Source organism: Oncorhynchus nerka, linkage group LG3, assembly GCF_034236695.1.
Source record: "Oncorhynchus nerka isolate Pitt River linkage group LG3, Oner_Uvic_2.0, whole genome shotgun sequence".
NCBI classification, from domain to species: Eukaryota; Metazoa; Chordata; class Actinopteri; order Salmoniformes; family Salmonidae; genus Oncorhynchus; species Oncorhynchus nerka.
The window spans coordinates 68,072,451-68,143,120 of NC_088398.1; the positions used below are offsets into that span (position 1 = coordinate 68,072,451).

General features: G+C 46.7%; 2 protein-coding genes across 2 annotated transcripts; one reads left to right on the top strand and one right to left on the bottom strand.

The window, feature by feature from the left end:
• Nucleotides 1-8,787: 8,787 nt before the first annotated feature.
• On the bottom strand, nucleotides 8,788-18,794 carry otc (ornithine transcarbamylase). Its single transcript, XM_029639730.1, has 10 exons — nucleotides 18,480-18,794; nucleotides 18,112-18,250; nucleotides 17,923-18,004; nucleotides 17,266-17,353; nucleotides 17,008-17,161; nucleotides 11,694-11,816; nucleotides 10,753-10,806; nucleotides 10,487-10,636; nucleotides 10,196-10,333; nucleotides 8,788-9,159 (listed from the first exon to the last, which is right to left on the bottom strand). The coding sequence occupies exons 1-10, from the start codon at nucleotides 18,560-18,562 to the stop codon at nucleotides 9,100-9,102; spliced, it is 1,071 nt and encodes a 356-aa protein (XP_029495590.1). The 5' UTR covers nucleotides 18,563-18,794; the 3' UTR covers nucleotides 8,788-9,099.
• A 4,600-nt stretch (nucleotides 18,795-23,394) lies between these two features.
• On the top strand, nucleotides 23,395-39,585 carry LOC115116618 (X-linked retinitis pigmentosa GTPase regulator-like). Its single transcript, XM_065014972.1, has 13 exons — nucleotides 23,395-23,498; nucleotides 23,803-23,928; nucleotides 24,189-24,281; nucleotides 24,367-24,429; nucleotides 24,528-24,686; nucleotides 24,804-24,953; nucleotides 25,050-25,208; nucleotides 27,234-27,389; nucleotides 27,508-27,632; nucleotides 27,706-27,924; nucleotides 29,104-29,604; nucleotides 29,699-29,787; nucleotides 39,520-39,585. Exons 1-12 carry the CDS (start codon nucleotides 23,468-23,470, stop codon nucleotides 29,717-29,719), a joined length of 1,803 nt encoding a protein of 600 aa, XP_064871044.1. The 5' UTR covers nucleotides 23,395-23,467; the 3' UTR covers nucleotides 29,720-29,787; nucleotides 39,520-39,585.
• Nucleotides 39,586-70,670: the final 31,085 nt, after the last annotated feature.

Genomic DNA, 70,670 nt, shown 5'->3' on the forward strand with positions numbered 1-70,670 from the left:
TGGGCTGTGTGATCTGATTATGTTAGAGCAATTTAAGGACACAATTCCTGATCGTATTGCCACGTATATTAATGAACAGAAAGTAAAGAATGTTGCTGAAGCTGCAGTTTTGGCGGACGAGTATGTGTTGACTCACAAAAGTGTCTTTGCAGAACCCCGTATTCGGAAAGAGTGGGGGCGTTCGGATAGATTTGGGCTTCGCTCACCGAGATACTTTGGTTCTCGGCAGAGTTCTATTCAACTAGGGTTGAACCTGACTCCCATGGTAAAGCTGACTTTGGGCAGGAGTGTCACTACTGTCAAGGTTCAGGGCATTGGAAAAACGAATGTCCACTTCTCAGGTCAAAGGGTGCTTACGCTAAATCTAAGCCTACTGCATTAGCTGCACCTGTTCCACATCAGTTCATTCATGACTCATTTCCTCAGGCCCAGGAGAATGTGAAAGTCCATATTGAACCAGATTATTTACCTTTCATTACAGAAGGTTTTGTGTCTATGTTAGGAAGTAAAGACCTAGTGCCAGTGAAGATCCTGAGAGACACAGGTGCCTCTGAATCATTTGTGTTGGAGTCTGTGTTACCCTTTTCTGCTGAGACTGATTCGGGGAATAGTGTTCTAATTAGGGGAATAGGTTTGAACACTCTGTCAGTTCCATTGCATAAACTGATGTTGGATTGTGGGCTGGTGAAGGGTGAAGTTGTTGTGGGTGTGCGTCCTTCGTTGCCTATTGAGGGTATCGATGTTATCCTTGGGAATAACTTGGCTGGTGAGCGTGTATGGCCTGTCGTGTTTCCATCTCTAGTGGTTTCCACTAAGCCGTCATTTGTTGGGATTCCTGATGAGAGTGTACAGAGTTTCCCAGAGGTGTTCTCTGCGTGTGCAGTGACACGTTCTATGAGCCGTGGCGAACTGGTCACTGCGCCGACTAATGATAATAATACAAAGTATGTCACTGTTTTCCCTGTTATCCCGTTATCTGTAACCCGCTCAGATCTAATCAATGCGCAACGGGATGACCCCACGTTGGAAGAGTTGCGTGATCAAATTGTGCCTATAGAACAGTTGGGAGATGTCGCCATGGCTATTTTCTCCAAGAGGATGTCCTGATGAGAAAGTGGGTGTCTCATGATAGTGTTTTTCTGGGGGAGGCAATTAGTCAGGTTGTTGTACCAGTTAAGCTTCGTGAGTTGGTGTTGGAAACTTCTCACAGTGACGTTGCTGGACATATGGGGGTGAGGAAAACCTACAATCGCATATTAAGACATTTCTTTTGGCCTAGATTAAAGAGGGATGTTTCTGATTTTATCAAAACTTGTCACACCTGTCAATTAACTGGTAAGCCTAATCAAGCTATTAAACCAGTACCATTGTTTCCTATTCCTGTACTCAGCCAACCTTTTGAGTATCTGATTATTGACTGTGTGGGTCCTCTGCCTCGTTCTAAAAAGGGTAGCAGTTACCTGTTCACTGTGATGTGTCAGACCACTAGGTTTCCTGCTGCCTATCCTCTCCGATCTATCACGACTAAATCGGTGTTAAAAGCTTTGACTCAGTTTCTCTCATTGTTTGGAATCCCTAAGGTCATTCAGAGTGATCAATGATCTAATTTTACCTCTAATCTGTTTGGTCAGGTTCTTCAACAGCTCCATATTAAACACAATTTGTCTAGCGCCTATCACGCGCAAAGTCAAGGAGCACTGAACGTTTCCATCAAACACTTAAGTCTTTGTTGAGAGCTTATTGTACTGAGATGGATAAGGATTGGGAGGAGGGGTTGCCTTGGTTACTGTTAGCTGCTAGGGAAGTTTCACAGGAGAGCACAGGTTTCAGTCCAAATGACCTTGTGTTTGGACATAGGGTGCGTGGACTTTTATCTGTTCTCCAGGATGACTGGAAGTCTCCCGAGCCTCCTCAGTCCCTGTTATCGTATGTGTGTGATTTCCCGGCGACGGCTGTATGCCGCTGGTGAAATGGCTAAAGAGAAGTTGTCATCTTCACAGGAGAGGATGAAGGGGCATATTTGATTGCCGAACTGAGCCTCGTCACTTTAGTCCAGGTGACCAGGTTCTTGCTCTGCTGCCAATTGTTGGTTCTCCTTTTCAAGCCAAGTTTCAAGGTCCATATACAGTGGTGCGCCAGTACACTGAGCAAAATTATCTAGTTGCCACTCCAGAACGGAGGAAAGCACACCAGCTGTGCCATGTAAATCTGTTAAAACCCTATTATGCACGTTCCTCTGAGACTGAACAGTGGGATTCTACAGAGGACGGTAAACCTGTTCTTTTGGCTGATACCGTTGTTTCCTTGGGTTCTTGTCGTGCTAGATCTGTGCATGAGGAGGAAGATGTTCCTGGTCCTGACGATTGTATATTGCAGGGTAGATTGAAAAATTCAGAAACACTGGATATTTTAGACAGTCTTCTCACTCACCTACCTGTTGATGGGCGGAAAGAGATGGTTGGTCTGATTCAGAGATTTCCAGGTTTGTTTTCTGATACACCTACACGTACAAACTTAATAGAACATGATATTGACATTGGAGGTGCTGACCCCATTCGTCAGCGCTTCTATAGAGTTTCTTCAGAGAAACTACGTTGTCTGGATGCTGAGGTCAAGTACATGCTGGAGAGTAAGATAGCAGAGCCTTCTTTCTCCAGTTGGGCTTCTCCCTGTATCTTGGTCAGTAAACCGGATGGAACAAACCGTGTTTGTACGGACTACCGTAAGGTAAACCGTGTCACAAAGCCAGATTAATTTCCTCTTCCTCGGACGGAGGACTGTGTTGATCTAGTCGGTGCAGCTAAGTTTGTGAGCAAATTTGACCTGTTAAAAGGCTATTGGCAGGTGCCACTGACGAGTAGGGCACGTGAAATCTCTGCCTTTATTACACCCTTTGGTCTGTACTCGTATTCAGTTATGAGTTTCGGTCTGCGCAATGCACCTGCCACTTTTCAGCGACTTATGAACAGGGTTGTCGCCGGTCTGACCGGGTGCACTGTTTATTTGGACGATGTAGTGATCTATGCAGATACTTGGGAAGAACATCTGTCCCGTATTCAAGCCTTGTTCGAACGTCTGGCTGCGGGTCGCCTCACAATCAATCTGGCAAAATGTGAGTTTGCTCAGGCGACCGTTACATACCTTGGAAAAATGGTTGGGCAGGTGAAGTGCGTCCTGTTCGGGCTAAAGTGGTGGCTATTGATGCTTTTCCACCACCAACTACTAAAAAGGAACTGATGCGTTTCTTGGGCATGATTGGTTATTACCGTAGTTTTTGTAATAACTTCTCTACTGTGGTCGCTCCCTTGACAGATATGCTGAAAGCTAAGGCTGTTTATGTTTGGTCTACTCGTTGTCAACACGCTTTTGAAGATGCAAAGAGGTTGCTTACCTCAACTCCAGTGCTGGCTGCTCCTCGCATGGATTTGTCATTTACCTTGCAGGTGGATGCTAGTCATGTGGGGGCAGGTGCAGTTTTGCTGCAAGCAGATGTGTCTGGGATTGAGAGGCCTGTTAGTTTCTTTTCCAAAAAGTTTAACGATTATCAGTTGAACTATTCGGTTATTGAAAAGGAAGCGCTAGCACTAATTTGGGCGCTACAACACTTCGAAGTGTATGTCGGGTCGGGGGTAGTACCTATTGTGGTCTACACCGACCATAACCCCTCACTTTTTTTGAGGTCCATGATGTGTCCAAACCAGAGGATAATGCGATGGTGTTTATTTTTACAATCATTCCATCTCGATGTGAGGCACATCCGGGGACTGAAACGTGATTGCTGATGCGCTCTCTCGTGCGCCCTGTTCCTAATGTTTACGTGACTGACCATTGTTTCGTATTGTCATGTTCTCTCTGTCCTGTCTGCTCCCTCCTGGTCTTGTTTTCTTCTTTCCTCTTAAATGTTGCTTCCTGTACGAAGGTCGCTGAGGTCTGGGGAGGAGGTTGGCTGGGGCAAATTGTAAGTGTGAACACGTAAACCCTCATCAATTTGTGGCGCAGAAGCTGTGTCAATTTGGAACTTAGAGGCTGGTATTTTGTTTCCGGGGTCCTTGTTGGTCCCCGGTTTTATGAGGGGGGATGTGACGACCCTCCCACTCTGTCTGCCGTATTCTCTCTGTTATTTCCTTATTAGGATGCTGGTGGGCGGAGTTGGGAGGGTCGTCAGCTACATGGGAAACACCTGGGCCCGGTGTCTCCCAGGATAAATACATTTCTTCCCCATTCATGGAGGAGACTCTCCATGCAGACACCCTTTGTAGATTGTGTTGTGGTTCTTGGTGGCCGTTTGTTTGTTTGTTTGCTTTGGCACCTTTCATCACCCTGCATTATCACATTCATGCATGCAAAACACTCACTTACACTAACTAAGAATCTAACTAAGAATATGTGGACAACTACAAATACCTAGGTGTCTGGTTAGACTGTAAACTCTCCTTCCAGTCTCACATTAAACATCTCCAACCCAAAATTAAATCTATAAATCGGCTTCCTATTTCGCAACAGCATCCTTCACTCATGCTGCCAAACATACCCTTGTAAAACTGACCATCCTACCGATCCTCGACTTTGGCGATGTCATTTACAAAATAGCCTCCAACACTCTACTCAACAAATTGGATGCAGTCTATCACTTTGTCACCAAAGTCCCATATACTATCCACCACTGCGACCTGTATGCTCTCGTTGGCTGGCCCTCGCTTCATACTCGTCACTAAACTCACTGGCTCCAGGTCATCTACAAGTCTCTGCTAGATAAAACCCTGCCTTATGTCAGCTCACTGGTCACCATAGCAGCACCCACCCGTAGCACGCGCTCCAGCAGGTCACCCCCCCCCCCAAAAAAAGAGGCTGCCAATGGAAGAATTGGCTTTGGGGGTGACCACTCGTCTCCAAATCCACTGGCTCCAGGTCATCTACAAGTCTCTGCTAGGTAAAACCCTGCCTTATCTCAGCTCACCATAGCAGCACCACCCGTAGCACGCTCCAGCACGGGCTGGGGGTGACCAATGACTGGAACGAACTGCAAAAATCTCTGAAGCTGGAGATTTTTACCTCCCTCACTAGCTTTAAGCACCAGCTGTCAGAGCAGCTCACCGATCACTGCACCTGTACATAGCCCATCCAATCTACCTCCTCCCCATACTGTATTTATTTATTTATTTTGCTCCTTTGCACCCCAGTATCTCAACTTGCACATTCATTTTCTGCACACCCTACCATTCCAGTGTTTAATTGCTATATTGTAATTACTTCGCCACCATGGCCTATTTATTGCCTTACCTCTCTTATCCTACCTCATTTGCAGATGCTGTATATAGATTGTTCTACTGTATTATTGATTGTATGTTTGTTTATTCCATGTGTAACTCTGTGTTGTATGTGTCGAACTGCTTTGCTTTATCTTGGCCAGGTCGCAGTTGCAAATGAGAACTTGTTCTCAACTAGCCTACCTGGTTAAATAAAGGTGAAATAAAAAAAATACCCTGAGTCCCTTCCCTGTTTCACACCTGGTAGTTTGGTGGATGGGACTACCAGCTCTCTGTAACCTAGAGGGCAACCAATGCGCCTGTTTCCTCTACACCAGGTTTATTGTGGGATGACAATGCCTGTATTTCAGATTTCTTTGAAGTCCAGGTTCCTGATTTTTAGGCCAAAGGCAGATGACCTCAGGCCTGGGATATTCCAGGATGAGATAGTGAAGGCTTTGTGTTCCATAAAGTGTCCAATGTTGTTAGTCGTGTGGTTTGGCCTCAGGCCAGTAAGTGTGAGCAGAGCCTGCTGAGCATCTGGTACATGCCATTGGCTTGGGTTAGTGTAAGAGTGGGGTTTGGGCCTGTTTGCCCGCTCACGGCCTGGGCGTATGTGTGACTTACATGTTGAGGCCCTCTTTGCGGGGGTGGGGTGCATGGGTTGGGCAGGAGGGGCATAGGTCGGATCTGAGGGGACCTAAATGGGTTGTGGGGAAGGTTGACTTGGGGGGGGTGTTGTTTGGTTGGGGTGGGGTTGTGGTCTGGATGTAGGTCTTCTCAGCATGGGTCCTCTGTGTAGGTCCAGGGGGGGGTCCCGCAGGTCTGGGAGAGTGTCTTGCTGGTTTGGGCGGGCGTCTATTAATCTGTTGCTCCTGTGTGAAGTGTTGGGGCTGCGTTTGAGAGCGATGTCCTTTAGAGTCCGGGCGAAGGTGGGCACTGCTGCCTTGTATAGGTGGACCTGGTCATAGATGCTGTTCAAGTCCAGGGTGGAGTGGTGGGCCAGGAAAACATTTGGTTTTGAGGCAATGTCATGGGAAATACTTGCATTTACCTGCTGTATGGTAGCAGGGTGGAGATAACCACTTGTACATTGGGAAAAGTAGAAGGAGCTTTTGCAATCACTCCCTTCAGTGCTGTGGCAACCCTTTCCTGCTGTGTTCTCAGGTTGTTTGTGCCTGTGTGTAATATTATGTGGCTAGGTGAACCTAGTTGGTCCTCAGACAGAAAGTCTAGGGCATGCTGGGTGTTTGGACACCAGAGTTTAGACACACTGTGTTCGAGATTTTTTTAAATTTTCTTGTATATATTTCCCATTTGAGTCCATAAGGAGTACAATCTGTGTCTTGCGTATGTCCTCAGTGGGTGTGGAGGGGTTGTCAGGAGGGCTATCCGGGTGGCTGACAGGGGGGGTGCTCAGAGGAGGTGAGATCCCCTGGGCTTGGGGTTCTTCATTTGTCTGCTGTGATGTCGACGCTATGGTCAGGGTCTGGTGTGGACTATTCTGCTGTGGTTTTGAGACTTTCGTCGGGAGCTGAGGTGGGCTGTTCTGCTGGCTTCTCTGCAGGGGTGGCCACCTCTCTAGTGGGTTGATCTGTCACACGCCATCCCTCTCACCCTCTCCTCCAGCAGTCTGATCCTCTCCTCTAGTGCTGTTCTTCTCCTGCTCTTGCTTTTTATATTGAAGTTTTCTCACCACAGTCCAGAGATACGTCTCTCTCCACCTCCTGCTCTCCGGGTCTGGTTAAGGTGGTGTTGTTGTGCTAGACTGTTGTCTGGGTCTATGCTGACTGGAGTGTATTCACCTGCTGTTCCATCTCCACCTGCCTTACCTCCAGCTGGGTAAATGTATCCTTAAATTCAATGAGGGGGTAGTACTCTGTGCTGGGAGGTTGACTTTCCGCTTGGGGTTGCTCGTCTGTGGGGTTATATAATGAAGAGGTCTGGTCTGACCCGCTCGGGGTTGCTCGTCTGTGGGGTTATATAATGAAGAGGTCTGGTCTGACCCGCTCGGGGTTGCTCGTCTGTGGGGTTATATAATGAAGAGGTCTGGTCTGACCCGCTCGGGGTGGGGGTATCTTTCTCAAAGGAGAGCTTCTCCTGCTGGACTAATTCTTTGATTAGGTGAAAGTCCAGCTGAAACTATTTGTTGTTGCCCTGTACCATTACTGTTCCAGACCTATAGAGATTTATATTAGCTGACTCAGAGTCCTCGTTGTCTAGTATCCTGAGTTTTCAACCCTCGTTAACACCCCCCCTTTTAACAGAGGGGTAGTGTGCTAATATAGCACTGTGCCATGCCAGGGGGTGGTTTGTGTGGAAGATGAGGTTGCTGATGTTCCCATTTCTATAATAGTCAGCAAAAAGTGTCTCTTGATTTTCCATAAGGAGCTTCATTTTATTTTGTGATCTTTTCTTGCCTTATCATTCTTTATATACACAGGGTACTGTATTTTAATTACCTCTGAACAGCAAGAGGCAGCTTCTAAGGCCTCTCCATTTGGTTTGAGTAGACTGTGTGACTCTCCTGCCATTGTTGGGCTGAAGGACTGACACCTCTCACTTGACATGTCAGTGCTAATTGAAGTTGTATCAAGCTTGGCAGCCTTAATTTAGTATTCAGTCCTTATAAAGTAATTGAATGTATTTTTCTTCTTGGCTTTTGGAAATAAAATATAGTTTCAGACTAAACATTACTCACTCAGTTCCAGGTTGGATGGTGTTTTCAGGTTTCTGTTGTTTTCCAGAGCATTTGCTGTATAGTGTTGGAATAATCATCTTTGGTAGTTGTAAGCCTTCCAGGTGATTCAGTAATTCCGCCCCAAACCAGGTTGTAGGTTTTGATTTGGAGTGAAGGTTATGTGGTAACGTGTCTAGACTTGACAGTTCATGCAGCTTTTGTACTCTGATAATGGAGTTGTGATCATGAAATTCCGACCACGCCTTGTGTCTACATTTAAATGTGTCCACATTGTGTCTGACTATATTCAAATTCTACAAACGATGGAATAGGCAAAATACAACAGTAGTTGATGACAGAAGCTAACTTCTGTTGCTAAGTAACCAGCGAACCTCTAGCTAGCCAGCAAGCTAGCATAGCACACAATTCTAAAGGGACTGCAAACAAGTTAGGATAAAATTGTTTTAGTTACCACAAAAAAACAGGTTTTCTAAATATTAGCACTTCCTAAAGTGGTCAGACAGATCTAAACGCAAAGCAACTTTTGTGCGTCTAGACCCATCTTTTCAAATCGAGCTTCGTAATCTGATAACAGAAGTCTTGTCTACACGACTACTGTTGCAAATGGTGTGCTAAATGTCCTACATTCTACAAACTTTATTTGTGCATGACATTGTAATTCTGTATGTGGAAGGATAAATGTGATCTTCCCAGCCAAATCTGAGCAGGGTAACGTTAGGTGAACATGCTAGCTATCTATGTGGTGCACCACATGGAATGCAGCATTTCTCCCAAAGACTTGGTCAAATTTGCAGTTGTTGGTAAACTAAGAAAGTAGTGTTAGGACAGAAAACACGCCTGTTCATTTTGAGGTACTTTTATTTATTTGTTTGTAACCCCAAAATCAATTCCTAATATCTTAAACTAGAATTGTGTATACAAATCACATGTCCAATACAAAGAAACAAGCTTTTATTCTCTCAGATTCAGTCCTGGTTCAAATACATTTGTAAAATACTTTCATGCATTAAGTGCACATTTTAAGTTTGCACTTTTAAAACTGGCTCCAATGTATCTGGCAGACTACAAAGTCAATCAAGTACTTGACCGAGCGCTGTTTTGTAGTATTACAAAACTGTAAACTTAGGATACCTTTGGCAAGTAGGGATAGAGTTAGAATCTGGGCATGGGAATCTGGGGGGAGTAGTCAGTCAGCAGAGAGACCATCAGACCCTGCAGAGATGGAGAGCAATAAAGAATTAAAGAAAGAGAGCATGAGGCACAAATAAATGAAGAGAAAAGAATCTCTCCTTGAGAATAAAGAGGTCAAATTTGAATGGGGTGAGGGCCATAAAACTGAACTCATGAGGCCACAGTGGCTGGTGGGTCTGTGTACCCACATCCATATTACATATTTTTTAAATTATTTAACCTTTATTTAAATAGGCAAGTAAGTTAACAAATTCTTATTTACAATGACGGCCTACCAGGGAACAGTAGTGCCCTTGAACGACAGACTTTTACCTTGTCAGCTCGGGGATTCGATTCAGCAACCTTTCGGTTACTGGCCCAACGCTCAAACCACTAGAATGCCTGCTGCCTCTATGTCCACAAATGCAGTCAGAGCAGACCCTAGCCTTTTTGGGGTCTAAGTATTTTTTTGTTGGGGTGACCCCCCCCCCCCCCCCCGCCATCTTGTGAGCAAAACATTGTGACTGCCCCGCTCTTGACAGCAGAGATTTAAAAAACTGTTAAGGTAATTTCCTACACATGGGACGTAGAGAAAATATTGCAGTCTTAAAGCAAGTTGTAATTCAACACATTTTGCCATGGGGTGGATAGAAAAATGTGCAGTTTTAAAGCCAATTTCCTGCAATTCTACACATTTTGTCTTAGGGTGGAGAAAAATGTTTGCAGTTTTTTAATAGGATATATGAGTGAGACTGACTAACAAAATCAATGTGGGCCCTCGGTCAGTAATTCAACCATGATTACTACAAGTTTAGATAGCTGGCTAGACTAACTTACCAATCACAAAATGTTTAGCTGACATGGACTTATTGAGTGACTGTCAGTGACTGACATAACAAGAGAAAAACTGCTGATGCACAACCACATTTCAAAATTGCACCTTGTGTTTTCTACTATTCTAACTCAACAGTAAGTTGAGACCCCAACTGAGTTCCTAAAAAGGCAATTTTAACTTCATTCAAATACTACTAGAAGTCCACATTAACTATATATTGTTACTGTACACAGCTTAGTTTACCATGATGGTCCACTTCCTGTTCTCAGCCTCAGGGAAGACAAGTGAGCGAGGGGAGTAGAACACCTGGTCGTCCACCTCTTCTTGTTTCCGTGGGAGACAGTGAAGGAAGGTCCAGTCTGGCTTTGCCACACTTCCTGTCTGGGGTGGACATAACCAGGAGACATGATGATTGAGTCATCAGGCACATAGATGAAGGGGTTAGAGGTAGGGGGGCTGCCTGGGGTAGGGTTAGTATTCAGCAAGAGAATACTCATCAATTGATTCACTGTTTGAGTCTACTGTTGTATGTACCTGCATGGTGATCTGGTAGCCAAGGAAGTCCTTGATCCTCTGTTTCTTCTCCTCCTCCTGGCCCATGCTGACCCAGGTGTCTGTCACCAGGACGTTACTGCCTCGAGCTGCCTCCACTGGGTCAGAGGTCAGGAAAAACTGGGTCCCATGCTGACACACAGCAGACAAAATTAAGGATTGACACCATTAGTATCGATCAGAATAATAATAACCAGGTAATACAATCCTAATAAAGAGTCTGACGCCATAAGTCTAGAAATTCTCACCTGTTTGGAGAGTCTCTGTGCCTCCTGAATGATGCTGCTGTCTGGGTCATAACCCTGAGAGGGAGGCAGGGCAGAGTGATGGGGTTAGTTAGAGCTCAACTACCAGTACTATACAGAGTGATGAGGTTAGTTAGAGCTCAACTACCAGTACTATACAGAGTGATGAGGTTAGTTAGAGCTCAACTACCAGTACTATACAGAGTGATGAGGTTAGTTAGAGCTCAACTACCAGTACTATACAGAGTGATGAGGTTAGTGAGGTATACAGAGTGATGAGGTTAGAGCTCAACTACCAGTACTATACAGAGTGATGAGGTTAGTTAGAGCTCAACTACCAGTACTATACAGAGTGATGAGGTTAGTTAGAGCTCAACTACCAGTACTATACAGAGTGATGGGGTTAGTTAGAGCTCAACTACCAGTACTATACAGAGTGATGAGGTTAGTTAGAGCTCAACTACCAGTACTATACAGAGTGATGGGGTTAGTTAGAGCTCAACTACCAGTACTATACAGAGTGATGGGGTTAGTTAGAGCTCAACTACCAGCACTATACAGAGTGATGGGGTTAGTTAGAGCTCAACTACCAGTACTATACAGAGTGATGAGGTTAGTTAGAGCTCAACTACCAGTACTATACAGAGTGATGGGGTTAGAGCTCAACTACCAGTACTATACAGAGTGATGGGGTTAGTTAGAGCTCAACTACCAGTACTATACAGAGTGATGGGGTTAGTTAGAGCTCAACTACCAGTACTATACAGAGTGATGGGGTTAGTTAGAGCTCAACTACCAGTACTATACAGGTCATAACCCTGAGAGTGAAGTTACAGAGAGCCCCAGTACATGTCACTGGCCACAAAACACAGTGGCTTGGCCACTAAAAAGAAACCGCTATATAAAGGAGGAAAAGGGAGCGATGGGTAGGGGAGAATGTGGACCTTGGGCGTGGCGACTCTAAGATGGACACCCAGTTTGGCTGCGGTCATCATGAAGGAGTGCAGCACGTTGTTTCCATCTCCGATCCAGCTTATAGTCAGCCCACTCAACGAACCATAATGCTCCTGTAAAACACAGAGCGGCAACATTTTCAATCTGGGACAGTCGGAAAAGGCTATACAGACACTCCTAACTTGCAAAACGGTATTTACAGAATTGGTTGGGGTTAAAGGGCCAATGCAGTTGTTTTTATCTCAATATCAAATCATTTCTGGGTAATAATTAGGTACCTTACTGTGATTTTTTTAAATCAATTAAAATGGTAAAAAATAAACTACAATAGCTTAGTAAATGGCAATTTCTCAAGCAAGAATTTTGTTAGGACTGTCTGGAAGTGGTCTTAGTGGGGAGGGGAAAACTGAAAATGTGCTGTTATTGACAGAGGTTCTTATTTGTCTATGAACTAATTTACAGCATGGTGATGTCACCATGGAAGGCCAAAACTCCATCCCAACAAAACAGGCAGACATTTCAGATGGTCTTTTCAAACAGCTCTTACACTAAAAGGACATTATCATAATTTTCACAAAATTATTCCAAAATCAGAGTGGAAATATATACTAAATAAATATAAAACGCAACATGCAACAATTTTACTGAGTTACAATTCATATAAGGAAATCAGTCAATTGAAATACATTCATTTGGTCCTAATCCCAGCTGCCAAACTAACCCTGATTCAGATGACAATCCAACCCATGCTAGATTACGGAGACGTAATTTATAGATTGGCAGGTAAGGGTGCTCTTGAGCGGCTAGATGTTCTTTACCATTCGGCCATCAGATTTGCCACCAATGCTCATAATAGGACACATCACTGCACTCTATACTCTTATGTAAACTGGTCATCTCTGTATACCCGCTGCAAGACCCACTGGTTGATGCTTATTTACCCTCTTAGGCCTCACACCCCCCTATCTGAGATATCTACTGCAGCCCTCATCCTCCACATACAACACCCGTTCACCCCCCCCCCCCATCTGAGATATCTACTGCAGCCCTCATCCTCCACATACAACACCCGTTCACTCCCCCCATCTGAGATATCTACTGCAAACCTCATCCTCCACATACAACACCCGTTCACCCCCCTATCTGAGATATCTACTGCAGCCATCATCCTCCACATACAACACCCGTTCACCCCCCATCTGAGATATCTACTGCAGCCCTCATCCTCCACATACAACACCCGTTCACCCCCCTATCTGAGATATCTACTGCAGCCATCATCCTCCACATACAACACCCGACCCCCCCATCTGAGATATCTACTGCAGCCCTCATCCTCCACATACAACACCCGTTCACCCCCCCATCTGAGATATCTACTGCAGCCCTCATCCTCCACATACAACACCCGTTCACCCCCCATCTGAGATATCTACTGCAGCCCTCATCCTCCACATACAACACCCGTTCACCCCCCCATCTGAGATATCTACTGCAGCCCTCATCCTCCACATACAACACCCGTTCACCCCCCATCTGAGATATCTACTGCAGCCCTCATCCTCCACATACAACACCCGTTCACCCCCCATCTGAGATATCTACTGCAGCCCTCATCCTCCACATACAACACCCGTTCACCCCCCATCTGAGATATCTACTGCAGCCCTCATCCTCCACATACAACACCCGTTCACTCCCCCATCTGAGATATCTACTGCAAACCTCATCCTCCACATACAACACCCGTTCACTCCCCCCATCTGAGATATCTACTGCAAACCTCATCCTCCACATACAACACCCGTTCACTCCCCCATCTGAGATATCTACTGCAGCCCTCATCCTCCACATACAACACCCGTTCACTTCCCCTATCTGAGATATCTACTGCAGCCCTCATCCTCCACATACAACACCCGTTCACTTCCCCCTATCTGAGATATCTACTGCAGCCCTCATCCTCCACATACAACACCCGTTCACTTCCCCCTATCTGAGATATCTACTGCAGCCCTCATCCTCCACATACAACACCCGTTCACTTCCCCCTATCTGAGATATCTACTGCAGCCCTCATCCTCCACATACAACACCCGTTCACTTCCCCCTATCTGAGATATCTACTGCAGCCCTCATCCTCCACATACAACACCCGTTCTGCCAGTCACATTCTGTTAAAGGTCCCCAAAGCACACACATCCCTGGGTCGCTCCTCTTTTCAGTTTGCTGCAGCTAGCGACTGGAACGAGCTGCAAAAAACACTCAAACTGGACAGTTTTATCTCCATCTCTTCATTCGAAGACTCAATCATGGACACTATAACTGACAGTTTTGGCTGCTGTGTGTGATTGTTGTCTCTACCTTGTTGACAATTGTGCTGTTGACTCCGCCCAATAATGGTTCGTGCTGCTACCGTGTTGTGTTGCTACCATGTTGTTGTCATGTTGTGTTGCTACCATGCTGTGTTGTCATGTTGCTGCCTTGCTATGTTGTTGTCTTAGGTCTCTCTTCACGTAGTGGTGTCTCTCTTGTTGTGATGTGTGTTTTGTTCTATATTTATATTGTATTTATTATTCATTTAAAATCCCAGGTCCCCGCAGGAGGCCTTTTGGTAGGCCGTCATTGTAAATAAGAATTTGTTAACTGACTTGCATAGTTAAGGTTAGGGTCAGTTTTAGATGTTGGTGCTTTTACAGGTCAGGAGTGTCCTTATAGCTTCGCCCGTCTATATCTGATACCTTGTTCAGGGATGTAAACTGCCGAGGGCCCAAAAAGGTGACACCTTTTCTGTGCACTGAAACATGCAAAAAAATCCCTGCTAGGGGGAAATGCAGGTTAACTAATTAAACAACAAAGAATAAGATCTACATGATCAGTCTCTGTGTGGAAAATAAAAAGTGCTTCATGTGAACCCAACTCGCAGCTAAACATTTTAAAGAAAGCAATCCAATGTTATTTGTTGCCTACTTTACTGCAAATTACACAAGTCTTGAGAAAAAAACAGTACACTAATATTGCAGTTAGCTATAACTGCCTTTATAATAGAACGCTTGTGACCACACACATCTAAATATTGCACTTGGGGAAAAAACATCTTAAAGTAGAATGAAACAAACAGCCATTCTGTTTGCTCTATTATTGTGGCCACTATAATAGACATCGATCAAGTGCACAAGGCTACGTGTGCAAAAATAATGTTCACAGAATAAAACATTAAATAATCCCCCATCAGGGGCCTCCCGGGTGGAGGGCCCATGGGGTGGCGCACAATTGGCCCAGCGTTGTCCGGGTAAGGGAGGGTTTGGCCGGCAAGGATATCCTTGTCTCATCGCGCACTAGCCCCATCGCGCACTAGCGACTCCCGTGCGGGCCGGGCACAGTGCACGCTGACTAGGTCGCCAGGTGTAAGTGTTTCCTCTGACACATTGGCTTCTGGGTTGGATGGGCATTGTGTCAAGAAGCAGTGGGGCTTGTTTGAGTTGTGTTTCGGAGGACGCACGGCTCTCGACCTTTGCCTCTCCCAAGTCCGTACGGGAGTTGCAACGATGAGACAATTGGATACCACGAAATTGGGGCGAAAAAAAATAGGTAAAAAATATAAATAATAATAATCCCCCATCACTCACACACGTTACTGTCAAGTTCAACACAACAAAAACAATCTATTTGGGCTACACTGCACATTATTACATTGTACACTTTCTGCCTGTGGACATCTGTTCTACAATGTGCCAGCAGAGCATGATACCCTTTTGTTGGCATAATTGATCTCTTTCAGGCAGAGAGGACACCTGGCATACCCCTTTTTATGCACTGTATAGAAAAAGTGAGAAAGAGGGAACGTGTGGTGTTCCTTTCACCTCTATAGAGGCATCCAGCTTAAGACAGGCTCAGCTCCAGCTACACTTGATCCCTGAATCCACTTGTTTAACAAGCAACACCTCATTTTCACCTAATTTTCTCATTCTGAAAATTAACCACATACTGTAGAGAAAACATTAGTTCACAGATTGTAGTTAGTTCGTTAGCTAGTTAACATGTCACACAGATTGCCATGGTCCAGTAAGCAACTAACTTGTTATAACTTGAGGAACGGCAAGGAGTCGTATACCTGTTAATACTATAGCGAATTGGTTAGGTTACTAACGTTAGCTCATCTGATGTTGTAACGTTAGCTGTCTGACTTTATGAGCCAGCTAATTTTCACACCATAAACTCAATTATTTGATTAGTTAAGTTGGCTAATGTTGCTCAACATTTCTCTGGCTAGCTAACGGAGAATTTGATCCAACTAGCAAGATACTTAACAATGATAACAATACTTGTTCCACCACACTTTCTCCCTCACCTCAAACTTTTCAAATGCCAGTTGTTTTTCGGTTACAGCTCATGAAGTACACTTCACCTTCTCATCCCATCTCTGTGGTCAGGCGTCTCACCTACTTTACCTCGTCGTTATCGTTCAGGGGACGCGCTGCTGTACTGGCAAACTGCCTTTCCTCTCTCTGCTCTTTCCAGAGGCGCACTGATGCTGTAACTAGTGAATTGGTTGTCTCTTCCCTCTTCAGCCGCGTCCTGCATTCTGCTGTTATGTGAACAATTGGCTGAGCCTTGGATCCAGCCAGTATTACTCCAAACACGGATCAGTCTTGGATCCAGCCAGTATTACTCCAAACACGGATCAGTCTTGGATCCAGCCAGTATTGCTCCAAACACGGATCACTCTTGGATCCAGCCAGTATTGCTCCAAACACGGATCACTCTTGGATCCAGCCAGTATTGCTCCAAACACGGATCACTCTTGGATCCAGCCAAACACGGATTGCCAGCCAGTCCAAACACGGATCACTCTTGGATCCAGCCATCCAGCCAGTATTGCTCCAAACAGCCAGGATCACTCTTGGATCCAGACAGTATTGCTCCAAACACGGATCAGTCTTGGATCCAGCCAGTATTGCTCCAAACACGGATCACTCTTGGATCCAGCCAGTATTGCTCCAAACACGGATCAGTCTTGGATCCAGCCAGTATTGCTCCAAACACGGATCACTCTTGGATCCAGCCAGTATTGCTCCAAACACGGATCAGTCTTGGATCCAGCCAGTATTGCTCCAAACACGGATCAGTCTTGGATCCAGCCAGTATTGCTCCAAACACGGATCACTCTTGCATCCAGCCAGTAGTCATCCAAAGCCCCCCTCGGATCTACACGAATCCCGTATGTCACCTATTTTGGATTGAAAGCAGTGAATTTCACCGAAAGGTGAGTAGTTTGCATCCCTGTTTGTTAGGCTTCAGTACCTGCAGGGTGAGGAAGTCAGCGAGGATCTGGATGGGGTGGTAGAGGTCAGACAGGCCGTTGATGATGGGGATGGAGGCATCCTTCACCAGCTCCTCCAGAGTAGTGTGGCTGTTCACCCGTGCCAGGACTATGTCTGACAGCCCAGAGAGAACCCTGCACACACACACTATAAAGTTTGATTCCAATGGTGATGATAACCTGGTGTAGTCAAGGAGCAAAAAGTTGGCTATTGCTGTGGCCTTGGCTGACCGACTGACCTGGCTGTGTCTGTGCTGCTCTCGTTCACTCCCAGGTGGATGTCCTGAGACGTGAGGAAACAGGGGTGTCCTCCCAGCAGAGAAAAACCTGCAGGAAGTACACATGATAACGGGCTTATTCAAACGCACTAAATGTTACTATAGAAAGTAATTGCACATTCCACATGGAAGACAGTTGTGTCCATTCATCATGCATTTCTATCTGCAATGCAATGTTCCTCTTTACAAAACAGGGGAAAACTATGTGGTTGAGATATATACAAATGTGAGGATAGCAAGATGAAATAGTAGGGATAAGTGAGTCTAACTGAGTTAGATTTTTGCCACAAATGGAGGGAGAGTGTCTTTTCAGCAGTTTCATTGTGTTCTGCGTTAGTCCTGATTCCTGACCCATTCAGAGTTGTGACCCCATGAAAGAGTGCAACTGAACTTTCCAATGCACCCACACATTTAAAATCACAGCACAAAAGCTATGTGGGAACTTGTATTTGCTGTATCTTAAATATCCACAATGATGTAAGAGGCTTTTGAAATGACTTTTAATTTAACCACTCCCTAAATGATTGCATGACCCAACATGAGTGGCGGAGCTATTTTGGTATTTCTCTACTCCAAAAGCGTAGATAGACCATACCCTGACACAAATGTAACTCACACCTGTTTCTGTGGACATTCTAGTTCTGGTGCTCCTCTTCTCAAATATCATGGCAATTGACTTCCCTTGAAGAAGAGGAAGGTACTGCAAATAGAAGTGACTGTTATCTCACTTTAACTCAATCAACAGTGCATTATAAATCTTCCATTTTAAATTAAAACTTCTGTTAGTGACATGGATCCTCACTGTACCTGTTTTTCATGTTTGATCCTGTGTTTTAGGTCACCTGAAACCCATAGAAGATGTTTGATCTCATCTGAGCTGAAGTCCTTTAAAGTCAGGAAACTGCGACCCTTGAGATTGACCGGACCCAGAGCTTGTGCTCCAATGCTGCAAATGACAAGAGGATGAAAAATAGACAGACTCCCCAATCAAAAATGTGCATTTACAAGTCTCAAAAACACGACAACAAATACACTGTGGCACTCTGAATGTTAAACGATGGAAATAGATTGTACTGTAAACTACTTTGCTTGACAGCTGAGCTCACTTTTGACACTTTGCCAATTAATCCGCGTGCTAGCTAGCCAACGTTTCTGACTAACGTTACTTCTCTTACCTAAAATTCCTCGCATGGATGCTTTGGAGAGTCTTCAGTCCATAGAACACTGAATTCTTCATGGCAAGTATTTTTGTTGTCATGACAGATTAAAATACTATAATTTTATAAATTGATATCTGAAAGAAAATAAAGTTGAATGAAAAAAGTGAAAACAGCATGTGTGTGTTTTTGCCTGCATTCACTCTGAGTAGGGTGGGTGGGGTTTCGTCTCATTAAATATCGCACATATTGGTATGTTAACTTTTTTCTTCTCCGGAATTGTGCTGATTACTGTCCGATGTGAGGGCGCTCCTCCTTCACCGTTTTTGCCCACTCACGTCACTACGTGTTTGTTGTGAACCACAACGTGAGCAGCAATAATGGAATCGGCGGTCGCCTTCAAAATAAAAGTCCGACTTGAAATTGATGCAAGCGAATGAAAATAGTGGAATCATGCCACAATTGGACTAGACTAGGTAATGCTAAACAAGGTTGGAATGTTGTTATATAAATTAAACAAAATACAATAATTAGTTAATTTGACCCACCAAAACAGTTGAAGTCGCACTGTGGATGTATAGACTTCAGAATTACATTTGGAGCATACAGTGGGGAGAACAAGTATTTGATACACTGCCGATTTTGCAGGGTTTCCTTCTCACAAAGCATGTAGAGCTCTGTCATTTTTATCATAGGTACACTTCAACTGTGAGAGACGGAATCTAAAACAAAAATCCAGAAAATCTCATTGTATGATTTTGAAGTAATTAATTTGCATTTTATTGCATGACATAAGTATTTGATCACCTACCAACCAGTAAGAATTCCAGCTCTCACAGACCTGTTAGTTTTTCTTTAAGAAGCCCTCCTGCTCTCCACTCATTACCTGTATTAACTGCACCTGTTTGAACTCGTTACCTGTATAAAAGACACCTGTCCAAACACTCACTCAAACAGACTCCAACCTCTCCACAATGGCCAAGACCAGAGAGCTGTGGAAGGACATCAGGGCTAAAATTGTAGACCTGCACAAGGCTGGGATGGGCCACAGGACAATAGGCAAGCAGCTTGGTGAGAAGGCAACAACTGTTGGTGCAATTATTAGAAAATTGAAGAAGTTCAAGATGACGGTCAATCACCCTCGGTCTGGGGCTCCATGCAAGATCTCACCTCATGGGGCATCAATGATCATGAGGAAGGTGAGGGATCAGCCCAGAACTACACAACAGGAAAAACCATTAGTAACACACTACGCCGTCATGGATTCAAATCCTGCAGCGCACGCAAGGTCCCCCTGCTCAAGCCAGCGCATGTCCAGGCCCGTCGGAAGTTTGCCAATGACCATCTGGATGATCCAGAGGAGGAATGGGAGAAGGTCACATGGTCTGATGAGACAAAAATAGAGCTTTTTGGTTTAAACTCCACTTACCGTGTTTGGAGGAAGAAGAAGGATGAGTACAACCCCAAGAACACCATCCCAACCGTGAAGCATGGTGGTGGAAATATCATTCTTTGGGGATGCTTTTCTGCAAAGGGGACAGGACGACTGCACCGTATTGAGGGGAGGATGGATGGGGCCATGTATCGCGAGATCTTGGCCAACAACCTCCTTCCCTCAGTAAGAGCATTGAAGATGGGTCGTGGCTGGGTCTTCCAGCATGACAACGACCCTAAACACACAGCCAGGGCAACAAAGGAGTGGCTTCGTAAGAAGCATCTCAAGGTCCTGGAGTGGCCTAGCTAGTCTCCGACCTGAACCCAATAGAAAATCTTTGGAGGGAGCTGAAAGTCCGTATTGCCCAGCGACAGCCCCGAAACCCTGAAGGATCTGGAGAAGGTCTGTATGGAGGAGTGGGCCAAAATCCCTGCTGCAGTGTGTAAACCTGGTCAAGAACTACAGGAAACATATGATCTCTGTGATTGCAAACAAAGGTTTCTGTACCAAATATTAAGTTCTGCTTTTCTGATGTATCAAATACTTATGTCATGCAATAAAATGCATATTAATTACTTAAAAATCATACAATGTGATTTTCTGGATTTTTGTTTTAGATTCCGTCTCTCACAGTTGAAGTGTACCTATGACAGACCTCTACATGCTTTGTAAGTAGGAAAACCTGCAAAATCGGCAGTGTATCAAATACATGTTCTCCCCAATATTCGGCAGGGTAGCCTAGTGGTTAGAGCATTGGACTAGTAACCAAAAGGTTGCAAGTTCGAATCCCCGAGCTGACAAGGTACATATCTGTCGTTCTGCTCCTGAACAGGCAGTTAACCCACTGTTCCTAGGCCGTCATTGAAAATAAGAATTTGTTCTTAACTGACCTGCCTAGTAAAATAAAGGTAAAAATAAAAAAAGACCCCAGCCACCCCACTGTTCTCTCTACTACCGCATGGCAAGCGGTACCGGAGTGCTAAGTCTAGGACAAAAAGGCTTCTCAACAGTTTTTACCCCAAGCCATAAGACTCCTGAACAGGTAATCAAATGGCTACCCAGACTATTTGCATTGTGTGGCCCCCCAAACCCTTTTACACTGCTGCTACTCTCTGTTTATCTTATATGCATAGTCACTTTAACTATACATTCATGTACATACTACATCAATTAGCCTGACCAACCAGTGCTCCCGTACAGTGGCTAACCGAGCTATCTGCATTGTGTCCCACCCACCACCCGCCAACCCCTCTTTTACACTACTGCTACTCTCTGTTCATCATATATGCATAGTCACTTTAACCATATCTACATGTACATGCTACCTCAAGCAGCCTGACTAACCGGTGTCTGTATGTAGCCTCGCTACTTTTATAGCCTCGCTACTGTATATAGCCTGTCTTTTTACTGTTGTTTCATTTCTTTACTTACCTATTGTTCACCTAATACCTTTTTTTTCACTATTGGTTAGAGCCTTTAAGTAAGCATTGGATTCAGCGCATGTGACAAACTTTGATTTGATTTGATATTGCAATCTACAGAATTACTTGTATATCTTGGGTCCATGAAATGGGGTATCAGCCTACTCAGTGACACCCACAGAACACAACTGTCTCACAATAAGTGGTACGATGCTAATATTTGTGAAAACTCGTCACAGTTGTGTTCAGTGAGTGTCTGCTCACATGAAAACATACTACTGTAGTTACTATAGAATTCTACTGTACTTACTATAGAATTCTATAGTAAACTGTAGTATACTGTAAAATACTATACTACACACTGTAGTATCACTCGATCACGTGTAGTACGTACCAGAGAATGTTGTAGTATACTGTAGAATACTATAGTAAATACATAGTATTATCCCCCCTATAGTATTATCCCCCCAAAAAAACACTGAAGTAAATACTACAGTTTTAATTTCCATATACCCTGCCCATTCCCCTCCCCCATACTGAAACTTGTGCCATACATAAGTGAGAAACCTACATGCCAGCTATATTTCCTACCACACCTAGTGGTTACAGGAAGAGGATAGGCACTCTGATAGAATCTTACATTTTAGCAACATCAAATCTGGTTTGACTGCACTTTAAATCCGTTAAAGTTTGTTGACATTAAATTGAGATAAATAAAAGAGAACTCCACCACCCCCTTCCCCTTGTACTTTGCCAAACCTGACCTTCACCAGACCGATACATGGAGAAGAGGGATAGAAGAGAGCATGAAGCCCTGAGATGTCCCAACCAGCCCTGAGATGTCCCAACCAGCCCTGAGATGTCCCTACCAGCCCTGAGATGTCCCAACCAGCCCTGAGATGTCCCTACCAGCCCTGAGATGTCCCTACCAGCCCTGAGATGTCCCACCAGCCCTGAGATGTCCCACCAGCCCTGAGATGTCCCTACCAGCCCAGAGATGTCCCTACCAGCCCAGAGATGTCCCAACCAGCCCAGAGATGTCCCTACCAGCCCAGAGATGTCCCTACCAGCCCAGAGATGTCCCTACCAGCCCAGAGATGTCCCTACCAGCCCTGAGATGTCCCTACCAGCCCTGAGATGTCGTTGTCAAGAAGAGATCAACTACTGACAACATCCTGAGGCTGACAAAAAAGAGGTGATGGTGACTGTCTTCTTAGACATTGAAAAGGTGTTTGATAAGATGTGGCACAATGGGCTCATCTATAGGCTATAGGATACGAACCTGAAACTCCCCACTCAGATGGTCCTTCTTTTAAATCAGCGGGAGGCAGCGGTGAGGGTGAGAGAAGCCACATCATTCAGGTTCTCTCCAGAGGCGGGAGAACCCCAAGGCTCCGTCGTCTGTCCTCTACTGTTTTTAATATACATCTGTGATATTTATTTCCCCCACCCAGGAGACGGACAAGTGGCCCAGATCGCAGTCAATCTCTGTTTTTAGGCCTCCTCCAAAAACATTGTCCATGCTGGAAAAAAGCTACAGAAGAGCATAACAGAGATGGAGAACTGGGTTAAATCTGTGGACGGTCAAGCTCAATCCCCTGAAGACACAGTATGTCCTCTTCTCCAGGCACCCCAAAATAACCACGCAAGTGCACCTTAAACTGTATGGGAAAGCACTCCAGCCAAGGGGTCACACTCTAAGAAAACATGTCCTGCAGTGCCCACATACAGTGCCTGGAGAAGGAGGGAATGAAGCACCTGAACGTACTCTGCAAAAGAAAAGGAGCCAAGGCCAGAACATTCATAAAATACAGAAATCTGGCCTGTATGGTGCATTTTTCATCATATGTATTTTGAAAGTGATATATCTTCTAACTTGATTACTGACATGCAAAACACTTGACTATATCAACAATGGATTAATTAAACAAATACCAAAATATAGTTTTCCTTTAATACAATTGTGGCGTGATTCAATGGGAATCAATGGGAGACCTTTATTTTGAAGGCAAACCGCCGATTCCGCTATTGTTGCTCACACTGGTCACGTCACGTGTCATATACCGGTTCTCTGCATAATCGAATCCGCAGATTGTTTCTGCGGAGGAATGTGACAGGCACCTGTGAGGTGAGCCGACACCAGGGGAGAGATGACCGGGCAGACCGAAGATGATATACCTGGTTAGGAAACCTGTGTCTGAATAGCTTTTTTGAAGCATATGGCTGTTATTTAGCTCAATAGTTGCTATTCTATCACTAGACAGTAATGTATGGTAGGGACCATTAGCTAACCTGTTGCTATTTCTGGCTTGCAGCGACCTAAATACGTAACAACCGGTTGGCATTAGGATTTACCTGCTTTACTGCTGTAAAGCCTAGTAGTGAAATCATGTAGTACAAACATATAGCACCTGATATTTCCTCAAACTCCTATGAAATGTCATAGTTTCTCTTCTGTCTCAAATTTGTTTTTTTACCCTAACAGAAACAGGAGCAATCTTCACCTTTGGGAAGAGCAAGTTTGCTGATAATGTGCCCAGTAAATTCTGGCTGAAGAATGACCATCCAGAAGAAATCTCGTGTGGGGGTGATCACACTGCTCTCGTAACAGGTTATCAATAATGTATCCTACACTCTCCTATATGATTGGCCGACTTGGGGACACTGTGTATAAAACATAAGCTCGTTTGTTGTTTATAAAATGCTGGTAAATCATTATCAATGGTTCATTATCAGTTTACTAATGGACCTGTAGTCAAACAGTGTTATGAACAAAATGCCTTTAACTTCAAGACATGTATAGTATTTACTTGTTCAAAGACACAAAGAAATACATAAAAACAGTATAATTATGTATTCTCCTATGTGTAGGCCATAGCAGGCTGTTCATGTTTGGAAGTAATACCTGCGGTCAGTTAGGACTGGGGTCAGAGATCAACATCAACAAGCCCACTGCTGTGAAAGGTCAGTCCATCGTGTACTAGGATTATGTTCGACTCACATTTTGTCAAAAGTTTTGTAACGTTAAAACACATGTTTTTTTCTTTAGTGTTGAAGACTGAAAAAGTGAAGTTTGCAGCATGTGGAAGAGACCATACAATCGTGTGCACATGTAAAAGAACCAAGTTGTTTTACTCTACATTACTATAGAACATGTTATGAATATGTGCCATTACAATGACTTATGAGGCTTTCACCCATGTTTCTCAGGGAGTGGGCAGGTTTATGGTGCTGGCAGTAACCAGGAGGGGCAGCTTGGTTTGGGACACTGTGATGACACAAACACCTTCCACCTGATTCATCCCTTCTCTGACCACGCACCAATCAAAATGCTCGCTGCTGGCTGCAACACCTCAGCTGCTCTGACAGGTAACAATGATAACAGACAGACTGTCTGTCTACTGTGTGTGTGTGTCTCTCGGTCTGTCTGTCTGTTGGTCAGTCTTCTCTGTCAGTATGTGTGCTGTGTTGTATATGTGTTGGCAGAGGAAGGCAGGCTGTTCATGTGGGGTGATAACTCGGTTGGCCAGATCGGTCTGGGGGCAGAGAGCTACGCCTCAGAGCCTAGAGAGGTGATGGTGGGGCAGTCAGTGGCCTGGGTGTCCTGTGGATACCACCACTCAGCATTCGTCACAGGTAACACAGGGTTCATTTCAATTCAGTAGCTAAACCTTATGCATACCATTAACCTGTTGTCATGTAGTAATTCGGCTGGGTTTGGGCTCGTTCCAGTGGACGGGGACCTCTACACGTTTGGGGAGAGTCGGAACGGAAGGCTGGGTCTATTCCGTGACCAGCTGGCCAATCACAGAGTCCCTCAGCAGGTGGAAGGCATCCAGGATCCGGTCATCCAAGTGTCCTGTGGAGGGGAGCACACAGTGGCACTCACAAGTAAATACCTCTGAAATACTATTAATACTAACTCATCGATACAGTACCGTTAATAACATAAAACAGTCTGTCTACTGTTTCCAGTTTGTGACTGTCTCCCCTTCCTCTACACCTCTCTATCTATCTCTTCCTCTATACCTCTACACCTCTCTCTCTCTTCCTCTACACCTCTCTCTCTTCCTCTATACCTCTACACCTCTCTCTCTTCCTCTACACCTCTCTCTCTTCCTCTACACCTCTCTATCTCTCTCTTCCTCTACACCTCTCTATCTATCTCTTCCTCTATACCTCTCTATCTATCTCTCTTCCTTTATACCTCTCTATCTCTCTCTTCCTCTATACCTCTCTCTTCCTCTATACCTCTACACCTCTCTATCTATCTCTTCCTCTATACCTCTACACCTCTCTATCTCTCTCTCTCTCTTCCTCTATACCTCTACATCTCTCTCTTCCTCTACACCTCTCTATCTCTCTCTTCCTCTACACCTCTCTATCTCTCTCTTCCTCTACACCTCTCTATCTCTCTCTTCCTCTACACCTCTCTATCTCTCTCTTCCTCTATACCTCTCTATCTCTCTCTTCCTCTATACCTCTCTATCTCTCTCTTCCTCTACACCTCTCTATCTCTCTTTTCCTCTACACCTCTCTATCTCTCTCTTCCTCTACACCTCTCTATCTCTCACTTCCTCTATACCTCTCTATCTCTCTATCTCTCTCTTCCTCTATACCTCTCTCTCTCTGTCTTCCTCTACACCTCTCTCTCTATCTCTCTCTTCCTCTATACCTATCTATCTCTCTCTTCCTCTATACCTCTCTATCTCTCTCTCTACCTCTCTATCTCTCTCTCTTCCTCTATATATCTCTCTCTCTTCCTCTATATATCTCTCTCTCTTCCTCTATATATCTCTCTCTCTTCCTCTATATATCTCTCTCTCTTCCTCTATATATCTCTCTCTCTTCCTCTATACCTCTATCTCTCTCTTCCTCTACACCTCTATCTCGCTCTTCCTCTATATATCTCTCTCTCTTCCTCTATACCTCTATCTCTCTCTTCCTCTACACCTCTATCTCTCTCTTCCTCTACACCTCTATCTCGCTCTTCCTCTATTCCTCTCTATCTCTCTCTTCCTCTACACCTCTCTATCTCTCTCTTCCACTATACCTCTATCTCTCTTCCTCTCTCTCCCTTCCTCTATACCTCTATCTCTCTCTTCCTCTATACCTATCTATCTCTCTTCCTCTATACCTCTCTCTCTCTCTTCCTCTATACCTCTCTATCTCTCTCTTCCTTTATACCTCTCTATCTCTCTTTCCTCTATACCTCTCTCTCTATCTTCCTCTATACCTCTCTCTCTCTTTCCTCTACACCTCTCTATCTCTCTCTTCCTCTACACCTCTCTATCTCTCTCTTCCTCTACAACTCTCTATCTCTCTCTTCCTCTACACCTCTCTATCTCTCTCTTCCTCTACACCTCTCTATCTCTCTCTTCCTCTATACCTCTCTATCTCTCTTCCTCTATACCTCTCTATCTCTCTTCCTCTATACCTCTCTATCTCTCTCTACCTCTATACCTCTCTCTACCTCTATACCTCTCTCTCTCTTCCTCTATATCTCTCTCTTCTTCTATACCGCTATATCTCTCTTCCTCTATACCTATATCTCTCTCTTCCTCTAAACCTCTCTCTCTCTTCCTCTAAACCTCTCTCTCTCTTCTTCTATACCGCTATCTCTCTCTTCCTCTATACCGCTATCTCTCTCTTCCTTTATACCTCTCTCTTCTTCTATACCGCTATCTCTCTCTCTTCCTCTATACCTCCCTATCTCTCTCTTCCTCTATACCTCTCTCTCTTTCTCCCTCGCTCTCTCTCTCTTTCTCTATACCTCTCTCTCTCTCTTTCTCTCTCTTCCTCTATACCTCTCTCTCTCTTGCTTCCTCTATACCTCTCTCTCTCTCTCTCTCTCTCTCTGGCTTCCTCTATACCTCTCTCTCTCTCTCTCTCTCTTGCTTCCTCTCCGTGTTCCAGAGGAGGATGTGTACACGTTTGGGCGGGGTCAGCATGGTCAGCTGGGCCACGGGACCTTCCTGTTCGAAGCACATCTGCCCAAAGCACTGGTCCACTTCCGGAATGGCAGAGTCAGTCACGTCACCTGTGGAGAGAACCACACTGCTGTGATCACAGGCAAGCTTCTATTGTACTGTAATATATTCTACTAAGTATACACTGTTGAATAGAAGTTGTCATTCAGACATTTGAAACCTGAGCATGTTCCATTGAGACCCCATGTCTCACCCTCCAGACAGTGGGATTCTGTACACCTTTGGGGACGGTCGCCATGGTAAACTAGGACTGGGGGAAGAGAACTTCACCAACCAGTTCAGACCAACACTGTGCCCACGCTTCCTCAAATACAGTGTCCAGTCAGTGAGTCAAGCTGTGTGGGTTTGTGTGTGTGAGTGTGTTTTTGCATGTGCTAATACTGTGCATGTGTGTTCAGGTGAAAGGTGGCAGCTCTCACATGCTGGTGCTGGCTATGCCCAGACCCCCAGAGGTTGAGGAAGTGGTGATAGAGGAAGATGATGTCACAGAGACCATTCTGGAGACTCTGGAAACCTACACTGAGCTGCTCATGATGGATCCCTCCCTCCTGATGTCCAACCCACCGACTGCACCTCCTCTCTGGACCCTGTCTGCTAGGGCCCGCCGCAGGGAGAGGGTGAGCACTGGGCCACAACATCAGAAAGTTTCAGAAAGTAGAACTGGAGTGTTGATTACAAGGAGTGACAGAGTTGTGGTGTTTGGTTGCCTTCACTAGGGAGCAGTGTTGCGTCACATTTCTGCAGAGAAACTGTATATAATGACAAGATTGTCTCTGCCCAGCAATGGAAGTTGTTATCGTGAAGGCGTGGATGCGAGATCAGGAGGGACATTCTAGCCAATGAAAGGGCAGATGTGTGTGAACAACAGACACAACTCCAATATAAAATATCTTTTCTCAAAGCTGCCGAGATGCCACGTTCGGCCACTTATTTTAGTAACAATCTAAACATTACTAAACTTCTATTCGATCAAATAAAAAACAATCATATTTTTTGTTGACCAAATCTGAAACTTTCTCTTAGCCTTTGATCCCCACTTGGTCTGCTGTGTGTTTACATCCCTGTTAGTGAGAATTTCTCTTTTGCCAAGATAATCCATCCATCTGACAGGTGTGGCAAATCAAGAAGCTGATTAATAAACAGCATGATCATTACACAGGTGCACCTTGTGCTGGGGGCAATAAAAGGCCACTCTAAAATGTGCAGTTTTGTCACACGACACAATGCCACAGATGTCTCAAGTTTTGAGGGAGCGTGCAATTGGCATGCTGAAGAAAGGAATGTCCACCAGAGCAGTTGCCAGAGAAGTGAACATTCACTCTACCATAAGCCGCCTCCAATTTAGAGAATTTGGCAGTACGTCCAACTGGCCTCACAACCACAGACCTCGTGTAACCACGCCAGCCCAGGACCTCCACATCAAGCTTCTTCACCTGCTGGATCGTCTGAGACCAGCCCACCCGGACAGCTGATGAAACTGAGGATTATTTCGGTCTGTAATAAGCACTTTTGTGGGGGAAAACTAATTCTGATTGGCAGGTCCTGGCTCCCCAGTGGGTGGGCCTGGCTCCCCAGTGGATGGGTCTGATTACTAAGTGGGTGGGCCTATGCCCTCCCAGACCCACCCATGGCCGCACTCCTGTCCAGTCATGTGAAATCCATAGATTAAAGCCTAATGACTTTATTTAAATTGACTGATTTCCTCATATGAACTGTAACTCAGTAAAATGGTTGAAATTGTTGCATGTTGCGTTTATATTTTTGTTCAGTTTACTTTTCTGTGTGGTCTGTTTCAGGAGTGTTCTCCAGAGCAGTTTGGCCAGATGTTCCATAACCTTCCTCCTCTGATGTCTGGCTTCTTCAACACCTCCCTTCCCGTGTCCAGGAACATCCGCATCTCCAGAACACCATGTAAAGACCCCTCCACCTCCTCACTGTCTTCCAATCCCTCCTCAAACAACGCCCCCAGTCCCTCTCTGTCACTCAAACCCAGAGGCAAACCCCCTTTAACACCATCACGGTCTCCCCAATTCACATTCCCAGACCCTCCCAGCCCTTCACTCTCCTCAAAGTCCAGCCCTAAGAAGAAGAAGCCCACCCCGTCAAAATCACCAAAATCTACATCTAAAGAACCCAGTAGCCTCTCACAGTCCTTCCTATCCATGCCTAAACTCATCCCCGACCCCACACTGTCCCCTAAAACCCCTTTAAAAAGCCCACAGATTACAACCAATCCCCCAAAACGCTGTCTAAGGGGCACCCAAGCCCTTCTCGGAGTCCCACTTCACCACAGACAGGTACAGTAGTTGAATCCTGTCTTTCCTTTTCGCAAGGCATAACTGCGACACATATTCTATGACCTATCCCAGTGTTCTCTGTGTGTTTTTACAGATAGGAACGAGGACACAGTGACAGAAGCCCCTGACAGCCTGATGCTCATTGAGAATATGGAGGATGAAAAGGACACGTTGTCAAACCTGGTGAGTACAGCGGATTTATTATCAAATATTATAATGTGTACTTCAGTGCCTTTAGAACGTCTCCGTACCCCTTGACTTATTCCACATTTTGTTGTGTTTCAGCCTGAATTCAAAATGGATTAAATATATATTTTATCACCCATCTACACACAATACCCCATAATGACAAAGTGAAAACATGTTTTTTGAACTTTTAGCAAAATTATTGAAAATTAAATAAAGAAATATCTAATTTACATAATGTTAATGAATCACCTTTGACAGCGATTACAGCAGACTCACAGCGATCAGAGCTGTGAGTCTTTCTGGGTAAATCTCTAAGAGCTTTACACACCTGGATTGTACAATATTTGCACAATATTATTTTTTTAATTCTTCAAGCTCTGTCAAGTTGGTTGTTGATCATTGCTAGACAGCCATTTTTAAGTCTTGCCATAGATTTAAGCCGATTTAAGTCAAAACTGTAACTAGGCCACTCAGGAACATTCAATGTCGTCTTGGTACGCAGTGTAGATTTGACTTTGTGTCTTAGGTTATTGTCCTGCTGAAAGGTGAATTTGTTTCCCAGTATCTGTTGGAAAGCAGACTGAACCAGGTTTTCCTCTAGGATTTTGCCTGTACTTAGCTCTATTCCATTTCTTTTTATCCTAAAAAAAAACCTCCATAGTCCTTGCCGATGACAAGCATATCCATAACATGTTGCAGCCACCACCATGCTTGATAATATGAAGAGTGGTACTCAGTGATGTGTTGTGTTGGATTTGATCCTAAAATAGTCCCTAGTCCATAACATGTTGCAGCCACCACCATGCTTGATAATATGAAGAGTGGTACTCAGTGATGTGTTGTGTTGGATTTGATCCTAAAATAGTCCCTAGTCCATAACATGTTGCAGCCACCACCATGCTTGATAATATGAAGAGTGGTACTCAGTGATGTGTTGTGTTGGATTTGCCCCAAACAGAACACTTTCTATTCAGAACATAAAGTTCATTTCTTTGCCACTTTTATTTTGATTCTGTACAGGCTTCCTTCCACTCTGTCATTTAGGTTAATATTTTAGAGTAACTACAATGTTTTTGATTTATCCTCAGTTTTGTCTATCACAGGGTAGCCTAGTGGTTAGAGTGTTGGACTAGTAACTGGAAGGTTGCAAGATTGAATCCCCGAGCTGACAAGGTACAAATCTGTCATTCTGACCTTGAACAAGGCAGTTAACCCACTGTTCCTAGGCCGTCATTGAAAATAAGAATGTGTTCTTAACTGACTTGCCTAGTTAAATAAAAGTTAAATAAAATAAATAAATAAACAGCCATTAAACTCTGTAACTGTTTTAAAGTCACCATTGGCCTCATGGTGAAATTCGTGAGTGGTTTCCTTCCTCTCCGGCAACTGAGTTAGGAAGGATGCCTGTATCTTTGTAATGACTGGGTGTATATTCAATGTCTGCTTTAAAAAAATTAAAAAATAAATATATATATATATATATATATATATATATATATATATATATAAAATCATCTACCAATCAGATCCCTTCTTAGCGAGGCATTGGAAAAAGTGCAGGTGCAGGTGTGCGTAATGATGAGGTGCAGGTGTGCGTAATGATGAGGTGCAGGTGTGCGTAACGATGAGGCACAGGTGTGCGTAATGATGAGGCGCAGGTGTGCGTAATGATGAGGCGCAGGTGTGCGTAATGATGGGGCGCAGGTGTGCGAAATCAAGTCCAGGTGTGTGTAATGATGAGGCGCAGGTGTGCGTAATGATGGGGCGCAGGTGTGCGTAATGATGGGGCGCAGGTGTGCGTAATGATGGGGTGCAGGTGTGCGTAATGATGGGGCGCAGGTGTGCGTAATGATGGGGCGCAGGTGTGCGTAATGATGGGGCGCAGGTGTGCGTAATGATGGGGCGCAGGTGTGCGTAATGATGGGGCGCAGGTGTGCGTAATGATGGGGCGCAGGTGTGCGTAATGATGAGGCGCAGGTGTGCGTAATGATGGGTGGCCAGGACCGGTGGTTAGTAAACCGGCGATGTCGAGCGGTGGAGCGGGAGTAGACATGAAAGATAATCATACGTATGGGGTACAGAGATGAGCTAGTCATTCAAAGATCATGTTAAATACTTTTATGGCAAACAGAGTCCATGCAACATATTAAGTGACTGAACTTATTTAGGCTTGCCTCTAAGGGGTTGAATATTTATTGACTTTTTATTAATTTGTCAACATTTCTAAAAACATAATTCCATTCGGACACTATGATATTGTCTGTAGGCCAGTGACACAACATCTCAGTATAATCTTTTTAAATTCAGGCTGTAACGCAACAAAATGTGGAAAAAGTCAAGAGGTATGAAAGCTTTCTGAAGGCACTGTATGTGTTATAGATCTGTATGTGTTATAGATCTGTATGTGTTATAGATCTGTATGTGTATTAGGTTTGCTGTCTTGCTATGGTCAGGTATGTGGGCTCCATGACTTTGGCCTATGATCAGAGTGGCTCATTACTTTGATCTAGGTTGTAAAGTTACAGTAACTTCGCCAAAAATATCCGGTTTTCTAGAAATCTTGGTTGGAGGATTCCGGATTCCTGCTTATTCAAATCAAATCACATTTTACTTGTCACGTGCGCCTTCACGTGAAATGACCTTACATTTCCTTACACTTACGTTTGCAAACACTCAATTAGTATTTGGTAGCATTGTTTTTAAATTGTTTAACTTGGGTCACACGTTTTGGGTATCATTCCACAAGCTTCCCACAATAAGTCGGGTGAATTTTGACCCATTCGTCCTGACAGAGCTGGTGTAATGGAGTCAGGTTTGATGGCCACTCCAATACCTTGACCCTGTTGTCCTTAAGCCATTTTGCCACAACTTCGGAAGTATGCTCGGGGTCATTGTCCATTTGGAAGACCCATTTGCGACCTAGCTTTAACTTCCTGACTGATGTCTTGAGATGTTGCTTCAATATATCCACATCATTTTCCTTCCACGTGACGCCATCTTTTTTGAAGAGGGCACGACAACACCTCTTCCCCTTCAGGAGACTGAAAATATTTGGCATGGGTCCCCAGATCCTCAACCGTTCTAAAGCTGCACCATCGAGAGCCTCCTGACCGGTTGCATCACCACCTGGTATGGCAACTAGTGATGCACCGATATGTCATTTTTGGCCGATACCGATTTCCAATATTGTCCTTCCCAAAAAACCCTGATACCGATAACCGATATTTACATTTTTTGATGCCTTTTAAGCATTCTAGTATAGTTAAATAGTTAACACACACACGTGGACAAAGCAGTCTAAGGCATCTCAGTGCAAGAGGAGTTACTACAGTCCCTGGTTCGATTCCAGGCTGTATCACATCCGGCCGTGATTGGGAGTCCCATAGGGCTGCACACAATTGGCCGGGGTAGGCCGTAATTGTAAATAAGAATTTGTTCTTAACTGACTTGCCTAGTTAAATAAAGGTTATACACACACTCACAAACCACACTGACCAAAAAGGTATTTTGTTGGCATTTACCAGTAAAACATAATCAAAGCCTATTTCTTGTGAATGGGGGTGTGTTCGGCCCTCATTTTCCTGTAGTCCACGATCATCTCCTTTGTCTTGCCTTGTTGAGGGAGAGGTTGTTGTCCTGGCACCACACTGCCAGGTCTCTGACCTCCTCCCTATAGGCTGTCTCATCGTTGTCAGTGATCAGGTCTACCACCGTTGTCGTCAGCAAACTTAATGATGGTGTTGGAGTCGTGCTCAACCATGCAGTCGTCTGTCTCTCCGTCTGTCTCTCCATCCATCTCTCCGTCTGTCTCTCTCCATCTGTCTCTGCGTCTGTCTTTGCGTCGGTCTCTGCGTCTGTCTCTGCGTCTGTCTCTGCGTCTGTCTCTGCGTCTGTCTCTGCGTCTGTCTCTCCGTCTGTCTCTCTCCGTCTGTCTCTCCTTCTGTCTCTCCTTCTGTCTCTGCGTCTGTCTCTCCTTCTGTCTCTGCGTCTGTCTCTCCTTCTGTCTCTGCGTCTGTCTCTGCGTCTGTCTCTCCGTCTGTCTCTCCATCTGTCTCTGCGTCTGTCTCTGCGTCTGTCTCTGCGTCTGTCTCTGCATCTGTCTCTGCGTCTGTCTCTGCGTCTGTCTCTCCGTCTGTCTCTCCGTCTGTCTCTCCGTCTGTCTCTCTCCGTCTGTCTCTCCTTCTGTCTCTCCTTCTGTCTCTGCGTCTGTCTCTCCTTCTGTCTCTGCGTCTGTCTCTGCGTCTGTCTCTGCGTCTGTCTCTGCGTCTGTCTCTCCTTCTGTCTCTGCGTCTGTCTCTCCTTCTGTCTCTGCGTCTGTCCCTCCTTCTGTCTCTGCGTCTGTCTCTCCTTCTGTCTCTGCGTCTGTCTCTGCGTCTGTCTCTGCGTCTGTCTCTCCGTCTGTCTCTCCGTCTGTCTCTCTCCGTCTGTCTCTCCTTCTGTCTCTCCTTCTGTCTCTGCGTCTGTCTCTCCTTCTGTCTCTGCGTCTGTCTCCTTCTGTCTCTGCGTCTGTCTCTCCTTCTGTCTCTGCGTCTGTCTTTGCGTCGGTCTCTGCGTCTGTCTCTCCTTCTGTCTCTGCGTCTGTCTCTGCGTCTGTCTCTCCTTCTGTCTCTGCGTCTGTCTCTGCGTCTGTCTCTGCGTCTGTCTCTCCGTCTGTCTCTCCGTCTGTCTCTCTCCGTCTGTCTCTCCTTCTGTCTCTCCTTCTGTCTCTGCGTCTGTCTCTCCTTCTGTCTCTGCGTCTGTCTCTCCTTCTGTCTCTGCGTCTGTCTCTGCGTCTGTCTCTGCGTCTGTCTCTGCGTCTGTCTCTCCTTCTGTCTCTGCGTCTGTCTCTCCTTCTGTCTCTGCGTCTGTCTCTCCTTCTGTCTCTGCGTCTGTCTCTCCTTCTGTCTCTGCGTCTGTCTCTGCGTCTGTCTCTCCGTCTGTCTCTCCATCTGTCTCTCCGTCTGTCTCTCTCCGTCTGTCTCTGCGTCTGTCTCTGCGTCTGTCTCTGCGTCTGTCTCTGCGTCTGTCTCTGCGTCTGTCTCCGCGTCTGTCTCTCCTTCTGTCTCCGCGTCTGTCTCTGCGTCTGTCTCTCCTTCTGTCTCTCCTTCTGTCTCTGCGTCTGTCTCTCCTTCTGTCTCTCCTTCTGTCTCTGCGTCTGTCTCTGCGTCTGTCTCTCCTTCTGTCTCTGCGTCTGTCTCTCCTTCTGTCTCTCCTTCTGTCTCTGCGTCTGTCTCTCCTTCTGTCTCTCCTTCTGTCTCTCCTTCTGTCTCTGCGTCTGTCTCTCCTTCTGTCTCTCCTTCTGTCTCTGCGTCTGTCTCTCCTTCTGTCTCTCCGTCTGTCTCTCCTTCTGTCTGCGTCTGTCTCTCCGTCTGTCTCTCCTTCTGTCTCTGCGTCTGTCTCTGCGTCTGTCTCTCCTTCTGTCTCTGCGTCTGTCTCTCCTTCTGTCTCTGCGTCTGTCTCTGCGTCTGTCTCTCCGTCTGTCTCTCCTTCTGTCTCTGCGTCTGTCTCTCCTTCTGTCTCTGCGTCTGTCTCCTTCTGTCTCTGCGTCTGTCTCTCCTTCTGTCTCTGCGTCTGTCTTTGCGTCGGTCTCTGCGTCTGTCTCTCCTTCTGTCTCTGCGTCTGTCTCTGCGTCTGTCTCCTTCTGTCTCTGCGTCTGTCTCTGCGTCTGTCTCTGCGTCTGTCTCTGCGTCTGTCTCTCCGTCTGTCTCTCTCCGTCTGTCTCTCCTTCTGTCTCTCCTTCTGTCTCTGCGTCTGTCTCTCCTTCTGTCTCTGCGTCTGTCTCTCCTTCTGTCTCTGCGTCTGTCTCTGCGTCTGTCTCTGCGTCTGTCTCTGCGTCTGTCTCTCCTTCTGTCTCTGCGTCTGTCTCTCCTTCTGTCTCTGCGTCTGTCTCTCCTTCTGTCTCTGCGTCTGTCTCTGCGTCTGTCTCTCCGTCTGTCTCTCCGTCTGTCTCTCTCCGTCTGTCTCTCCTTCTGTCTCTCCTTCTGTCTCTCCTTCTGTCTCTCCTTCTGTCTCTGCGTCTGTCTCTGCGTCTGTCTCTGCGTCTGTCTCTGCGTCTGTCTCTGCGTCTGTCTCCGCGTCTGTCTCTCCTTCTGTCTCCGCGTCTGTCTCTGCGTCTGTCTCTCCTTCTGTCTCTCCTTCTGTCTCTGCGTCTGTCTCTCCTTCTGTCTCTCCTTCTGTCTCTCCTTCTGTCTCTGCGTCTGTCTCTGCGTCTGTCTCTCCTTCTGTCTCTGCGTCTGTCTCTCCTTCTGTCTCTCCTTCTGTCTCTCCTTCTGTCTCTCCTTCTGTCTCTCCTTCTGTCTCTGCGTCTGTCTCTCCTTCTGTCTCTCCTTCTGTCTCTGCGTCTGTCTCTCCTTCTGTCTCTCCTTCTGTCTCTCCTTCTGTCTCTGCGTCTGTCTCTCCTTCTGTCTCTCCTTCTGTCTCTGCGTCTGTCTCTGCGTCTGTCTCTCCGTCTGTCTCTCCTTCTGTCTGCGTCTGTCTCTCCGTCTGTCTCTCCTTCTGTCTCTGCGTCTGTCTCTGCGTCTGTCTCTCCTTCTGTCTCTGCGTCTGTCTCTCCTTCTGTCTCTGCGTCTGTCTCTGCGTCTGTCTCTCCGTCTGTCTCTCCTTCTGTCTCTGCGTCTGTCTCTCCTTCTGTCTCTGCGTCTGTCTCTCCTTCTGTCTCTCCTTCTGTCTCTGCGTCTGTCTCTGCGTCTGTCTCTGCGTCTGTCTCTCCTTCTGTCTCTGCGTCTGTCTCTCCTTCTGTCTCTCCTTCTGTCTCTGCGTCTGTCTCTGCGTCTGTCTCTCCGTCTGTCTCTCTCCGTCTGTCTCTCCTTCTGTCTCTGCGTCTGTCTCTGCGTCTGTCTCTCCTTCTGTCTCTCCGTCTGTCTCTGCGTCTGTCTCTGCGTCTGTCTCTGCGTCTGTCTCTCCGTCTGTCTCTCCTTCTGTCTCTCCGTCTGTCTCTGCGTCTGTCTCTGCGTCTGTCTCTCCTTCTGTCTCTGCGTCTGTCTCTCCTTCTGTCTCTCCTTCTGTCTCTGCGTCTGTCTCTGCGTCTGTCTCTGCGTCTGTCTCTGCGTCTGTCTCTCCTTCTGTCTCTGCGTCTGTCTCTCCTTCTGTCTCTGCGTCTGTCTCTCCTTCTGTCTCTGCGTCTGTCTCTGCGTCTGTCTCTGCGTCTGTCTCTCCGTCTGTCTCTGCGTCTGTCTCTCCTTCTGTCTCTGCTTCTGTCTCTCCTTCTGTCTCTGCATCTGTCTCTGCGTCTGTCTCTGCGTCTATCTCTGCGTCTGTCTCTCCTTCTGTCTCTGCGTCTGTCTCTCCTTCTGTCTCTGCGTCTGTCTCTGCGTCTGTCTCTGCGTCTGTCTCTCCGTCTGTCTCTCCGTCTGTCTCTCTCCGTCTGTCTCTCCTTCTGTCTCTCCTTCTGTCTCTGCGTCTGTCTCCTTCTGTCTCTGCGTCTGTCTCTCCTTCTGTCTCTGCGTCTGTCTCTCCGTCTGTCTCTCCGTCTGTCTCTCCTTCTGTCTCTGCGTCTGTCTCTGCGTCTGTCTCTCCTTCTGTCTCTGCGTCTGTCTCTGCATCTGTCTCTCCTTCTGTCTCTGCGTCTGTCTCTCCTTCTGTCTCTGCGTCTGTCTCTGCGTCTGTCTCTCCTTCTGTCTCTGCGTCTGTCTCTCCTTCTGTCTCTGCGTCTGTCTCTCCTTCTGTCTCTGCGTCTGTCTCTGCGTCTGTCTCTCCTTCTGTCTCTGCGTCTGTCTCTGCGTCTGTCTCTCCGTCTGTCTCTCCTTCTGTCTCTGCGTCTGTCTCTCCGTCTGTCTCTCCTTCTGTCTCTGCGTCTGTCTCTGCGTCTGTCTCTCCTTCTGTCTCTGCGTCTGTCTCTGCGTCTGTCTCTCCTTCTGTCTCTGCGTCTGTCTCTGCGTCTGTCTCTCCGTCTGTCTCTCCTTCTGTCTCTGCGTCTGTCTCTGCGTCTGTCTCTCCTTCTGTCTCTGCGTCTGTCTCCGTCTGTCTCTCCTTCTGTCTCTGCGTCTGTCTCTGCGTCTGTCTCTCCTTCTGTCTCTCCTTCTGTCTCTGCGTCTGTCTCTGCGTCTGTCTCTGCGTCTGTCTCTGCGTCTGTCTCTGCGTCTGTCTCTCCTTCTGTCTCTCCGTCTGTCTCTGCGTCTGTCTCTCCGTCTGTCTCTCTCCGTCTGTCTCTCCTTCTGTCTCTGCGTCGGTCTCTGCGTCTGTCTCTCCTTCTGTCTCTCCTTCTGTCTCTGCGTCTGTCTCTGCGTCTGTCTCTGCATCTGTCTCTCCTTCTGTCTCTGCATCTGTCTCTGCGTCTGTCTCTCCGTCTGTCTCTGCGTCTGTCTCTCCGTCTGTCTCTGCGTCTGTCTCTCTCCGTTCTTCTCTCCGTCTGTCTCTCTCCGTCTGTCTCTCTCCGTCTGTCTCTCTCCGTCTGTCTCTCTCCGTCTGTCTCTGCATCTGTCTCTCCGTCTGTCTCTGCGTCTGTCTCTCTCTGTCCTTCTCTCCGTCTGTCTCTCTCCGTCTGTCCATCTGTCTCTGCGTCTGTCTCTCAGTCTGTCTCTGCGTCTGTCTCTGCGTCTGTCTCTCTGTCTGTCTCTGCGTCTGTCTCTCTGTCTGTCTCTGCGTCTGTCTCTCTGTCTGTCTCTGCGTCTGTCTCTCTGTCTGTCTCTGCGTCTGTCTCCTGCTCATTTGCTTTTCCAAGAAAACATGTCTTAAATCTCCTGTTGCAGCTTCAGTGCAAATCGGTTGGAGCTTAATCGCTGTCCCTGCCGCCATTCTTCTCATGAACATACACACACGTAATTATACACACACACACACACACACACACACACACACATACACACACACACACACACATACACACACACACACAGCTCCTCCTGTCTCATAGCTAATCCATAGTGTTGACGTGACTGGGATGTCGACACACTTCACGCCCATCTTTCCATGACTCCTGCTGAGGGAGACTGTGAGGGAGTTTCCTGTGTTCGGAGGAGAAGAGTATTTAGCTACACACATCCTAACACTGTTTTTACTGATACATGCACAACGTTTTCAACATCTTCATCGTGGTCTTCATCGGCCTACTCTTGTTGCAGCACACAGTGAAACCCAGCAGTGTGAACAACCGACATGGAGGAGAGAGAGCAGATAGATCAACACATGATGCTGGGAAGACCAGGCATTTATTTTTGTTGTGCTGCCTCTCCCATGCACTTTAGTTCATTCTATACACAGAACCGCTAGGGTGTCTTGTGTGCTATGAGCCTGTGTGTATACTGTACCTGCATACGTGTTTCATCCATTCCATAGAGACTCTCTGAGGTGTAATACGTGAGGAGTTTGGCACCCGATGATGAAGGTGGATGTGTTAATGGACTGAATGGAAAGGCTTCTGATAAAGGTTGCCGTGGCAATGAGCGAATCGGTCTGCTTTTGCATAACACCTCAATACCCTCTCATTAACTGGGATTATAATTGATTTCCAGCAGGGATGGGGGGAACAAATGGATGAATTTCATCGTCACGTGTCGTAGTTCTTCCTACCAGCCTCTGCTTTTTATTCTGTCATGCAGTTCGTATACAGGCTCATGTTTGCCTGCAGGAAAGCTGACTACCCACACTTGTTTATATTCCTGATGGAAGGAAGGTTCTGGCTTTTGTGTTCTAACCCTTTATAGTTGTTTCATGTAAGAGCTTGTATGTAGGTTATTAACGTATCTCAACATAGTTAAATGAGATGTTGAGTTTGGTTGTGAGACTTGTGTCCCGTTCTTTTTGAGGCAGGCATCACTATCGAGAGGAGATTCTGGCAATGAGACTGGGACTACATCTGCAGAGCAGAAGGATAAGGTATGTTAGTGTATTTACTATAAGGGACAGGAAAGAAGGACTGGCATCTACATGTCTGTCTTCCTTTCTCCTTTATTTCCCTGTACATTTGGCTCCTTTATTCTGCTTGACACTTTACTGTATTCTCTTCATGTTTCACATCCTTCTCTCTTTCTTCCTCTACTCTCTGAATATTCTCTATCTTTGCAAAACGTTACCCTCCTCTCTCTTTCTTTTATTTCTCTCTCTTTCTCTCTGCCACCTCCTCTCTTTTTCTCTCTCTCTCTCTCTGCCACCTCCTCTCTTTTTCTCTCTGTCTCCTTGTCTCTTTCTCATCTCTCCAGGGACATAAAAAGGGTAGGGTTCTTTTGAGAGCTGTGAAGGAGGCAGAGAGGAAGGTTGAACAAACCCTGACCAACAGGAAGGAGGAGCTACCTTCCCATGAAGCCCTTCCCACCGAGCTCCAGAGAGGTTCCAGTTTGAATTTGTTGAAGGCAGAGGCCATGCCCACAAAGAGTCCCAAACCACTAAAGACCCCTCAGACCCCCCAAACCCCAGCCAGGGGCAAGGAGAACATCACTTTGACAACAGAAAAGGCTGGCCTTAAAGTGAAAACCAGTAAACTAGAGAGCAATATTCAAAGCACAGGTAAAGCAGGGTCTAAGCTAAAAACACCTGCAAGGAAACAAAGAAAGTTATCTGTATCGAAACCTAGCACTCCTAAACACAGTCAGATCCAGATATCTGTGTCTAAACCCAGCATTCCAAAGCATGGTCAAAGCAAGCTGTCTGAGGTGAATAAAGGTGCAGAGATGAAAGGGAAAGGCCCTGTAAAGATCAGAAGTAAGGAGGCCGAGGCGACCAGCATTCCCATCAAAACGAAAAGTTTGGAGTCCAAAGACAAGAAATCAAAAATTGCAGAGGAAGATACTAAAACTATTGAAGTTCAAAATAAACCACTTCAAGGGGTCAAGTCCGCTCCAGTCAAAGTTAAAGGTGAACAATTAGAGGCCAAATCCACCTCTGTGAAAAGTAACATTCAAGAGGCCAAATCCACCTCTGTGAAAAGTAACATTCAAGAGGCCAAATCCACCCCTGTGAAAAGTAACATTCAAGAGGTCAAATCCACCCCTGTGAAAAGTAACATTCAAGAGGTCAAATCCACCTCTGTGAAAAGTAACATTCAAGAGGCCAAATCCACCTCTGTGAAAAGTAACATTCAAGAGGTCAAATCCACCTCTGTGAAAAGTAACATTCAAGAGGTCAAATCCACCCCTGTGAAAAGTAACATTCAAGAGGTCAAATCCACCCCTGTGAAAAGTAACATTCAAGAGGCCAAATCCACCTCTGTGAAAAGTAACATTCAAGAGGTCAAATCCACCTCTGTGAAAAGTAACATTCAAGAGGCCAAATCCACCTCTGTGAAAAGTAACATTCAAGAGGCCAAATCCACCCCTGTGAAAAGTAACATTCAAGAGGCCAAATCCACCCCTGTGAAAAGTAACATTCAAGAGGACAAATCCTCTACAGTCAAAGTTAAGGGTAAACCTGTGGAAAAGGAGCCAATTCCAAGTAAAACTGTGGCTGAAAGCACTCCTTTGATTGTAAAGAGGATTCCTCAGGAGGTAGTAGATAAGAACAAAACATCTGAAGGTACCTGCACTCCAATAAAGGGACAAAGGAAGGCAAAAGAGGAGAATGAACAAAAGACTGGAGAGTCTATTACTCTCAAAGAGTCAGGGACAACAGAGGGGAAGAAAATGGCAGTTAAAGATAAAGGCAAAGTCACAAAAACAAAAAGTGCATCCACCAAAACAAAACATGTGCCTGAACCTGAAGAGGTTAAAGCTAAATTGACTGAGTTGAATGGAACCCCGGTGAAAGTGAAAAGCAAGCCAACAGAGGTTTCCAGCCAACCAATCTTAGTAGAACCTACCTCAAAGGCCAAATCACCATCTGCATCACTGTCATTATCAGATGCAATGCCTCAAAATGCTTGGGATAAGAAGTCAGCGAAGTCTGAGCTTAGAGAGCCACTGGCTGTCTCACAGGTCAAAGATAGAGTGGCGGTCCCAGGGGAAGATACCATTGGTGAATCCCAGGAGGGGGAGCCTGGCTGGGGAGGATTTCTCAGCGATGCAGCCTCTCTCCTTCCAGCCGTGGGGGTGGCAGGCATAGCCATGGGGGTCTTGAGTGAGGCGGTGACAAGTATGAGGGGGTTTCAGTCAGAGAGTGACACAGCCACTTCTATCCCTCCTCGGCGGTCCAGCCGGGTAGAGAGGTTCACCAAACAGAGCGCCATCACCCAGCCTTCCGCATCCTCCTCTTCAACATCAGATCCCAGTGCAGTAGCGCAAAGAAACAGGACCTCCATCTGCATCAGTGTTCTCAGGAATTCTGATCAGGAAGCAGGGAGTGGGAGTTCTGAGAAGAACCCAGACACCACAGAGGATGCTAGTGACAGGTCGGGAGGTCAGGCCGAGGTTGACGACGATGAGAACACTAGTAGAGGTCAAAGGTCAGAGGATGAGGATGATGAACATGAAGATTTCACAAAGAGACAGGGAGAGGAGGATGACGGGAGTAGTGAGGGTCTGGAAGAAGAAGAGGAGGAAGAGGATGACAGGAGTAGTAAGGGTCTGGAAGAGAGCAGTGGACAGAATGATGGGGGAGAAGCAGAAGACAGTGATTCTGTGGCTAGCAGAGAAGGAGAGGAGGATAGAGAAGAGAAGAGTGAAGAGAGCCAGGGCGCGGAGGGGGAGGAGAGCAAAGGGGGAGAGAGTGATTCTGAGGGGACAGGAGAGGGGGAGGAGAGCAAAGAGAGTGATTCTGAGGGGACAGGAGAGTGGGAGGAGAGCAAAGAGAGTGATTCTCAGGGGACAGGAGAGGGGGAGGAGAGCAAAGATAGTGATTCTGAGGGGACAGGAGAGGGGAGGAGAGCAAAGAAACTGATTCTGAGGGGACAGGAGAGGGGGAGGAGAGCAAAGAGAGTGATTCTGAGGGGACAGGAGAGGGGAGGAGAGCAAAGAGAGTGATTCTGAGGGGACAGGAGAGGGACAGGAGAGCAAAGAGAGTGATTCTGAGGGGACAGGAGAGTGGGAGGAGAGCAAAGAGAGTGATTCTGAGGGGACAGGAGAGGGGGAGGAGAGCAAAGAGAGTGATTCTGAGGGGACAGGAGAGGGGGAGGAGAGCAAAGAGAGTGATTCTGAGGGGACAGGAGAGTGGGAGGAGAGCAAAGAGAGTGATTCTGAGGGGACAGGAGAGGGGAGGAGAGCAAAGAGAGTGATTCTCAGGGGACAGGAGAGGGGAGGAGAGCAAAGAGTGTGATTCTGAGGGGACAGGAGAGGGGAGGAGAGCAAAGAGAGTGATTCTGAGGGGACAGGAGAGGGGGAGGAGAGCAAAGAGAGTGATTCTGAGGGGACAGGAGAGGGGGAGGAGAGCAAAGAGAGTGATTCTGAGGGGACAGGAGAGGGGGAGGAGAGCAAAGAGAGTGATTCTGAGGCAAGCCTAGAGGAGGAGGGAGAGGAGAAAAGTGAAGAGAGTGATGAGGAGGGAGAGAGTGGTTCTGGGACAAGTGGAGAGAGGGAAGAGGAGGATAAGAGTGAAGAAGAGTCCAGTGATGAAGAGAGTGGGGATGAAAACAAAGAGGACAAGGAGGAGGGTGGTGATGAATCAGGAAGTGAGGCTGAGAGCAAGAGTGAGGGATCAGCAGAAGAGGAGGAATATGAACAAGCAGAAGAAGCAGAGAGTGAAGAAAGTAAAGCTACTGAGTCTGTAGAGGAAGAAGGAGAGAGTGGAACAGATGAGGAAGGAGAGGGAGAGGATAAGGAAGGTTGTGAAAGTGAAGAAGAGGAGGAGGAGGCAAGTGTAAGTGAGGAGGAGGGAGAAGAGGATGACGATGAGGAAAATGGTGCAGAAAGTGGAGAAGGTGAGGGCAATGTAGGAGAAGAGGAAGAGGAAGCAGTTGAGGGTGAGGAAGAAGAGGATGAAGGTGAAGAGGAGAACGGTGAAGTCGAAGAGGGTGAGGAGGAAGAGGAGGGAGGAGAGGATGATGAGGAAGAGGAGGAAGATGCTAGTGGAGAGGAGGAACTTGAAGATGAAAAATGTGAGGAAGAGGAAGGAGAAGAAGAAGATGAGGGGGAAGAAGAAGATAAAGGAGAAAGGGAGGAAGAGGGTGAAGGGGAAGAGGAGGAATATGGTGAAAAACAGGAAGATGAGAAAGAGGAAATAGAAGTGGATGAAGAGAGAGAGGAGGAAGCGAACAAACAAGAAGAGGATAGACAGGAAGTAGGTGGAAAAGACACAGAGGGAGAGGAGGGTGGAAAAAGGGGGGAGGAGAATGTAGATGGGAAAGAAAATAAAGAAATGTATGGTGAATTAGAAGAAGAAGCTGCAGGGGAACAGAAAGGGGAGATGGAGGTGGAGGAAACGGGAGAGGAAGAAGATGAAGAGGAAGGAGAAGAAGAGGAGGAAGAAAAACATATTAAAGAAGAACAAGTTGAGGAAGAAGAGGATGAGAAAGATAGTAAAGAAGGAGAAGAGGAGGAGGAAGGTAGTAAAGAAGGAGAAGAGGTGGAGGAAGAAGATGAGGAGGGAGAGGAAGAGGAGGAAGGTAGTAAAGAAGGAGAAGAGGTGGAGGAAGAAGATGAGGAGGGAGAGGAAGAGGAGGAAGAACAGGAAGAAGAGGAGGAAGAGATAAAATCTGCAAAAGGGAGAAAGAAAGGCTCACAAAGCGTACCACCTAAAGCAGCTCCCCCCAGCAGGAAAGGGATTGAAGATCCCCCGAGGGAGAAACCCAAACCAGCAGCCCGTACCAAACAGAGGACCACAGGGGGAAAACAGGCCAAAAGTACCCAAGAATCCCAACAGTTCTGGAATAATGTCTTACCCCAGTACCTGGAGCTGAAGTGAGACATTCTGGACCTCAATGGTTCCAAATCCTTTATGGTTCCGAGCCCAAACCTGCCTGATAACAGTAGCTGGAATGATTCTGGACCTGAGACACCTGAGTCGTGGATGTGTGGTTGTACTTTCTATTATGTCACTTATCCACAGTTGTGACCCCCACCCCCCCCACACACCCCAAAACATTTTTTGCACAAACTGTATCTTTTTATTCTCATGAATACATAGTTTGTTCTTGTGCACCTAATATTGAATGCCTTGACCTGACTGTTGGAAAAATGTGATACAGTATATGACTTTTGGCATAGATCATGAGGTATTAGAGGTAACATCTTATCATTTAGCCTGCCTGACGCAAACAGGGCCAAGCAGATGTCAATAGTATTTCTTAGATATATTTCTTTCTTAAATATCATCTCATGTGTAGTTCATTGCCAAACCATCTTTACAAACAACATTGCTCCATATTTTAAATACAGGCACTCATACAGCCTGTCCCTGTGAAAAATCAATTTTATTTAATCAATACCTATGCATATAATTTACACAGTATGTGTGCTGTAATGTATCGTAAGGTAATTGACTGAGTGTACTCATACACAAATTAACTGAATTGTAATATGTAAATATTTTTCATAAAATAAAGAGCAATTTAGATAACTTCATAGGACTCATGAGTTATGGATTAAACATGTATTCTTTAAAGAATCCACTGTGTGATGTAATCTAGGAAAATATATACTGTAGTAAAATAAATAAAATACAGTAAAATATATATAGTAAGATATTTAAATATATGGCCAATATATCACGGCTAAGGGGTGTTCTTAGGGACGACACAACGCAGAGTGCCTGGATACAACCCTTAGCCATGGTATATTGGCCATATATCACACACCCCAGAGGTGCCTTATTGCTATTATAAACTGGTTAATTATAAACTATTATAAACTGGGTAATTAGAGCAGTAAAAAGTTATGTTTTGTCATACCCGTGCTATATGGTCTGTTGTAACACGGCTGTCAGCCAATTAGCATTCAGGGCTCGAACCCAGTTTATAAATATACAGTGACTTCGGAAAGTATTCAGTCCCCTAGACTTTTTCCCCATTTTGTTAGGTTACAGCCTTTTTCTCAAATTGATTAAATAGTTTTCCCTCATCAATCTACACACAATACCCCATAATGACAAAGCAAAAACAGGTTTTTAGAAATGTTTGCTAATTTATTAAAAATAAATAGATGTAAATATCACATTTACATAAGTATTCAGACCGTTTACTCAGTACTTTGTTGAAGCACCTCTTGCGTTGTCTTGGCTGTGTGCTTAGGGTCATTGTCCTGTTGGAAGGTGACCTTTCGCCCCAGTCTGAGGTCCTGAGCGCTCTGGAGCAGGTTTTCATCAACGATCACTCTGTACTTTGTCCCAGTCCCTGCGACTGAAAAAACATCCTCACTGCATGATGCTGCCACTAATATGCTTCACCATAGGAATGGTGCCAGGTTTCCTCCAGATGTGACGCTTAGCATTCAGGACAAAGAGTTCAATCTTGGTTTCATCAGAACAGAGAATTTAGTTTCTCATGGCTTGAGAGTCTTTAGGTGCTTTTTGGCAAACTCCAAGCGGGCAGTCATGTGCCTTTTACTGAAGAGTGGCTTCTGTCTGACCACTCTTCCGTAAAGGCCTGATTGGTGGAGTGCTGCAGAGATGGTTGTCCTTCTGGAAAAACTTCTTCCATTTTAGAATGATGGAGGCCACTGTGTTCTTGATTACCTTCAATGCTGCAGAAATGTTTTGGTACCCTTCCCCAGATCTGTGCCTCAACACAATCCTGTCTCTGAGCTCTACGGACAATTCCTTCGACCTCGTGGCTTGGTTTTTGCTCTGACATGCACAGTCAACTGTGGGACCTTATATAGACAGGTGTGTGCCTTTCCAAATCATGTCCAATCAATTGAATTTACCACAGGTGGCCTCCAATCAATTGTAGAAACAGGATGGACCTGAGCTCAATTTCGAGTCTCATAGAAAAGGGTCTGAATACTTATGTAAATAAGGTATCTGTTTTTTATTTTGAATACGTTTGTAAAAATGTCTAAAAATCTATTTTCGCTTTGTCGTTATGGGGTATTGTGTGTAGATTGCTGAGGAAATGTTTTTATTTAATCCTTTACAGGCTGTAATGTAACAAAATGTGGAAAAAATGAAAGGGTCTGAATACTTTCCGAAGACACTGTATATAGACAGTAAAATAGGTGATAGGGTATGATTAACCTGTAGAGTTAGTATACTGTCATTATACCCTAATTATGGATGAATGTACTATGATTGTCTGGAAAGACACTTGGAGCCAGCAGAAGACGTGATCCACTGCTGGAATCTAAAACATCCATTTCTGCAGTACATGTAGAAGAAACAAACACATTCTCACACACACACAAACACACACTCATGAATAACATGGGTGCTTTGGCCTGGTGTGGCCTTCTGTGAGCTGATTGGGCGCTTCACAGCCTAGTTCAGCCTGGTTGGGTGTTATTGTTATTATAGAGGCGGCTGCACAGAAGCTCTGTTTGGCTCACACTCCACTCTCCTGTTTCTTCTGAAGACAAGGAGCACTTTAACACCTTTATGTGGAGACACCCCTAACAACACTAGAGAGAACTGGCAGGGAGCCAAGGCCGTACCCCACTGGGCAAAAACTGTCTGAATCAACATTGTTTCCATGTCATGTCAAAAAAACAATTCAATGTGATGTTGAATCAACGTGGGAAACTGATTGGATTTGCAAAATGTAACCAACTTAAGGGAATTTCCTCTTTTTTTCCACCCAACTTTTCACCTAAATCCAATGACTTGGTGCATTTTTTTAATGTTGATTTCACGTTGAATTCACGTTAGTTGACAACTCAACCGAATGGATGTTGAAATTATGTCTGTGCCCAGTGGGGTGTATGTGTGTTTGTGTATACTGTATGTCCAGCATTGATGTATCATTTAGGTGTTTGAGATACTTTTATTTGGTTGGGCTTTTAGTTGTTTTCTTTCAAGTTGGGGAATGTAGGCAACTTCCCCAGCAATACTGGCAACTAGACCTAAATGCGTAAGCTATTCTGAGTCACTTTGTTTTATTTTCTAATTATTTGTTTGAATGGGTTGCAGGGGCTATGTGTTGCTTCACTCAGCTGTGACGCCCGGGCCGCATGCCGAGGCTCAGGCCAGATTCGATTAGGATCCATTCGGATGGAGGAAAATCCTCTCGTTTCTGGAGCAGTAGGCGGGTCTTTGGAAAGTTTGAATGCGATGGAAGTGTTCTTATACTTTCCAAAGATGCTAAAGGGTGTCGTGTTCCTGAATATGGACACATGGCTGGTAGTGTCTCTGTTGGTGTATGTCCAGTTCTGCTTCAGTTTAGACTATGAAGGTAAGGAATGACAGCTTGACAGAAATGTTAGCAGAAGTTGAATGTTGAACTTTTGTTACATACATATCCAGATGATGCATCACATTTTGTATTTCACTATCGGTATGATGGAGGCTTAACACAGAACCCAAACCGGCTGCGCGCATGCGCCATCATGCATACATTTATTTTGTCCCCCTACACCAAACAACACGCAGGTTAAAATATCAAAACAAACTCTGAACCAATTACATTAATTTGGGAACAGGTCGAAAAGCATTAAACATTTATGGCAATTTAGCTAGTTAGCTTGCACTTGCTAGCTAATTTGTCCTATTTAGCTAGCTTGCTGTTGCTAGCTAATTTGTCCTGGGATATAAACATTGAGTTGTTATTTTACCTGAAATGCACAAGGTCCTCTACTCTGGCAATTAATCCACACATAAAATGGTCAACCGAATCGTTTCTAGTCATCTCTCCTCCTTCCAGGCTTTTTCATCTTTGAACTTATATGGTGATTGGCATCTAAACTTTCATACTATTACTACACCGGCAACACAATTCGTCTTTCAATCACCCACATGGGTATAACCAATGAGGAGATGGCACGTGGGTACCTGCTTCTATAAACCAATGAGGAGATGGGAGAGGCAGGACTTGCAGCGCGATCTGCGTCAGAAATAGAAAGGACTTCTATTTTAGCCCTTGGCAACATAGATACTCATTGACGCGTGCGAGCAGTGTGGGTGCAATAATTGAATAATTATTATTCAACAGTCAATGACTGTTCTGTGTAATGTACTGGAACTCACACAGGAAGCAGCGCAGGTCCTAATCCAGGCACTTGTCATCTCCCGTCTGGATTACTGCAACTCGCTGTTGGCTGGGCTCCCTGCCTGTGCCATTAAACCCCTACAACTCATCCAGAACGCCGCAGCCCGTCTGGTGTTCAACCTTCCCAAGTTCTCTCACGTCACCCCGCTCCTCCGCTCTCTCCACTGGCTTCCAGTTGAAGCTCGCATCCGCTACAAGACCATGGTGCTTGCCTACGGAGCTGTGAGGGGAACGGCACCTCAGTACCTCCAGGCTCTGATCAGGCCCTACACCCAAACAAGGGCACTGCGTTCATCCACCTCTGGCCTGCTCGCCTCCCTACCACTGAGGAAGTACAGTTCCCGTGCAGCCCAGTCAAAACTGTTCGCTGCTCTGGCCCCCCAATGGTGGAACAAACTCCCTCACGACGCCAGGACAGCGGAGTCAATCACCACCTTCCGGAGACACCTGAAACCCCACCTCTTTCAGGAATACCTAGGATAGGATAAAGTAATCCTTCTCACCCCCTTAAAAGATTTAGATGCACTATTGTAAAGTGGCTGTTCCACTGGATGTCTTAAGGTGAACGCACCAATTTGTAAGTCGCTCTGGATAAGAGCGTCTGCTAAATGACTTAAATGTAAATGTAAATGAATAACATAGATTTCTACATTTATTTTACAACGCTCGCAAGTGGTGTGGTCAGCCTATAACGACCTGTGATTTCTGTCACCCAACAGAAGTGAATCACGTTGAAGTTCCTAGATCCAGTAGCCTAGATAATTCCACCTCTCCAGTCAACATTTCCCAAATACATTCCAGGCCAGTGTGACAATCTTTGGAGATTCAGTGCCCTACAGTCAGAGCCCATAGCTCCTGGACGTCGGGGCAGTCACAAGACACACAAGGGCTCCTGTGTTCGGACTAACTGCACATTTGCTCGGACTCCCTCCTCATGTTTCATAGCTCGCTGCACACAGAACCCTTCAGATATGTGCAGTCAGTCTCTGAATCGTGCTAGGTGTTTTTGTTTGATAAGAGTAAGACTGCAGGGTATTCGGAGGGTAAAGGAAAGGAAAGGGGGATACCTAGTCAGTTGTACAACTGAATGCATTCAACTGAACTGTCTTCCGCGTTTAACCCATCCCCTCTGAATCAGAGAGGTGCCGGGGGGCTGCCATATAGACGAGGGTGACAGGAGGACCATGTATCAGATGGAATCAAACCGTCAACAGTCCATAGCATACCACTGATTAACTACTGACCTTACGCTATGAAGGGATGGAGCCCATTATTGTTGTTATATGCTGATTGATGGATGTGATGCCATGTAGTGTTCTTTCATCTTAGGAAGGTTACACCATTCGTGCAGGGCGCACAGACACACATCTTTCAGATAGACAAGTGCAAACAGGGCAGGGACAGTAGCCTGCGGCGAAACATTTACTGGGGATTAATGAGAAGCTGAGATAAGTTCAAAGACAGGATGGGACCAGATAAGAGTTTGTGTGCTTGGGTGTACACTATGGCTGGGAATTGCCAGGGACCTAGCGATACGATATTATCATGATACTTAGGTGCCAATACCATATGAATTGCTATTCTCACAATTCTATATGTATTGCGATTCGATACTGGGATTTATATTGTTAGTGCTGAGCGATTAACCAACTTGTTTTATTTTTTGGTGTTATTAAACAACTAATTACCCATGTCAGTTCAATTACTTGAATTCAGTGGTGGTCAGTGCTGTTTAAGATGAGGGAGAACGATTGTTTTTCCCATGAGCATGGCCTTATTTCTATTACAGCATATTGGATGACTGTCATTCATATTCCATTCATCCAGTTCAATGTAACAGCGATAGGTTTAGGCTACTACATGATACTCGAATTTGCCCTAAACCCATCATGAGGTTGCTACAACCTAGCCTATGAATGAAAGATTACAATGTAGGTGCACACAGGTGAGATAAAAAATGTAGGTGATAGACAGTGACACATGGACAGACAGTGACAAATGTAATACTGCCTTGCACACCTTTTTTAGGGGGTAGATCAGCTTTAAAATTGCAGATAGATTTGAGCTCCCATCAATGTAATTGTCTGTATCACTTCCAATCCCCCATATATTTTGGGGGAAATACATATACACTACCAGTCAAACATTTTAGAACACCTACTCATTCAAGGGTTTTTCTTTATTTTTACTATTTTCTACGTTGTAGAATAAGACATCAAAACTATAAATAACACATATGGAATCATGTAGTTACCAAAAAAGTGTTAAACAAATCAAAATATATTTTATATTTGCGATTCTTCAAATAGCCACCCTTTGCCTTGATGATAGCTTTGCACACTCTTGGCATTCTCTCAACCAGCTTCACTTGGAATGATTTTCCAACAGTCTTGAAGCAGTTCCCACATATGCTGAGCACTTGTTTGCTGATTTTCCTTCACTCTGCGGTCTGACTCATCCCAAACCACCTAAATTTGGTTGAGGTCAGGGGGTTGTGGAGGCCAGGTCATGTGATGCAGCACTCAATCACTCTCCTTCTTGGTAAAATAGCCCTTAAACAGCCTGGAGGTGTGTTGGGTCATTGTCCTGTTGAAAAACAAATTATAGTCCCACTAAGCCCAAACCAGATGGGATGGCGTATCACTGCAGAATGCTGTAGTAGCCATGCTGGTTTCAGTGTGCCTTGAATTCTAAATAAATCACAGACAGTGTCACCAGCAAAGCACCACCACACCATAACACCTCCTCCTCCATGCTTTATGGTGGGAAATACACATGCGGAGATCATCCATTCACCCACACCGCGTCTCATAAAGACACGACGATTGGAACCAAAAATCTCAAATTTGGACTCCAGACCAAATGACAAATTTCCACCGGTCTTAATGGTTAGTGCCTGTGTTTCTTGGCCCAAGCAAGTCTCTTCTTATTATTGGTGTCCTTTAGTAGTGGTTTCTTTGCAGCAATTCGACCATGAAGGTCTGATTCACACAGTCTCCTCTGAAGAGTTGATGTTGAGATGTGCAATTTCTGAGGCTGGTAACTATAATGACCTTATCCTCTGCAGCAGAGGTAACTTCCTTTCCTGTGGTGGTCCTCATGAGAGTCAGATTCATCCTACGGCTTGATGTTTTTTGCAACTGCACTTGAAGAAACTTTAAAAGTTCTTGACATTTTCTGTATTGACTGAACTTAATTTCTTAAAATGATGGACTGTCGTTTCTCTTTGCTTATTTGAGCTGTTCTTGCTGCAATATGGACTTGGTCTTTTACCAAATAGGGCAATCTTCTGTATACCACCCCTACCTTGAAACAACTAATTGGTTCAAACGCATTAAGAAGGAAAGAGATTCCACAAATTAACTTTGAAGAAGGCACACCTTTTAATTGAAATGCATTCCAGGTGACTACCTCATAAAGCTGGTTGAGAGAATGCCAAAGGTGTGCAAAGCTGTCATCAAGGCAAATGGTTTCTACTTTGAAGAATCACAAATATAAAATATATTTTGATTTGTTTAACACTTTTTTGGTTACTACATGATTCCATGTTATTTCATAGTTTTGATGTCTTCACTATTATTCTACAATGTAGAAAATATTATATATAACGAAAAACCCTGAATGAGTAGGTATGTCCAAACTTTTGACTGGTTCTGTACATACATACATTGTAACGAGCGAAGAGGATGGGTGTGGAGTCAGGCGCAGAGAGCAGAAGTATCTGGGAAAGAACGCTTTAATGTCCAAAACAGGAACACGTACAATGGGTGACACCGAACACAGGCATAACATACCAAACCCAAGTACAACTGGTAATACCGGACAGCGAGTACACCTCTTACATAGACAGTAACAAGCCCGCACAAACACAGGCGGGCTAACTGAATTTAAATAATCCCAACAAGGAACAGGTGAAAACAATAAGACAAAACCAAACGAAAAGGGAAAAGAGGGATCGGTGGCAGCTAGTAGACCGGCGACGACGACCGCCACCCGAACGGGAAGGGGAGCCCCCTTCGGTGATATTCGTGACAGTACCCCCCCGCGCGGCTCCCGCTGCGTGCCGATACTGGCCTCGGGGACAACCCGGGGGGGCGAGGCGCAGGGCGATCCGGATGGAGGCGATGGAACTCCCTCAGCATAGATATGTCCCCCACCGGGACCCAGTACCTCTCCTCCGGCCCGTACCCCTCCCAGTCCCCTCCGGCGTCTCGAGTCCAGAATGGCCCGTATCGTGTACGCCGGGGATAATACGAAGGAAGTAATAATCGATAACACACCTCATTTATTCTCCTCAGGACATTGACACACTGCATACCCAGCAGGCAGGCGGAGGGGCAAGTTTCGGGTCGAGAGCCAAACCCTGTCCCCCGGGGCAAACACAGGGGCCTCACTGCGGTGACGGTCAGCACTCCTCTTCTGCCATCCACTCGCCTGAAGTAATGACTCCTGGATGGCCCTCCAGGTCTCCTTAGAGCGCTGCACCCACTCCTCCACCGCAGGAGCCTCGGTCTGGCTCTGATGCCATGGTGCCAGGACCGGCTGGTACCTCAACATGCACTGAAACGGTGACATGTTGGTAGAGGAGTGGCTTAGTGAGTTCTGGGCCATTTCAGCCCAGGGGACGTATCTCGCCCACTCCCCCGGCCGGTCCTGGCAATACGACCGCAGAAACCTACCCACATCCTGATTCACTCTCTCCACCTGCCCATTACTCTCCGGGTGTAACCCCGAGGTCAGGCTGACCGAGACCCCCAGACGTTCCATAAACGCCTTCCACACGCGTGATGTAAACTGGGGACCCCGATCAGAAATGATGTTCTCGGGCACCCCGTAGTGCCGGAAGACATGGGTGAACAGAGCCTCCGCAGTCTGTAGGGCCGTAGAGAGACCGGGCAACGGGATAAGATGGCAGGACTTAGAGAACCGATCCACAACGACCAGGATCGTCGTGTTTCCCTGAGACGGGGGAAGATCAGTGAGAAAGTCCACCGATAGATGGGACCACGGCTGTTGTAGAACGGGGAGGGGTTGTAACTTCCCTCGTGGCAAGTGCCTAGGAGCCTTACTCTGGGCGCACACCGAACAGGAGGAGACATAGAATCGCATGTCCTTAACTAAGGTGGGCCACCAGTACTTCCCCGTAAGACCTCGCACTGTCCTCGAAATACCCGGGTGACCCGACGAGGGTAGACTATGAGCCCACCGAATCAATTTATCACGAACAGCGAGCGGCACGTACCTACGACCCGCCGGGCACTGTGGAGGCGCAGGTTCGTTCCTTAGCACCCGCTCGATGTCCGCGTCCACCTCCCATACTACCGGTGCCACCAGCCTAGCAGCCGGAATGATGGGAGTAGGATCGATGGACCGGTCCTCGGTGTCGTAGAGACGGGACAGCGCGTCGGCCTTAGTGTTGAGGCAACCTGGTCTATATGAGATCGTAAATCGAAATCTGGTGAAATACATGGCCCACCTTGCCTGACGAGGATTCAGTCTCCTAGCTGCTTGGATATACTCCAGATTACGGTGGTCAGTCCAGATGAGGAAAGGGTGCTTAGCCCCCTCGAGCCAGTGTCTCCACACCTTCAGGGCCTTAACCACAGCCAACAACTCCCTGTTCCCCCACATCATAGTTTTGCTCCACCGGCCCAAAATTCTTCGGAAAAAAAAGCACAGGGACGGAGCTTCGGTGGCGTACCCGAGCGCTGTGAGAGCACGGCTCCAATCCCAGCCTCGGATGCGTCCACCTCCACAATGAACGTCAAAGAAGGGTCCGGATGCGCCAACACTGGCATATCGGTGAACAGCGCCTTCAAACGACGGAAAGCCCTGTCCGCCTCTGCCGACCACTGCAAACGCACAGGCCCCCCTTCAGCAGCAGGATCTGTCAGATCTCCCCAAGGAGTCAGGGTGTGGAGTCAGGCGCAGGAGAAACAAGTTCCGAAGGAAAAGGGCGTATTATTAAACAAGCTCACAATAACAGGACACCGGACTACAACAGTAACCACAAAACCCCACTCAGACACAGTCCAGGGAAAAACCACCTGTTAAAAATGAACTAAAGAAAACGCAACCCAAAACTCACTGACAGTCAAACGAAAACAATCCCGCACAAAAACCCAAAGGAAATGTCGAGATAAATACCCCCCAATTAACCAAAATGAAACCAGGTGAAACACAAAACAGACATAACCAAAAGAAAAGGAAAAAGGATCGGTGGCAGCTAGTAGACCGGCGACGACGACCGCTGAGCGCCGCCCGAACAGCGAGAGGAGCCACCTTCGGTAGAAGTCGTGACAAACAGTTGCAAACAAGAGTTTCTACTGGACAAATTCAGGTGTGTTTATCTCCGTTTTGTTCCGTTTGCTCCCTTTTAAGAAAAGTTTTTAAACAGAATTGGCAGATTGTCAGATTTAAAAAAGGATTTACTGCGAAAGAATACGATGCGATTAACTGAGGATAGAGCCCCATAAAAAACAACCATTTCAACCAGCACAGGCGTAACAAAATCACAAACTGCAATAAAATAAATTGTTTACCTTTGACGATCTTCATCTGTTTGCAATCTCAATGCTCATTGTTACACAATGAATGGTCTTTTGTTTGATCAAATCCATTTTTATAGCCTAACACGAAACATTTTGTGAACCGCTTGTGTCGTGAATTCCGTCTCATTCCATTTTCGACGACACATTCGATGTAAATACACACACGAAACGTGACTTTTCCAGTCATGTTTGGTTTCATTGCAATCAACTGGTTTGTTTGTAACACAACCAAACCTGATGGGTCATTTCGCGGGATGTATTGACTGAAAGAAACCGATTTGAAGACAACAAGTAATGACATCATTGTGCACCAATGATATGACCGCTGTTTTGTTGATTGACTGTATTTTAACCCAATGACCACTGATCGTCTTGAAATCTAGCTGGGTAGATAGCCAATGAGCTGAGGTAAACGCAATATGTAATGTTTATGTGTTGGAAGACCAACCCATGTAGTAAACTCCGGCGTAGAGGTTCAGTCGCCATTGACGATTCATACCGGAAGGAGCAACGCATGTTGCGCACAGCATTGTTTTGATAAAGCGCATATTAAGCTGTTCATATATTAAATCAGTATGGCGACTAAGTCAGGGAAAGCTAAATCTAAGTCTAGATATACAGATGTACACACAATTTTAGAAGAAATTGATCGGGAAAATGAGAGAGATTGTTGGAGGACGATTCATTTAGCGAATCCCAAATGGAGGAATATTTTTTGAACGGAGAGGACATCGTTTTGGACTGGTAAGTTTTTCTCATGCAAATGCCTTTGTTTGAAATTAATAATATAAAATATTATTTGTGAAATGAAATAGCCTATTTGAGGCTGTTGAGGGGAGGGCAGGCCCACAACAATGGCCAAAGTGAAATGGAGACAGTAGATACAGCTGGTCTGTTGTAATATACTGCTAAAAAAAATTAAGGGAACACTAAAATAACACATCCTAGATCTGAATGAATGAAATATTCTTATTAAATACTTTTTTCTTTACATAGTTGAATGTGCTGACAATAAAATCACACAAAATGTATCAATGGAAATCAAATTTACCAACCCATGGAGGTCTGGATTTGGAGTCACACTCAAAATTAAAGTGGAAAACCACACTACAGGCTGATCCAACTTTGATGTAATGTCCTTAAAACAAGTCAAAATGCGGCTCAGTAGTGTGTGGCCTCCACGTGCCTGGGCATGCTCCGGATGGTCTCCTGAGGGATCTCCTCCCAGACCTGGACTAAAGCATCCGCCAACTCCTGGACAGTCTGTGGTGCAACGCGGCGTTGGTGGATGGAGCGAGACATGATGTCCCAGATGTGCTCAATTGGATTCAGGTCTGGGGAACGGGTGGGCCAGTCCATAGCATCAATGCCTTCCTCTTGCAGGAACTGCTGCCACACTCCAGCCACATGAGATCTAGCATTGTCTTGCATTAGGAGGAACCCAGGGCCAACCGCACCAGCATATGGTCTCACAAGGGGTCTGAGGATCTCATCTCGGTACCTAATGGCAGTCAGGCTACCTCTGGCGAGCACATGGAGGACTGTGCGGCCCCCCCCAAAGAAATGCCACCCCACACCATGACTGACCCACCGCCAAACCAGTCATGCTGGAGGATGTTGCAGGCAGCAGAACGTTCTCCACGGCGTCTCCAGACTCTGTCACGTCTGTCACATGTGCTCAGTGTGAACCTGCTTTCATCTGTGAAGAGCACAGGGCGCCAGTGGCGAATTTGCCAATCTTGGTGTTCTCTGGCAAATGCCAAACGTCCTGCACAGTGTTGGGCTGTAAGCACAACCCCCACCTGTGGACGTCGGGTCCTCATACCACCCTCATGGAGTCTGTTTCTGACCGTTTGAGCAGACACATGCACATTTGTGGCCTGCTGGAGGTCATTTTGCTGTCCTGCTGCTGGGTTGTTGCCCTCCTACGGCCTCCTCCACGTCTCCTGATGTACTGGCCTGTCTCCTGGTAGCACTTCCATGCTCTGGACACTACGCTGACAGACACAGCAAACCTTCTTGCCACAGCTCGCATTGGTGTGCCATCCTGGATGAGCTGCACTACCTGAGCCACTTGTGTGGGTTGTAGACTCCGTCTCATGCTACCACTAGAGTGAAAGCACCGCCAGCATTCAAAAGTGACCAAAACATCAGCCAGGAAGCATAGAAACTGAGAAGTGGTCTGTGGTCACCACCTGCAGAACCACTCCTTTATTGGGGGTGTCTTGCTTAATAGCCTATAATTTCCACCTGTTGTCTATTCCATTTGCACAACTGTATGTGAAATTTATTGTCAATCAGTGTCGTTTCCTAAGTGGACAGTGATTTCACAGATGTGTGATTGACTTGGAGTTACATTGTATTGTTTAAGTGTTTCCTTTATTTTTTTGAGCAGTGTATAATAAAGACAGTAGATCTGGCTGGTCTGTCATAATATAATAGAGACAGTAGATCTAGCTGAAATGTCATAATATACAATAGACAGTAGATCTAGCTGGTCCGTCATAATATAAATGAGACAGTAAATCTAGCAGGTCTATAATAATATATTCAACCTTATGTTCCCTGTACTCTATATATACAGTATCTGTTTATTATACCTGTTGATACAGGGCTCATATGTGAAACTATTCTAACCGAACATTTTCTTTCACAGTGACACTGACTCAGAATGGCAGCCCCAAGGGCCAAGGTGTCCATCCCCCACTGAAGCTGGTTCATCCAGCTCCTGCCACAAGTGGTGTTCATCTGCCCAAATTTATTTCTGCAGGTATGGATGTGCCTCGGGGCCAAAAGGGCACAGCATGGAGGCGTCGCTGTGTTCTTTGCAAAATTAAGTCCCCCATCACCTGCACCATATGATTGGTGACCCTCTGCTTTACTGCAGAAAGAGACTGCTTTGGCACCTGGCATCAGCAGCACAATATTGTGTAGAGGACTGAGGGTCTTCCAAATATTGAAAGTGTTATTTTGTAAATGTATATATTTTTTTTCATGTTTTTTTTTTGGGGGGGGGGGGGGGGGGGTGTTTGAATACCATTTTGGTATCTTGTATATAGTTATTCCATTCAAAATGTATAACCTCACCAATTTGGCCACTTGGGTACATTTGGGCTACTTGTGTGGGACACCTGGGTGACTTCATGATAAATGTCATGTAGCACACTCATTTTGGAAGTTGTCATTCTGAAACTTTGCACAAGTACTGTTGCCCTCTTATGTTTTTCACTGAAATTGTCCCCATCAGCCTATCTGAATGTTTGTTTTGTCTTGTTCATTTTAAAGATGATGATACAACAATAAAATGAAAAAACGTATGGTTTTTTCATTGTATTATCTAAACCAGATATATTGTGTTACATTTTCCTACATTCAATTCACATTTACACAAACTTCAGAGTGTTTTCTTTCAAATGAAATCAAGAATATGTATATCCTTGGTTCTGAGCCTGAGCTACAGGCAGTTAGATTTGGGTATGTCTTCAGGCGGAAATTGAAAAAAGTAGGGGGGCTGTAAGAGGTTTTAACTAAAGTGACATCATAGTCAACATTGCTAATAGAACTATCACATTAGTAAACCCTCTACGATCATGCAGTAACGGTACAGTGTACAGTCAGTAAGCGTGCCCCGGTGGCAATATATTTGTAAAACCAAAAGCTTACCTTGACATGGAAGAGTTATAGTGTTGTGTTGGATAGTCATAGCCAGCTAGCTAACATAGCATCCCTCAGTTTGAGCAGGGTTTTTGAGTAGGCTCAACTAGTTATGTGCATTTGAAACTGAAAAAAAAAAACTCTTCATCTCTTTTTTTAGGAATAATTTTTTTTTTTTTTTTTTTTTTTTTTTTTTTTAAATAGTTCAACTATTGTCTTTCTCTCTCTTTGAAACAGCTGTTCACCACATTTTCTGCAGTGCAGTGCTAGCTATAGCTTATGCTTTCAGTACTAGATTAATTATGTGACCCTTTAATTGAATGGACAACATGTCAGTTCATGCTGCAAGAGCTCTGATAGGTTGGAGGATGTCCTCCGGAAGTTGTCATAATTACTGTGTAAGTCTATGGAAGGGGGTGAGAACCATTAGCCTCTTAGGTCTGGTATTGAAGTCAATGTACCCAGAGGAGGACAGAAGCTAACTGTCCTCCGGCTACACCTTGGCGCAACCCAACAGAGTACTGTTGAGGATACTATAGACCTTCATTGCAAAACAGTGTGTTTTAGTCAATTATTTAGTCAATAAATTTAGTGTAGTTTTATGTAAAAGGGATAACTTTTGAAATATTTGAAATTCACGGAGGAGGATGGTCCTCCCCTTCCTCATCTGAGGAGCCTCCACTACTTGAATTCCATTTAGTTTTTAGTTTTTTTTGTGCCATAGCCTATCATTGGCGGTGTTCGAGCGCATAAAAATGACTGATCTACAAATAACCTTGCATCATAAATAACACTCATTATTTGTAGATCAGTCAGTCAGTCACAATTTAGCCGTGATACATTTAAGCAATAAGGCTCGAGGAGGTATGGTAAAGTACAGTGGGGCAAAAAAGTATTTAGTCAGCCACCAATTGTGCAAGTTCTCCCACTTAAAAGATAAATCAAGTCAAGAACTGTGTGGGACGTTGGGCTAAATGGAGTTGTAGTTTTCATCATTATTAAGCAAATATTGAACTTTGTTCGACGCAGACATGTGGGAATTAACTACAATGACCATGATCCATCGCACCTGTTTTTTTCCGTATAGGATGGAGATGGATACACTTTTACTTTAGGTTAGATACACACAGACCGCATAGACCGCATGACAGAGCAATGTACACAACACAACAACGAGAGAGAGAGATAGAGACAGTTTGTGAAAGTGTGCCTTATCTTATTAAAAGAAGTCGTTTAGTTATTTTGTCAGACAGCTCTGCAGCGTGTCAAACAGCTCTGACTAAGACAGTACAGTGTGGGAAGCACAGAGAATGTTGTCTGGCTGCTAATGCCGGAGCAGAGATTAGATGACTTTAAGGAATGAAAAATAATAAAGTCATCAAATAAAAACTGAAATATTTAAATATTTCATAATAATTTCCTATTTTTCTGTTGATGTCTACCCAATGTGGACCAGACAGAGACTGGATTTGGATTTTCTGTTAAAAATCTAAAATAATTTTAATGTCATTGATCATTGATTCATAATGTATTTAATGTAAAAAAATATATAATCGAAATGAAAACTGATTATTTTTTAATAATTGAACTGAAACCGAACAGACCTCAAAAAGTACTAATCGTTCAGCACTACATATTGTTCAACATGTCTGCCGCAGAGGGACAAGAGAGCATCCGTCTGCCGCAGAGGGACAAGAGAGCATCCGTCTTCCGCAGAGGGACAAGAGAGCATCCGTCTGCCGCAGAGGGACAAGAGAGCATCCGTCTGCCGCAGAGGGACAAGAGAGCATCCGTCTGCCGCAGAGGGACAAGAGAGCATCCGTCTGCCGCAGAGGGACAAGAGAGCATCCGTCTGCCGCAGAGGGACACGAGAGCATCCGTCTGCCGCAGAGGGACACGAGAGCATCCGTCTGCCGCAGAGGGACACGAGAGCATCCGTCTGCCGCAGAGGGACACGAGAGCATCCGTCTGCCGCAGAGGGACACGAGAGCATCCGTCTGCCGCAGAGGACACGAGAGCATCCGTCTGCCGCAGAGGGACACGAGAGCATCCGTCTGCCGCAGAGGGACACGAGAGCATCCGTCTGCCGCAGAGGGACACGAGCATCCCGCAGAGGGACACGAGAGCATCCGTCTGCCGCAGAGGGACACGAGAGCATCCGTCTGCCGCAGAGGGACACGAGCATCCGTCTGCCGCAGAGGGACACGAGAGCATCCGTCTGCCGCAGAGGGACACGAGAGCATCCGTCTGCCGCAGAGGGACACGAGAGCATCCGTCTGCCGCAGAGGGACACGAGAGCATCCGTCTGCCGCAGAGGGACACGAGAGCATCCGTCTGCCGCAGAGGACACCGAGAGGGAGCATCCGTCTGCCGCAGAGGGACACGAGAGCATCCGTCTGCCGCAGAGGGACACGAGAGCATCCGTCTGCCGCAGAGGGACACGAGAGCATCCGTCTGCCGCAGAGGGACACGAGAGCATCCGTCTGCCGCAGAGGGACACGAGAGCATCCGTCTGCCGCAGAGGACACGAGAGCATCCGTCTGCCGCAGAGGGACACGAGAGCATCCGTCTGCCGCAGAGGGACACGAGAGCATCCGTCTGCCGCAGAGGGACACGAGAGCATCCGTCTGCCGCAGAGGGACACGAGAGCATCCGTCTGCCGCAGAGGGACACGAGAGCATCCGTCTGCCGCAGAGGGACACGAGAGCATCCGTCTGCCGCAGAGGGACACGAGGGAGCATCCGTCTGCCGCAGAGGGACACGAGAGCATCCGTCTGCCGCAGAGGGACACGAGAGCATCCGTCTGCCGCAGAGGGACACGAGAGCATCCGTCTGCCGCAGAGGGACACGAGAGCATCCGTCTGCCGCAGAGGGACACGAGAGCATCCGTCTGCCGCAGAGGGACACGAGAGCATCCGTCTGCCGCAGAGGGACACGAGAGCATCCGTCTGCCGCAGAGGGACACGAGAGCATCCGTCTGCCGCAGAGGGACACGAGAGCATCCGTCTGCCGCAGAGGGACACGAGAGCATCCGTCTGCCGCAGAGGGACACGAGAGCATCCGTCTGCCGCAGAGGACACGAGAGCATCCGTCTGCCGCAGAGGGACACGAGAGCATCCGTCTGCCGCAGAGGGACACGAGAGCATCCGTCTGCCGCAGAGGGACACGAGAGCATCCGTCTGCCGCAGAGGGACACGAGAGCATCCGTCTGCCGCAGAGGGACACGAGAGCATCCGTCTGCCGCAGAGGGACACGAGAGCATCCGTCTGCCGCAGAGGACACGAGAGCATCCGTCTGCCGCAGAGGGACACGAGAGCATCCGTCTGCCGCAGAGGGACACGAGAGCATCCGTCTGCCGCAGAGGGACACGAGAGCATCCGTCTGCCGCAGAGGGACACGAGAGCATCCGTCTGCCGCAGAGGGACACGAGAGCATCCGTCTGCCGCAGAGGGACATCCGTCTGCCGCAGAGCATCCGTCTGCCGCAGAGGGACACGAGAGCATCCGTCTGCCGCAGAGGGACACGAGAGCATCCGTCTGCCGCAGAGGGACACGAGCATCCGTCTGCCGCAGAGGGACACGAGAGCATCCGTCTGCCGCAGAGGGACACGAGAGCATCCGTCTGCCGCAGAGGGACACGAGAGCATCCGTCTGCCGCAGAGGGACACGAGAGCATCCGTCTGCCGCAGAGGGACACGAGAGCATCCGTCTGCCGCAGAGGGACACGAGAGCATCCGTCTGCCGCAGAGGGACACGAGAGCATCCGTCTGCCGCAGAGGGACACGAGAGCATCCGTCTGCCGCAGAGGGACACGAGAGCATCCGTCTGCCGCAGAGGGACACGAGAGCATCCGTCTGCCGCAGAGGGACACGAGAGCATCCGTCTGCCGCAGAGGGACACGAGAGTCTGCATCCGTCTGCCGCAGAGGGACACGAGAGCATCCGTCTGCCGCAGAGGGACACGAGAGCATCCGTCTGCTGCCGCAGAGGGACACGAGAGCATCCGTCTGCCGCAGAGGGACACGAGAGCATCCGTCTGCCGCAGAGGGACACGAGAGCATCCGTCTGCCGCAGAGGGACACGAGAGCATCCGTCTGCCGCAGAGGGACACGAGAGCATCCGTCTGCCGCAGAGGGACACGAGAGCATCCGTCTGCCGCAGAGGGACACGAGAGCATCCGTCTGCCGCAGAGGGACACGAGAGCATCCGTCTGCCGCAGAGGGACACGAGAGCATCCGTCTGCCGCAGAGGGACACGAGAGCATCCGTCTGCCGCAGAGGGACACGAGAGCATCCGTCTGCCGCAGAGGGACACGAGAGCATCCGTCTGCCGCAGAGGGACACGAGAGCATCCGTCTGCCGCAGAGGGACACGAGAGCATCCGTCTGCCGCAGAGGGACACGAGAGCATCCGTCTGCCGCAGAGGGACACGAGAGCATCCGTCTGCCGCAGAGGGACACGAGAGCATCCGTCTGCCGCAGAGGGACACGAGAGCATCCGTCTGCCGCAGAGGGACACGAGAGCATCCGTCTGCCGCAGAGGGACACGAGAGCATCCGTCTGCCGCAGAGGGACACGAGAGCATCCGTCTGCCGCAGAGGGACACGAGAGCATCCGTCTGCCGCAGAGGGACACGAGAGCATCCGTCTGCCGCAGAGGGACACGAGAGCATCCGTCTGCCGCAGAGGGACACGAGAGCATCCGTCTGCCGCAGAGGGACACGAGCATCCGTCTGCCGCAGAGGGACACGAGAGCATCCGTCTGCCGCAGAGGGACACGAGAGCATCCGTCTGCCGCAGAGGGACACGAGAGCATCCGTCTGCCGCAGAGGGACACGAGAGCATCCGTCTGCCGCAGAGGGACACGAGAGCATCCGTCTGCCGCAGAGGGACACGTCTGCGAGCATCCGTCTGCCGCAGAGGGACGCGAGAGCATCCGTCTGCCGCAGAGGGACGCGAGAGCATCCGTCTGCCGCAGAGGGACGCGAGAGCATCCGTCTGCCGCAGAGGGACGCGAGAGCATCCGTCTGCCGCAGAGGGACGCGAGAGCATCCGTCTGCCGCAGAGGGACGCGAGAGCATCCGTCTGCCGCAGAGGGACACGAGATCTGCATCCGTCTGCCGCAGAGGGACGGACGTCTGTCGCAGAGGGAGCATCCGTCTGCAGAGGGACACGCAGAGGGACGAGAGCATCCGTCTGTCGCAGAGGGACACGAGAGCATCCGTCTGTCGCAGAGGGACGCGAGAGCATCCGTCTGTCGCAGAGGGACACGAGAGCATCCGTCTGTCGCAGAGGGACACGAGAGCATCCGTCTGTCGCAGAGGGACACGAGAGCATCCGTCTGTCGCAGAGGGACACGAGAGCATCCGTCTGTCGCAGAGGGACACGAGAGCATCCGTCTGTCGCAGAGGGACACGAGAGCATCCGTCTGCCGCAGAGGGACACGAGAGCATCCGTCTGCCGCAGAGGGACACGAGAGCATCCGTCTGCCGCAGAGGGACACGAGAGCATCCGTCTGCCGCAGAGGGACACGAGAGCATCCGTCTGCCGCAGAGGACACGAGAGCATCCGTCTGCCGCAGAGGGACACGAGAGCATCCGTCTGCCGCAGAGGGACGAGAGGGACAGAGCATCCGTCTGCCGCAGAGGGACGAGAGAGCATCCGTCTGCCGCAGAGGGACGAGAGAGCATCCGTCTGCCGCAGAGGGACGAGAGAGCATCCGTCTGCCGCAGAGGGACGAGAGAGCATCCGTCTGCCGCAGAGGGACGAGAGAGCATCCGTCTGCCGCAGAGGGACGAGAGAGCATCCGTCTGCCGCAGAGGGACATCCGTCTGCCGCAGAGGGACGAGAGCATCCGTCTGCCGCAGAGGGACGAGAGAGCATCCGTCTGCCGCAGAGGGACGAGAGAGCATCCGTCTGCCGCAGAGGGACGAGAGAGCATCTGTCTGCCGCAGAGGGACGAGAGAGCATCTGTCTGCCGCAGAGGGACGAGAGAGCATCTGTCTGCCGCAGAGGGACGAGAGAGCATCTGTCTGCCGCAGAGGGACGAGAGAGCATCTGTCTGCCGCAGAGGGACAAGAGAGCATCTGTCTGCCGCAGAGGGACAAGAGAGCATCTGTCTGCCGCAGAGGGACAAGAGAGCATCTGTCTGCCGCAGAGGGACAAGAGAGCATCTGTCTGCCGCAGAGGGACAAGAGAGCATCTGTCTGCCGCAGAGGGACAAGAGAGCATCTGTCTGCCGCAGAGGGACAAGAGAGCATCTGTCTGCCGCAGAGGGACAAGAGAGCATCTGTCTGCCGCAGAGGGACAAGAGAGCATCTGTCTGCCGCAGAGGGACAAGAGAGCATCTGTCTGCCGCAGAGGGACAAGAGAGCATCTGTCTGCCGCAGAGGGACAAGAGAGCATCTGTCTGCCGCAGAGGGACACGAGAGCATCTGTCTGCCGCAGAGGGACACGAGAGCATCTGTCTGCCGCAGAGGGACACGAGAGCATCTGTCTGCCGCAGAGGGACACGAGAGCATCTGTCTGCCGCAGAGGGACACGAGAGCATCTGTCTGCCGCAGAGGGACACGAGAGCATCTGTCTGCCGCAGAGGGACGAGAGCATCTGTCTGCCGCAGAGGGACGAGAGCATCTGTCTGCCGCAGAAGGACGAGAGCATCTGTCTGCCGCAGAAGGACGAGAGCATCTGTCTGCCGCAGAAGGACGAGAGCATCTGTCTGCCGCAGAAGGACGAGAGCATCTGTCTGCCGCAGAGGGACGAGAGCATCTGTCTGCCGCAGAGGGACGAGAGCATCTGTCTGCCGCAGAGGGACAAGAGAGCATCTGTCTGCCGCAGAGGGACAAGAGAGCATCTGTCTGCCGCAGAGGGACAAGAGAGCATCTGTCTGCCGCAGAGGGACAAGAGAGCATCTGTCTGCCGCAGAGGGACAAGAGAGCATCTGTCTGCCGCAGAGGGACAAGAGAGCATCTGTCTGCCGCAGAGGGACAAGAGAGCATCTGTCTGCCGCAGAGGGACAAGAGAGCATCTGTCTGCCGCAGAGGGACAAGAGAGCATCTGTCTGCCGCAGAGGGACAAGAGAGCATCTGTCTGCCGCAGAGGGACAAGAGAGCATCTGTCTGCCGCAGAGGGACGAGAGCATCTGTCTGCCGCAGAGGGACAAGAGAGCATCTGTCTTTACAAGAGAGCATCTGTGCCGCAGAGGGACAAGAGAGCATCTGTCTGCCGCAGAGGGACAAGAGAGCATCTGTCTGCCGCAGAGGGACAAGAGAGCATCTGTCTGCCGCAGAGGGACAAGAGAGCATCTGTCTGCCGCAGAGGGACAAGAGAGCATCTGTCTGCCGCAGAGGGACAAGAGAGCATCTGTCTGCCGCAGAGGGACAAGAGAGCATCTGTCTGCCGCAGAGGGACAAGAGAGCATCTGTCTGTTGCAGAGGGACAAGAGAGCATCTGTCTGTTGCAGAGGGACAAGAGAGCATCTGTCTGTTGCAGAGGGACAAGAGAGCATCTGTCTGTTGCAGAGGGACAAGAGAGCATCTGTCTGTTGCAGAAGGACAAGAGAGCATCTGTCTGTTGCAGAAGGACAAGAGAGCATCTGTCTGTTGCAGAAGGACAAGAGAGCATCTGTCTGTTGCAGAAGGACAAGAGAGCATCTGTCTGTTGCAGAGGGACAAGAGAGCATCTGTCTGTTGCAGAGGGACAGGAGAGCATCTGTCTGCTGCAGAAGGACAAGAGAGCATCTGTCTGTTGCAGAGGGACAAGGGAGCATCTTTCTGCTGCAGAGGGACAAGGGAGCATCTTTCTGTTGCAGAGGGACTAGGGAGCATCTTTCTGTTGCAGAGGGACAAGGGAGCATCTTTCTGTTGCAGAGGGACAAGGGAGCATCTTTCTGTTGCAGAGGGACAAGGGAGCATCTTTCTGTTGCAGAGGGACAAGGGAGCATCTTTCTGTTGCAGAGGGACAAGGGAGCATCTTTCTGTTGCAGAGGGACAAGGGAGCATCTTTCTGTTGCAGAGGGACAAGGGAGCATCTTTGTTGCAGAGGGACAAGGGAGGGCCATGAGAAAACGAGTTTTGATCAGGACACCGATAAAAGTGCTGAAAAGAAGATATACTTAACTTTTGGTGCAGGTACAGCAAACGACCGCAACAATAGTATTGTGATATTGTCAAAACGATACAATATATCGTCAAAAATATCATCCCAACATGTAACTATATCTATTTCTGCCCCATTTCTAGTCTGTCACGGTGTATATATGCAATGGGTGCCCATACCAAAGATAGCAGTTTGTCAAATAGAGTGAGAGATTGTGTGTGTGTTCTTGAGAGTGTGTGAGGGTGTTGTGTTGGAGATTTAAATGTCTTGTTCAGTGGTGGCGCAGCTCACCACTTCTGTCTGATCCACAGGCTGGAACAAGTACATACACACGCCACTGGAGTTACTGTAGATTTACACTGACAGGGCAAACACAGCTTGTCAAACTGACTCAGATAGCTGAAACTGATGTCACTGGTGTGTGTGTGTGGTGTTAATGGGGGTGTTGATTTAACAAGGGTGTTGGTTATGGGGTTGTTAGTTATACTCTTTGTTTATGTGGCAGCATCTGTGTGTGTTTGTTTGTGTGTGTATGTGTGTGTTAAAGGGGGTTGGAAGGATGGTTTGGGTTTTTCTAGTCTTTATTTGGCTGCCTCTCTTTCCTATGGTAGTGCACAGTACATTGAGGTGTCTATACTGAGAGACAGGCTGAGTGTTGATGTTACCTCCTGGGCATTATATTATATGAAGGTGGCTGGCAACTGGGAAGGGAAGTGTTTGATGGTTGGTTCTCTTAGGTGCCGATACAATATGTATTGCGATTCTTAAGATTCTAGATGTATTGCGATTCAATACTGGGATTTATTGCGATTTGATGTTCCAAACATTTGATTTATTTTTATTGAACCTTTATTTAACTAGGCAAGTCAGTTTAAGAACAAATTATTATTTACAATGACGGCCTACCAAAAGGCAAAAGGCCTCCTGCGGGACAGGGGTTGGGATTTTAAAAAATATGTATATATATATATATATATATATATAGACAAAACACATCACGACAAGAGAGACAAATAGCACTACCTAACACTAGCAAAAAATAAATATATACTAATCGATACTTGGAGTCAAAGTATCAAATAATATCATCCATAATAATATTGCGATATGTAACTGTATTGATTTTCCCCCAATAACTAGTTATAACACAGTGTGATGTAACCCAGGGAAATCTCTAAGCCGGACAGTTTACTGAAAGCCAATTTATGCTTGATGCTATATCCATATGGATGGAGGGTGTTATGCAATTGTGGAGCCTCTGGGGGCATTCAGAGGCCAAATAGATATCTGTATCGCATCACCGTGTGTCTCCCAAATTTTGTAATAATGTGGAGGGCTCCGTATAGCTCAGCATTGACATGATTGGTTGACGGTAGGTGGGGGCGGGAGGTCCTATATAAACACAAACTCACTTCCTCGACAACATCCTTCACAACAGCTCTGCTCAACTGCTCTGTGAAGCGCAAGAAGTATGAATGCCCTGACTTTTGCAGCCGCAGGATCACCGTAAATGCTGTACAGCCAATTGAGATTGACCATGCAATGCCTTTAATACTACTGAAATAGCACAAGTATTGGTTCTTCACATTATGCATGATGAAAGAAAGAGAGAAAGAGAGTGCATGACAGTGAGAGAGTGAGTGATCGATGCAATAAGAAAGGTGTCGGTGAGCATGTGATGTTAGAGAGAGAAAGAGAAGGAGATAGAGAGAGGGGTTGATTGAGGACAGTAGCGGTGTGTGTAAAATCACCAGGGAAGTCAAGCCAGGGGGGAAAATCCATATTACAACCTCGATTTTGTGTTGTGATAATTGCATTGTTTGCTCTTTAACCTATTAGTTCATATGCCTTGTGACCATGATATACAGTGCCTTCGAGAAAGTATTCAGACCCCTTGACTTTTTCCACATTTTGTTACATTACAGCCTTATTCTGAAATCGATTAAATAAATAAAAATACTCAAAAATCTACAAACAATACCCCATAATGACTAAGCAAAAACAGGTTCTAGACATTTTTACAAATGTATTAAAAATAAAAACAGAAATACCTTATTATATAGCTGTAGGCAACGCTCCACATCCAACCTGACCGATCTTGAGAGGATCTGCAGAGAAGAATGGGAGAAACTCCCCAAATACAGGTTTTCCAAGCTTGTAGCGTCATACCCATGTTTTTTAAAATATATATAAATTAGTCAAAATTTCTAAAATCATGTTTTTGCGTTCTCATTTTGGGGTATTATTGTGTGTAGATTGATGAAGAATAAAAAAAATACATTTTGAATAAGGCTTTAACCTAACAAAATGTGGAAAAGGTCAAGGGGTCTGAATACTTTCCGAAGGCACTGTATAGGCCTAGCGCTGAGACAATAAGAAGACACAGTGGCATGATAAATTCAACCACACATTTGTTTCATCACAAAACCAGAGCAACATGAAGTCCGGTGAATTCCACAAAACATATTGCATGGAACAAACAGTTACTAAGTGGACCACTAAGTGGATTTAATCTATTGGGCATCCAAGCCTCTCGCTCAAGATTTTTACAAATATTTTTAATTTTTTTGTCTTTTAGAAACGCTAGTTGTTTTAAACAGCAGGTCAATCAAGTTAATGTTTCCAACATTTTCGGACTTCTAGACAACTATTGGTTTAGAACCATGGAGAGTTACCACAAGTCACAAAGAAAACAGGAGCTGCTTCAACTATTCCAGCACCATTTCAACATCAACATTTCTACATGATCTAATCACCTTAAAAGATGCATCTAAAAGATACCAATAACAATTTAGTCCAATCAACATATGCTAAATATGATGTGCCTTTCCATTTTCTGTGTGTGTGTGTGTGTGTGTGTGTGTGTGTGTGTGTGTGTGTGTGTGTGTGTGTGTGTGTGCGTGAATGAAAGTAGAAAAATCATGTTGACTCACCCTTCTTGTTGAAAAATGCCAATGCCATCCTCCTCTCTTTCATGTTGCCTAAACGGTCTATGACTCTGTCATACAGTACACGTTTTTGTTGTCCTAGGCTACCTGGCTAAAGTTCTTGCTTACCAGCCTAACATCCTTTTATTTGTAACGATGACCCAGCTAGTTAACATTAGCCTACTAGCTACATGTTGAACTTCCATCCTGTCATGCCAGAGGCACAATGTATGAATTTATGGTTGGATCAGAATCACCGTTATAATCATTAGCCAGTACGGAGAATTAAGTAAAACCACAAGTCCAAATCCCTATCTCCATCCATGGCTAATTTAGGAAAGGGACAATTTTAGCTAACTAGCTAGCCACCCGAGGACAACTACACAACGAGATGATGCAACAATTACATTTTTCAATTCCAATTCCACCTTTGGCTTTTGATGTGATGGGATTGGTGTGAAGCACTTTCCTTGACACCTTTTTTCAAAGCTGAGCTCACTCAGTATAGCTCAAAGCTGATTGACTATTATTTTATACTTTTTTATCAAGAGAGGCCAAACGCTCGCTGGCTTCCCTTGCATTCAATGCTACAGGCGGCAACAATGTTATACTCATTTTGACCAGACTGCATCAGATACGCTACACATACTGACACAGAGGGGCACAATTTTGTTCTCTTGGATGCTTTCTCCATTGAGATATATTCAGCCTCTTGCGAATTGAAAGATATTTCTGAAACA

Coding starts and splice junctions, on each gene's coding strand:
- otc (XM_029639730.1), bottom strand. CDS start 18,562: ATGACAACAAAAATACTTGCCATGAAGAATTCAGTGTTCTATGGACTG. Junction 17,354..17,922: donor TAGAATGTCCACAGAAACAG/GTGTGAGTTACA, acceptor TACTTCCTGCAG/GTTTTTCTCTGCTGGGAGGA. Junction 10,334..10,486: donor GCTACCAGATCACCATGCAG/GTACATACAACA, acceptor TGTCCACCCCAG/ACAGGAAGTGTGGCAAAGCC.
- LOC115116618 (XM_065014972.1), top strand. CDS start 23,468: ATGACCGGGCAGACCGAAGATGATATACCTG. Junction 25,209..27,233: donor GCACACAGTGGCACTCACAA/GTAAATACCTCT, acceptor TCCGTGTTCCAG/AGGAGGATGTGTACACGTTT. Junction 27,925..29,103: donor GGGCCCGCCGCAGGGAGAGG/GTGAGCACTGGG, acceptor GGTCTGTTTCAG/GAGTGTTCTCCAGAGCAGTT.